This window comes from Homo sapiens, chromosome 11, assembly GCF_000001405.40.
Source record: "Homo sapiens chromosome 11, GRCh38.p14 Primary Assembly".
Lineage (NCBI taxonomy): Eukaryota > Metazoa > Chordata > Mammalia > Primates > Hominidae > Homo > Homo sapiens.
In genome coordinates this window covers 55,960,876-56,032,964 of record NC_000011.10, presented here as the reverse complement: position 1 = coordinate 56,032,964, position 72,089 = coordinate 55,960,876, and the positions used below count along the sequence as shown (strand labels likewise).

Below are 72,089 nucleotides of genomic sequence, written 5' to 3'. Positions count from 1 at the left end.
GCTGCACCCACTGTCTAACCAGTCCCAATGAGATGAGCCAGGTACCTCAGTTGGAAATGCAGAAATCACCCACCTTCTCTGTTGATCTTGCTGGGAGCAGCAGACTGGAGCATCTCCTATTTGACCATCTTGCCAGCCACCAAACATAACTATGATATGCACTGAGAAATCTAAAAATTTGTGTGACACTTTACTGCGTCAGTTGCTTTATTGTAGTGATCTAGAAGAGAACCCACAGTATCTTCATGGTATGTCTATAAATATTAGATTATTTAATTTTCAAATCATATACATATACCAGTAATTTTACATATATAACTTTACTTAATACTCAAAACAATCCATTTCATTAGGTGCTATCTTATTGTCTCCATGTCCAAGGTTAAATTCAATATAACTAATCCAACCATTTATATTTTCATAATTATTACAAAATGCACACTTTTTTATTTCACATGTACATGGTGTATCACTTTAACTTTGTCAAAATAAGACAAAAAGTAAATAGAGACTTCAGACTGAAAGATCAGAATAAACCACAAAAAATCTGATAATTTAATTATCAAAATCGATTACAGAGTAAAAATTGTTTATACTTTAATTGCCTTGCATTGTAAATTTACAGAATAAAAGATCAGTGTAATTTTCACCTCTTCTTGAAGATAGAGCCTCAAAGACTATGTTAGCAACATGAATATAAATAATTAGGAAATTCTACAGTTTATAATCTTGATAGTATTCACAAACTTGTTTTTCACAATTACCCACTCTGAATGAAAAAGTAGGGAATTTCTTGCAGTAATCAACTTAGCCCAAAGACAATGTGATGTATCTTCATTCTGACTTAATAATAATGAGACTATTGCTACATGTCTTCTAATTTCTTGAGAACCAGTGAAACCACCATCAGTATCCCTAACAGATTATTGGTATTATAAAATATCTCTATTGACAAATGCTTTGTGAGTACAAATATAGACTCACTGTCCAAATAAAATAAGGCTGTATTTTCCCAGTCATTCATCTATCTATCCATCTATCCATCCCTCCATCCATACTTAAATTTATGTCTGAGGTTACAATATTTTGAATTTTTGAAATCAGACCTTGGCGATGACCTTGAGCAGTAGGATGCTTAGTGTTCCAATAATGGAACTCTATGCATAAATGGCCTAAACACACAGATAAGGAAGACATGCAGTATACCAGGTGCCAAACAGGTGGTGGAAAAAACAAGCCAATATACACATGCTCTGCTGCCAAGTAGCTTCTAATACCGATTGATTGACTGAAAAGTCAATATTTACCTTCAATACAACATCGTAAAGAACAGAATCAATGTACAAAGCATTTTAGAAACACTAATTGGATATAAATAATGACTATGTTTAATTAGGTAATGTTTTATAGAGTAGAATTGTGGAGAGAACATTTTTGGAAGAGAGGATGAAGCATTTTAATGCACTGAGTATAACAAGTTATCTTTATTTCTGAAAATGTGATAAATTTAAAATAGTTAACACATAAGATGTTCATGGCATAATTGCTGTTTATGAGATTGGAAGGGTAAGTTAGATATTGACTATTCTTAAACGATTTAAATACCATTCATTTGAATATCCAATTCTTTCTAATAGCTTTTTGAGAGCATTTTTCACATCCTTGTTTCTGAAACTATAAATTATTGGATTAAACATGGGAAATACAACAGTATAAAACACTGCCACCACCTTATCAGTGTCTAGGGAATAGCTAGTGGTGGGCTGTAAGTACATAAACAGGAGCGCTCCATAGAATAAGGTGACTGCTATGAGGTGGGAAGCACAAGTGGAGAATGTTTTGCTTCTGCCACCTGAGGACTTGATGCTCAACACAGTGATGAGGATGCAGAAGTAAGAAATAAATATTACCACAAAAGTGCTGGTCTGGATGAAGCTGCACAAAGCAAAGAGCAGAAGCTGGTTGATCTGAGTGTCTGTACATGATAAAGCCAGAAGAGGTGGGATATCACAGAAAAAATGATTGACGATATTGGAGCCACAAAATGACAGCCTGAATGTGAGGCACACATGGACCAGTGATGTTGTACTTCCACTGAAATATGCCAACACAATGAAGCAGACACAGACTCTCCTAGACATCAGTGTAGTATAGAGCAGTGGGTTGCAGATGGCTGCATAGCGGTCATAAGCCATTGCTGCCAGGATAAGGCACTCAGCATCAGCAAAAGAAGCGAAGAAAAACATTTGTAGTGCACACCCATAAGGAGAGATGCTTTTCCTGGATGCCAAGAAGTTTGCCAGCATTTTAGGAGTGATTGCTGTAGAACAGCTGATGTCTAAGAAAGATAAGTTGCTAAGAAAATAATACATGGGAATTTGAAGGCTTGAATTAATATTAACTAGAATTATTAAGAGTATATTTCCGACCATAGTTAATGTATATACCAGAAGGAATACCAAGAACAGTGTGACTCTGAGAGGTAGATAATCTGTGAATCCAACAAATAGGAACTCAGTTGGCATGGTGTAATTACTCTCCAACATCTTAGTTTTCTTGTTTTTCCCACTGGACCTAGGTAGTATCAGCAGATGTGAGTTAACTTGAGTTATGGATGAACCAAAAGTATCTTTATTCTCTCTTCTAAGGAATCAAATAGAAGGTCAGTAAAATCACAGAGATGTCATTTTTTGTAAATTTTGATTTTGATTTTGTCATTTGATTAAAGGAAGTATAATAATTAAAGATCACCATTGATAGCAGAAAATGTTATTTAGATGGTGGTGTTTTATAATATAGTACCTCTTTAAACGCGCTGCACTTTATGTGATGATAATAGTTTTTACAAGCTGAAAGGGATAAATGTAGCTCATGTAATGAGACCTAGTAGAATAATGAGAGTTGGCAAAATCTTTAGAGGCAAAGCTCTCTTTTTGCAACCCTAAAATCACATTCTTCTACATAAAGGAGAGTTGAGATAAAATATGAAAGAATGTCCATATTTAAAACTGTGTAATCACACAGAAGAATATCTGTGATGTTGGGAGGTTACTTAACGTGGTAGTTAAGAGCATGGTAATTATGGAAGAGATGGCTGGATTTACAACTTGGCTTTGCTATTTACTGTTTGTGTGACTTTGGTATAGTTATTTGACTTTCTGTGATAGTTAAGATGAATAAATAAATATTCCTAGTAAGTAGACATCCCTACATCACTTATGTGACTACACATACAAGTCACTGTGTGAGCGCTGATTAAATAAAATTTATTAAAAATAAATAAATTGACTCCATTTTGATTGTTTTGGGGTTTTTTTTGTCTGAACACCATGAAATATCCAGATCATTCTCAATATTCATCTTGTCTTTGACATCATAGATGCATTATTTGTTTTCTGTTGTAAAAATAAGTCGTGTGTGTGTGTGTGTGTGTGCTATATACAAATGTATTGTTTGGCATACTAAATCTTTTACTCATGCCCTATCATTGTTGCTTTCTTTTTCAAGATTTAGTTTACTTTCTAATCTCTGAAGTAAGCACTGTTTGGTGTGAGGTTCCAGAAACATTAGTATGTTTTGAAGGGCTGCATATGCGATTGGACTTCTAAACTGGTTCTGTAAGGACAAACATTGTATGGAAAAATGAAAAAATAATCAAGAACAAGAAAAGCTGAGATGATTTTAAATAAAATACAATGCGAATGGAATATTAAGCAGGAAGCTAGATCATTTGGAAGTGAGAAGTGTCTATGGTGAGTAACGTAGTGAGTAACTAAGGGAAATTATGAGATCTATTGTCTCTATCATGCCTGATAACCTCAGAACCTCCTTTCTCCAGCCAAATGGCAAGGAATCTTCTAAATGTACCGAAAAGAGAAGCCAGCCTTCTTTGTGAACTCAGATTTTTTAGAAGAGCAAATAACTTGACAGGGTAAGAATGCAATGTGTGTACCTAAAACTATAGTGAAGAAATCCCAACTCTGAAAAAATACTAGAAAAATGTACACATTTGCAAGCTTTATATAATATTCAAATCCTCACAACTGGATGTATATTTTCTCTATTATTCCTGGCCAACCCTAGCAAATTTCCACACTAACATTTCCGATGGGATGGCTAAATCGAATACACAGGCTCATCCAAACAAGTGACATTTCCATTAATGATTTTAATGAGTTTATATATTATATCCAAAAACAAGTTATGGGATCAAAGTCTTATTTTTCTTTCTTGAGTCCCATGACAACTACAAAACGATTTAAAGGGGTTTTGTAGTCAATTGTCCAGTGAGAGACTGAGCATCTCAAGACAACTTTCCTTTTCCTACAGGATTTATCTCACGCTGCTCTGAACTGAAATCAGAAAAATCTCCCAAAATGAGTTGGACCCCACTGGATCTTAGGGAAATCTCATTTGACAAACCTCCTATTTCTAAAAGATGTCTATTAATAAACTTTATTTGCTATTCTCTTTGAAGGAGATACGCAGATAGCAGAAATATTAGTACTGATTTCACTCAATCTTTTCTTTACAAATGGCATTGTGCTGAGCTTAAGCACACAGGATTTGAAGTTAGGCAAATGAGTATAAATAACCTCAGGTCCAAATATAATTTTCTAGAACTCATTGAACTTCTCTATGCCTAAATTATTTGTTATATTTAATTAGCATAATAATATATTATAAGACTGAAATCAAGATTGAACTAGGTAGCTTTACAGAGGTTGGTATGCTGTAGATGCATCAAAATGTATGTTATTATATATTATAATTATTACTATTAATGCTATTATGATTATTTAACAATTCAATATCTGACTTTGAAATGACAAATTCTCCTAGTTTGTTTTTATATGAACAAACACAAACAATTAACCACACTGCAGGTGAATATGTGATTTGTGCTTATAAAATCTGAGGTTTAGCATGCTGCTACAGAAAATTATTACACCATTGTTTTTCCAAAAATTCTTAATAGGCATAGTCAGCTTCCTTCTCATGGCAATAAGGTACACAACGAATTGGGCGTGACATTTTTTTTTCTAATTGCCATGGATAAGGTAAGCTTAGGTCTATGCTACCACCGTCTTCTGCCCACTCTTAGCCCACATACATACACAAACTGAAACACACCACACACACACACACACACACAGAAATAGCAGAGATACATTTTATCTGAGGCAAATTCATGGTCTTTGCTACATTCACAACAAACATTTTGTTAATGCTTTAGGGAAAAAATCACTTACCTCAGCACCATCAAGAACTTTGAATTTTATCACTTATTTTGCACAATGGGCTATCAACATTTTTCTCTAGGTTTTAGAAATAATTCTTATAAGGGATGAGTATATATATTCTAGTCTGTGACAAGTGAGACAGTGTCCCAAGATAATTTCCAATCCCAGTAGGGTGTCTGATAGTTAATTGTTCTCATCCTAGTGGTATAGGTATGTGGCTTAGCTGATTTCTCTTAAATGAAAAAAGGTAAAGGATAATAACACAATTGGCTATACTGTAACCAGTAATAACATAACCTGTCTTCATCATTGAGAGAGGTTTGATTAAAACAACAGTCTTTTAATTCTACCAGCCAAAAAAAAATTCTTCTGTAAATTCTTATTTCTATCAGTTCTCATTATGAATTCAGTTACTTAATGATACTTTGAAGTATTTAGTCATATTATCGAATTCTAAAGTACAAGCTCAATATATTGAGAAGAATCTCAGGCACTCTAATGTTTGGTTGCTTTTCCATTGTTGGAGTGTCTAGAAAGAAGTATGCCTTGAATGTTAAGCTACTAGAGTAAACACTGGTGATTCAGGCAACCTAGAGCAGTTGTGCCATTTCATGGCTATGGGACCTTGAACTACTCATTTAAACTAATGTTTACTAATTTTTAAATTGTGAATAATAATTGCACACATCAAATTCTTGTCAAGATTGAGATGACTCAAGGCCACTTGTTCAACAGATGGTACTTGTTCCATGACTCTACGTTTTCTCTAACAATTATAGCACTGTTTGCAACAGTATTTTTTAATACTTTATAACACTGCTCTAGATTGTAATGTTCTTTAAATGATTGATGATGGCATAGTCTATACCTTATGATTCTTAAGATTGACAGACTAGGGAGTGGATAAATACAGGATCCCACCTGGCTTCTCTTCTATACCTGGTAGGAAAATTGAAATCAGTTTTGTGGCTTCCAGAAGGGCTTTCTATTTAATAGGTGGACCTATGTTAGAAAGAGAAGGTTTAAACAAAGTTGTCAACCTTTGAGAGCATCCAGTAAATGGTTCAAAAATGCACTCATTCATATAGAAGATGAATGTAATCTCGAAAATTGAAAGCAGCTTATTCATGGGTTGTGTCCTTTATGTGGTAGGAAATATAAGGTTTAGAAAAAGATGCTTCCATGTAAGGAATCACAGAAAGCCCCCAGATGCCTGGACCTACAGAAACAAGGATTCTAAATTGCTGATATTTCCAGTTTTCCATATTATGTTTTGTCTTCAATATGGTGGATAACTGTGTCCTTTAATGGGATAATGAAAGGCAAATTGACTTTTTTCTTCAGAGGCTGAAATGTACAAATTTAGAGACTAATATTGACATTTTGTGTTTCTCCTGCTAAGAACAAGTAAAATGACTGAGGAAGTTTGCTTTCCTTTTGTGGGTTAGGGAGGGGGAGGAAATACTATACAGATTAAAAGCTACAAGGAGGGTACCATGGGCTGTACGGTAAGAAGACCACATCTGGAATGATAGTTTTAAATAGAAATAGATAGTTGATCAAATTAATAAAGAATAATTAACTCATATTTTTGAAGACTCATTTTTCTTCTGTACTGGCAAAATAAAAGAGCCAAATGTAATTACATTAGAAACTTAGCCATCTATATATTTTTAAATGTTAGTATTGTGCAGTAAAGGATAAACTCAACTATCTGGGGTCTTCAGAACTGGCCCTGACAACCTCTGAAATATCCTGTCTTCGAATATCCTGTCCGATAAGGGCATCTTTATATACTTTGGCTCAGTTTACACTCATGGTATGATTTATTCTGCTTGCCTGTTTTTGCGTACCTGGGGCTTCTAGGTTATGCTGTATTCATATGGGCCATTTGAAGACTACGTATCTAAGATCAGGTAAGTGGGTTCTCCATGCCCATGTGACTGACCCTCAATCAAACCCTGGAAACAATTATTTGGTAAGCTTCTGTGATTGGCAATATCCCATACTTGTTATCAGACAATACTCCTGGGAGAATTAAGTATTGCCTGTGTGATTCCACTTAAGAGGACAAGTGGAAGCTCGTACTTGGTTCTCCTGGAAACTGACCTATACACTCTTTTCCTTTTACAATTTAATCCATATCTTTGTGAAACAGGTTCACTGTGTACTGGTTATCAACTTGTCTGGGCCCAGTGAGACAGAACACCCATACACACAAGTTGCATGAAGCAGGCAGCAAAGGACAACAGAAGCCCAGGACTTTTTGAAAGCTGGGCTTCCAAAGTTCAGGAAAGAGGCCCAGACTGAATGGGGTTTCATCTGCATATGCCTCACTTGCACTGCAGCTGAGGGAACCCAGAAAGCAGCCTATCCTGGTTTTGTACCCTAGGGTTAGAAGAATTGCTGGGGCCAAAGCCTTGAAGGACAGTCTGTTTCTAAAGTGAAGGAGGCATTGGCCAGAACAACATGTGCTCTGTTCCAGCTGCCTCGCCTATCTCAGAATGTTATATTTCCAGTAGGTTCTACAGTTATTTTTGAGAATTACACGTGAGGGAGGAGGGACAACTGGACTACTCAAAGGCTACCTGGAAAACTGTCCTCCAATCTTTAGTGGTAATAAACCATAACCATAAGCATAATAGCTTTTCTGAGTTCTGTGAGTTCTTCTAGTGAATCATTGAAACTGGTGATAGTCTTTGGGATCTCTGATACAAGTACTAAGTTCTAATGTCCTCAAGTGTATTTTTTAACAAGATTTCAACCATCTTTATTTTATATTAGGTAAAATATATAAAAATATATGACAGTTATAAAATATTTTATTGTAAAATATTAGGTAAACATTTAGTTAAATCCAAAAATGTCTATATAAATCAGAAAGCAAAAGAAATACTTATAAACTCACCACAGAAATTAATTAAAAAACAAAAAATCTTGAATATTGCCAAAATTGGAAATTCTCTATGATCATCTTCATTATCTTGCTTCCCTGACAGTGGCAGCTACTTTTCTGCATTATTCCCTATATTTCAATTTTTTTTTTTTTTTTGAGGTGGAGTCTTGGTCTGTCACCCAGGCTGGAGTGCAGTGGCATGATCTTGGCTCACTGAAACGTCTGCCTCCTGGGTTCAAGCGATTCTCCTGCCTTAGCCTTCCGAGTAGCTGGGACTACAGGCGTGTGCCACCAGGCCCAACTAATTTTTTTGTATTTTTAATAGAGGGAGGGTTTCACCATGTTAGCCAGGATGGTCTCAGTCTCCTGACCTTGTGATCCACCCACCTTGTCCTCCCAAAGTGCTGGGATTACAGGCGTGAGTCACCACGCCTGGCCCCTAGATTTCAATTTTGAAAATAATTTCATCTATATTCCTAAAACGATTATTTTAATAAATCTCCTTTTTAAAATTTTTGAACATTGTAAATGTGATATCACGTTTGTCATCTACAGAGCTTATGTTTTTCTTTAATATTGTGTTTCTCACATTCTCCCATGTGCATACGTATTTCTTCACTGTAATTTCATAATTTGTTGTATTATTTTTCTTTGCTGTATCATAATTAAATTGCCTATTACCTAATTTTATGACCAATGCTACTATTAATGTTATTTTACTCTTCTCTAAGCACACATGTACAAGAGTCTGCATTGATTGCATATAGGGTATACATATAGGGTATACAACTTTAAAATATAGCAAATTATTTTCTAAATTTCTTTTTTTGTTTTTTTTTCTTCTCTTAGTACCATTTTAATATGTAAATAAAATATACGTCATTGCAACATTTTTTTATTTGTTTTTATTATTGTACTTTAAGTTTTAGGGTACTTGTGAACAATGTGCAGGTTTGTTACATATGTACACATGTGACTTATTGGTATGCTGCACCCATTAACTTGTCATTTACATTAGGTATATCTCCTAATGCTATCCCTCCCCACTGCCCCCACTCCACGACAGGCCTCAGTGTGTGATGTTCCCCTTCCTTTGTCCAAGTGTTCTCATTGTTCAATTCCCACCTATGAGTGAGAACATGCGGTGTCAGGTTTTTTGTCCTTGTGATAGTTTGCTGAGAATGATGGTTTCCAGCTTCATCCATGTCCCTACAAAGGACATGAACTTATCCTTTTTTATGGCTTCATAGTATTTCATGGTGTATATGTGCCACATTTTCTTAATCCAGTCTATCATTGCTTGTTCATATCTACAATCTCAACAACAGAACATAACACCTCAGATAACTTGTATTTGCTAATGCTTTTTATACTCTGAAATTAATATTTTCTGCCAATATAATAGGGGTGATAGATATTTTTAATCTTTAACACACCTGGAATAATTTGTTGTGTATTATATGAGGTAGGAATCTTAGACAGTATATTTTTTGCAGTTTTTTAAAAAATGTAAGTTCTCTATCTTCAATGGTGCTCTATGATATATTAAATTTTCATTTTTGTGTAGGTCTGGTTCTGGGTTCTCTATTGTGATCACTTGTCAATGTTCCATTTTCATCATTGCTACACTTTCCTATTATAGCATTGATACAGGCTTACTTGGTACTTCTTCAGGAATGTCTTGGCCCTTTTTGTTCTGGGTTATTACTAAAAAAATTATAACCAGCTTGTCACATTAATTGAGAATATTATTGAAATATTATTTGGAATTATGTTGTATTTATAAACCAATATTGTAAAAAGTATATCTTTATAAGAATCATCCTCATAAACATGGAGTCACTGATTATTTACATTATTGATGATCTTTTAAAAATATTTTATAATTGTTTCCATAAAGGTTTAGCGTATCTGTTGTTAATTATATTTTCCTAAGGTCCTTGTATATTATAAAAGTTTTCCTTTAAAAATTAACGTTAAATAATTTCTGCTATGGCAAGGAAATACAACTAAACTCCAGATACTGATCCTATATTCAACAACCCAAAGTTTTTTATTAATTCATCTAATGTGTCATTTTATCCCCTTGCATGAGTATATTTCTTATACTTTTTTTTTTTTTTTTTTGAGACAGTCTTGCTCTGTCGCCCAGGCTGGAGTGCAGTGGCATGATCTCGGCTCACTGCAAGCTCTGCCTCACGGGTTCATGCCATTCTCCTGCCTCAGCCTCCCCAGCAGCTGGGACTACAGGCGCACGCCGCCACGCCCAGCTAATTTTTTGTATTTTTAGTAGAGACAGGGTTTCACCATGTTAGCCAGGATGGTCTCGATCTCCTAACTTTGTGATCCGCCCACCTCAGCCTCCCAAAGTGTTGGGATTACAGGCGTGAGCCACTGCACCCGGCCTTCTTATACATTTTTTAAAGTTTTGTTTATATTTTGTTTTGTTTTTCCTCACCTAATACAGCCTCCAATAAATTATTACCTTGTAAACTAGAATTGGAGATATTGGACAGTGTTGTCATTTAGAAAATTTTAAAGTGAATACCTTTTAACTTCTGTTTATCAGCCTTTATCATAAAATGTACATTCATTCATAAATTCTAATTGAAGTTGTGACTAAGCCTTTCAATGCATCTTACCTAGCTTGCCCTGAACCACTATAGACATAAAGAAAGACAGAAAAATCCCATTTGTAATCACAAATTATTTAAAACAAAAGTTCAAGCAACTAAAATAATAACATTTTAGCCATTAAATTGGATGCACAAGAAGGCCATAACATTAAAGGTTATCCACTATTTTTGAAAGCATTGTCATTTCAACTTTTTGTCTGGAAATTTACAGTGTTAATTCTGCCACCTTTTGAGACAGATTAACCATTCAAAGGGAATGTCCAATAAACCTCATTATTCATAATATTTGAGGCATTATAGCTTAAATTCCAAGAATATATAGAGTAATTATTATTAAAAGGATAAATATCATAAACAATGATTATCCTGAGAGAAAACTAAACATATGGTAAAGAAATTAAGACTCCTCTAGAACTCTTTTTACTTTACTGTAACAAATCCCTTTGGAAATTATGAATTATTCCATTTCGCATTAGGGAAAATATAGAGTTTAGCATTAGAATGTTTTTTAACTATGTTAATTTTATTCAGTCTCAAGGGAAATCAATAGATATTCCAATTATTTAATAAATCACATATTTTTATTGTTCTCCATTAAAAGACCCACATGTATATTTCAACAACAAAATGACTATAAGACCAATTTTTCTTCATTCTTCATTGCAATTTATTATATGCATTTGTCTTAGTAACACAATGAAACTTATTAGAGTAAAATATTAGGATCCTGAAGTCATCCTTATATAAATGACTTCTACAGACATGCTTCCATTCTAAGAAGTAATGAAAAATGAATTTAATCATTTATAAAACTGACTTCAATAATATTTTTAAACATTAAAAATGAGTTAAATCTATTAATTCTTTTATTCATCACTTTATTCAAAAATATTTATTGAATGCCTGTGGCAGAAACTATTTAATTAACCTAGTCAATAATTGCAAATATGTATGCTCTAAAATAGTTTATTAGAAAGGTAAAGAAGAGAAAGATGTAATAACTGAAAATTATATATTTTATTATATCCTGTGAATATAATTCAATAGGTTTTTGTAATTAAGGGCTTCACTCATTCTTCGACATTGAGGTTTTGTTTTGTTTTGTTTAATTTTAGCTATAGAAAGCACAATAATCTTATATAATAAAATCAAGATGTGAAAATACAAGTCAACAAAATAATGTCATCTTTATCATGTAACTCAGTGACTAACAAAGATATTTACTTTATTTGAAAAGTATCCATTCAAACTTCTTTTTCTACATTTCTTCTCCTCCTCGTTCTCCTCCTCCCTCCTCCTCCTGCTCTTCCTCCTCCTCCTGCTCTTCCTCCTCCTCCTCCTTGTTCTTCTTCTTCTTTTTCTTCTTCTTCTTCTCCTTCTTCTTCCTCTTCTTTTCTTCTTCTTCTTCCTTCTTCTTTTTCCTATTCTTCTTCTTCTTCCTATTCTTCTTCTTCTTCCTTGTCCTTCTTCTCCTTCTCCTTCTTCTTGCTTGTCGTTGAGTGACCCGTGAAAATCTAGAACTTACTCTACATCTTATAAACTGCAATGTTCTCTTGATCAGTATACAATTTATACCCAGTCAAGAGACTACAATTGTCAAAACACTAATCTCTTATGCACCTTCCCTGAAAGTCAATGTCTATATTACTTTATGAGATAATTAGAAGGAAACAAATATAAATAAAGGCATAAATACATAGAAAGAAGGGTGTAAATATGTAAATCTTCAGAGATATTATTATGTTAAAATAATAAAACAAGTCCATTGGATTTAGCTAAAACTGGGTTACCAATGACATTGAAGAGAAAATTCAGTGATAAAGATACAGTACAGATGCAGGGATCTCAAACTTTATGGCATCTCTACCCAAAGATATAGTCCCTTCCTCTTGGAAAAATAATCCTAAAAAGCTGAACATTTTAGCCTTTAAAATTTTTACATTTGTATAATGCAACTTAATGCATTATAACAGAAATACCAAGAACATTAGTTATTATCAAGGCAATTTTCCGAGTTAGTCTAGACCTTTCTGGACATTTTACATTTTTTATCACTGTAGTAGCCCATGGTTTTTTTTGTTGTTATTGTTATTGTTTATATTCCCTGTATTATAATTAAAGGAGACATCAGTAGTAAAATAGTATTTCCTGTGCCTATGAACATTGTACCCCCATTAATAAAATGACCCCTTAAGATGTTTCCCTAAGTCTGACAAAAATCACAGAGGTCATGACTCTTCAATTAATTATTATGGTGAAGGAGTTAAAGGCAAGCACCATACCACATAGTTTGGATTAAGGATTAGAATTTGGAGAAAGTTTATAAACCAGACGTTTTTGATAGAGGAGACATATAACCCTTACATCCTCATTGCTACATAGTGATATGGACAAACTGCTGGGTATATGGTGGGTTTGCATTCCAGAAGACAACCTTGTCTCCATTGCTTAATTTGTTTATGGAGTCAGTACTTGCGTGTGGCCTAAATGGATGATGAATATTATAAACTCAGATGCCAAAGTATGAATATGGGTTGGGGTTTGGGAGAGTGCTGATAATTTTTGGTTTCCCAGAATCTGAATCCTTGAAACTCAGGAAGATTCAAACCTCTGGTGGATAATGATGTGGGTAGAATAAAAGTTACTGGTTTTCTAGTCAATTCTGCAATGATTTTTGCAATAATAAGAAATTCTTCCTGCTTACAGTTATTGTAGATATTTATAAAAGTTGAATAATTCTGAGAATATAAAATAATATAGGCCTTCATTAATTCAAAGCCTTTATAGTTTAATGGAAAATTCATTTACCTGTTTTAAGATTCCCACTAGTCACACAAGCTTTATCATCTGTTAGAAAATACATTTTACATATATTACTGTTCCATCAGGTTCAAACATTAAACACTTATATGTCTTAAAAATAAACTGAATGTTTGATTCATTCAAGACTTCCTTTATAAAAGGTCATTCATTTTATATAAATATAAAAGATATATATATGATTATATATGTGATAATCCAGATATGAGTCAAAGAAGAATAAGACAAATCATTTTTTAAGTTTTTGGGTTTGGAAGTCATGTTATCTAATTGAGATGGCAATGTTATTATTTGTGGGCAAATTCTTTAATCTATGGTAAGATGTAAAATTAGTTGTCAAAAGTTATTAGAAAATTATAATCAGATTACTACATTTATGTGTGTTAACAAGGAATTTGTGTATATCTGGCGTTATTCGTATATGTGTTATTTAGTATAATTTGTTTTATAATATAAAGAGTCTTGCTGCCCCCTCTCCATATATATAATTTGATTTAAACTTGAAATTTAAATTTGAAATCTAAGTTATTAGTATTATATTATTTGAAAGTTCTTAAGTTTAGTTCTACTTATAAGTATAGTTTATTAAATATATGTATGATTTGTTTTATTACTTTCCATTAATTTGAAGCATTCAAAATAAAAAATTCATAAAATATAAATGTACACCTCCCATTTAAACTATTTGAAGATTTTTAATTAACTACTTTTGTAAAGGAGATCAATCATTATGCAAAGGTCCCTCAGAAGTGATGGTTAAAATCTACTAAGTATATGTAGAAAATAAGCCTTAAATATCAAAGTAACAGTTTCAAGATTTTACAGTGTTCCATCTTATAACTGAAGAGACTTTGAATAGACTTTTGTGTAAACAGTACCACCTTTCCTCATCTAAAATATGGGGGAAATAATCATGACAACCCCAACAAGTGATGTAGAACATTTATTGAGAATTTAAATATAAAACTATCCTATAATGCTTAATGTATTATGAATTCCCTATATGAGTAGACTCGCTTTCATATGGACCCCAAGTGTGGTTTATTTTACTATCTTGAGAATTGAGATCTAGAAAATATGAACTTTCATCCCCTTGTAGAATCAGAATCACAAATAATAATTTCAAAAAGACCACACAACTTTAAAATTTTAAAAAGAAATTAGGTTTTCTTATTCATTATCCTATTTGCTTAGGATAGAGTATTTCTTTAAACATTGTAGAATGGATATTAGCAAGTTTCCCTTTCTTGTTACTTATAATGAGAAATAGAGCTAGATTGGAAGTTAAACATACAGACAAAGGAATGCACACACACACACACGGAGAGAGGGAGAGAGAGAGAGAGTGACAAAAGGGATACGGGATGTTAAACAAAATTTATCGGAGGCCATTTTTTTGAACTGGTCTCCTAAATGCCAGGTAATCAAACTAAACTTGAAACAATCCTGTTTTCCAAATACACAGGAGATTTCAGCCAAACTGAGTCGGCCTAAAACGGAACGTGAACCCTAAAAGTAGCTTTGAAATAACCAAGCTTTTTTTTTTTTTTTTTTTTTTGAGACAGAGTCTTGCTCTGTCTCCCAGGCTGGAGTGCAGTGGCACGATCTCGGCTCGCTGCAAACTTGGCCTCTCGGGTTCAAGTGATTCTCCTGCTTCAGTCGCCCAAGCAGCTGGGATTACAGGCGCCCGTCACCACGCCAAGCTAATTTTTTGTTTTTTAGTAGACATGGGTTTTCACTATGTTGGTCAGGCTGGTCTCAAACTCCGGACCTTGTGATCCTCCCACCTCTGCCTCCCAAAGTGCTAGGATTACATGCACGAGCCACCGCGCCCAGCCCCAAGCTACTTTTTTTCCCCCTATTTCTGCTTTCTCCAATCCTTTTCTGCCTGTAAAGCCAAGCTCCTCTGCTCAGCTCAATGGATCTCTTATCCTATTTTATAGAAGTGATGTTACCCAATTCTAGAGTTGCAAATAAACACCGATTCTATATTTAAAATCATTTGTGTAATTTTGCATTTTGATAGGGAAGAATAATAATTTGGTGTTACGCTATGCATCCAATTGGAATAAGCTAAAACTACAGAGAAAGAAACAATGTAAATGGTCAATACATAACATTTTCACTGACTTTAAATGGGACTTTAAAATTACATAGACGTCAGAAATCACCTTATGATACAAGCGCTAAATAATCTCACTCTGTCATCCAGGCTGGAGTGCAGCGGCGTGATCATGGCTCACTGAAACCTCTTCCTCGGGGGTTGAAGCGATTCCGGTGCCTCAGCCTCCCGAGTAGCTGGGATTGCAGGCATGCGCCGCCACCAGGCACGACTAATTTTTTTGTATTTTTAATAGAGACAGGGTTTTGCCATGTTGGCCAGGCTGGTCTCAAACCCCTAACATCAACTGATCCGCCTACCTTGGCCTCCCAAAAGGTTAGGATTACAGGTGTGAGCCACAACCCCCAGCCTGGGTTTAACTTTCTTTTGAGACTTAAGTTCCTGCCTTTAGAGAATTGACTCCTCAGTTAATACTTACTATCTAGTCGCCAAGATCACCCAATCTGCTTGAAGGAAAACAAAATAAAAATGCAGCTTCATGTATTTAATCAGAAGGTTCAATCTTAAAATTTTTCCAGTGCATAGTTCAACTTTACACTGCTTTTTAAAAATAAAGTTTCTTTTTTATATTTTTTAACCTGCAAGTGAGAATCCCAGTTTAAAAAGAAAATAATAGACTACTTTGGTAAAACTCTGCATGGGACAGAAGTTATAAAGATTTTTTGCTGTTATTCACTTCAGTGGACAGGTACATTTTCTGCTACATAGCATTAATTTGATAATGTACTTTGTAACTAAAATAACTGTTTGGATTACTTTAAAACATTAAATATCATTATTTCTTTAGGATATAATAGATGTCAAAATGTGTGTTATTTGAAATGATTACTATTATTGCAGCAGGTGGCAATGTATAAATTTTGGAGTTAAATGTATAGAGCTGTTTTAAAGGCAAGAAAAAACATGTATTTTAGTTAAACTCACATACCTGCAAAGAAAATAGGAGTGATTTTAGCATTAATGTGTCAGTCTTTGGGATTTGAATGGGGTTTGGTATAGAAAAAATAGTACAATGTATGCACATTTACAGAAACTGAAGTATGTAGACTTAGATCAGAAATTTGAGAGACCTACAACCCAAATTCAATAGAGACCATTGTTTATTAAATTCACATGCTCATCCATTTGTCTTCTAATCATCCTTCAGTCACTTTAATTACTATGCCATATTATCCTAGGTTTTTCCATATGTGAATATCCTTATTAACATTTCTATTTTTTTCTATAAACTTTCAAAGGGAGAAACATTTTCATCTCATATAAAGTTCGCACAAAATATATTTGTCACAAATGACCAGAAAAAATTATACCTCACTGACTGAGTTCATCCTATTGGGATTAGCAGACACGCTGGAGCTACAGATTATCCTCTTTCTGTTATTTCTTGTGATTTACACACTTACCGTACTGGGAAATATCGGGATGATCCTCTTAATCAGGATCGATTCCCGGCTTCACACACCCATGTATTTCTTCCTGGTTAACCTGTCCTTTGTGGACATTTGTTACTCAACCACCATCACCCCAAAGATGCTGGCAGATTTATTATCAGAGAAGAAAACCATCTCTTTTGCTGGCTGCTTCCTACAGATGTACTTCTTTATCGCCCTGGCGACAACCGAATGCATCCTCTTTGGGTTAATGGCCTATGACCGGTATGTGACCATATGTCGCCCGCTGCTTTACTCCTTGATCATGTCCAGGACAGTCTGCCTAAAAATGGCAGCCGGGGCTTTTGCTGCAGGGTTGCTGAACTCCATGGTCAACACTAGCTATGTCAGCAGCTTGTCATTCTGTGGCTCCAATGTCATCCATCACTTCTTCTGCAACAGTCCCCCACTTTTTAAGCTTTCTTGTTCTGACACACACTTGAAGGAAAGCATATTTTCCACTTTTGCTGGTGTGAATAAGGTCGGGGCTCTGCTTGTCATCCTCTCCTCCTATTCCTACGTTCTCTTCTCCATTTTTTCTATGCATTCAGGGGAGGGGAGGCACAGAGCTTTCTCCACGTGTGCCTCTCACCTGACAGCCATAATCCTCTTCTACACCACCTCCATCTATACCTACCTGAGACCTAGTTCCAGCTACTCCCTGATCAGGACAAAGTGGTTTCTGTGTTCTACACAGTGGTGATCCCCATATTGAATCCTCTGATCTACAGCCTCAGGAATAAGGAAGTAAAGAAGGCTTTAGCGAATGTAATTAGCAGGAAAAGGATCCCTTCATTTCTGTGATTTTTTTGCCTAAAAATCTGAGCTAAAGAGCATATTTTAGTTACTTTCAAAGTCTAGTTCATGCCTACAATTTTTGTTAGAATATTTTCTCATTAAACACATTCTGCCAATACTCAAATATTTGTATGCAGTTAGGGATAAAGCAAATTACCCAAAATGATAAAAGACCAAGGGGCCTTTACTTTATAATCATTCTAAATCTTCACTGAGTTCTCATAGTTAGGGGCTTATTTTAATTTTACCTTGACTACAAGAAGAAAAGGATTAAGTGTTTAGAAACCAAAGCCACAATGCCACATGATACTATCTATATACAATATTTTTGATTATCCATTGTTTGTATTTTCCTCATTTATTATCTGTAACAGATGGTTAAATATCACATACAATAGAAATATTTTGAATTAAAATATAATTCCCTTTTTAGGTGGTCAAATTTTTACTTGGAGGGTTGCCTAAATCAAATTTTAAGACTATAGTGTTAACAGACACTGATTTATCCACCTTTTATGTCTCTCCCCTTCCATACAAACCTATATTCATTAAAGTATTCATGTTAATTCGTACAGAAATAAGCTATTAGAAAAGCTACTGTCCTATCAGAATGCATCAATTACAGCTCTTTTTCCATTCTCATTTATTACTCACAAGGTTTTTTAGCCCCTCTGCTAAGGCCTGAATGTTCCCCTCAAAATTTATACGTTGAAACTTGATCACCAATGTGATAGCGTCTTTAGGATGTGATTTTATCATGAGGATGAAGCCCTCATGAGTGGAATTAGTGACCTTACAAAAGTAGTGTGAGAGAGCTGTTTGCCCCTTCTGCTATGTCAGGAAACAGCAAAGAGACACCACCTTTGAAACAGAGAACAAGACGTCAACCACCAAATCTGCTGGTTCTTTGATCCTGGAATTCCCCAGCCTTCAAAACTGTGAGCAATAAATTTCTGTTACTTATAAATTACCCAGCCTAAGGTATTTTATTATTGTAGCCCGAGTGAGCTGAGCCACCCTATTCTTCCTTTCTCTCTTCTAGATTAACACATACACACAAACCACAAGCCACAGGCAGACACATTTAGGTGTTACAGAGTTTAATCAGTGTATACTTTCAAAAGAGGTAGATTAATGGTCACTGAATAAATCTGACACTTTCTTTAAATACTTTCATCAATTTTCTGTATACAGAAACTGTTATTAGTTAGAATAAAATAAAAGTAAATTGAAGTCAATATTAATATTACAGCTAAGCATTATTAATAGGGAGATAGGGAGTTGGCATAGTAGACATGCAGAGGAAACTGAACGAGAACCAGGCCTTCCTAAAGAGACAGCCATACTTATCTGGAGTATCTGAAGGAAAAATTTTCATGGTCTTTGCCTTTGCTGCTGAAATTATACCAGATAGAAGTGGTGACGTTCTCATCATCTGAGATGTGGACACAGCATACATTATAGACTATCATAAAGAGGTCATTCAGGTGAATTTCATAAAAACAATCATATTTTCTTGCAGCCAAACTGAGTTGGCCTAAAACGGACCATTTGAATCCTAAAAGTAGTTCAATGCATTTATATAAAAAGGTTTGGAGTGTATTTTAAAATTTTATTTAACCTAAAATAAATTTAACTTGTAAAAGTATTTTAAAACTCCTAATTATTATATTGGATCTGATTTTCTAATTCTCTTCCTTCTTTGGAATCTGACAGTGTTTGCTTAATACTTTCTTATGAACTTAATAAGGATTTCTTTTTGTCTCTTTACTGTACTATCTCTTTTATTTATGATCTTGTAAGTTTCCTAGTGTTTGCTTTTGCTTGAATGTTTAATGTTACCACATTCCAAAAATATACAGATATAAATGTTTTGTCTTGTTCCACGGTTTTCGAGTAATTTATTTATTCTTTAAAATTAATGAGAGCAGTTTGAAATATATGTCGTCAGGTTTTAGTAGTTTGGTCAATACCCTTATCAGTGATTAAGTGAAGCCAAATAGAGACTAGTTTACAAAATCAAAATGTCACAGAACTGAAAACGTAAGCAAACAAGTTGGAAAAATATGAAAGCCTCCAAATTCAAGAATTAACATGTATCTATATAAAATAAACAAACAAAAGGATATTAGTAGATAGAGTCTTGTGTTAAGGCAGTAAATGTATAACATGTTTTGCTATTACTATGTAAACATATTTTTCAATTTGGCTTGATAAATAAAAACTAGTAAACACATCATTTTCATGGGTGTTTAATACATGAGATGTCATAGACTTTAAAAATAGTAATTAAATGAAGTAACAATCTCTGAATTCACACTGGGGAAATAAAATAAAAATACTATGTTAATTCATTGTCAATATATTTCAAAAGATAGAGATAAGCAAAGTTATGTCAAAAAGGTAATACACAGATGGTCAGGTGTATGGAAAAAAATCAAACACAAGGTAGGTAAGTTGATGTGAGAATATTTAATCTGTAGAAGAGGAAAACACAAAGATAGATTCATTTTATTGATAATATACAGAAACAAATATATAGAATCAAACACAATGTATGACATCAAAAAGCAGAAATGCAGAAATTTGTTTATGAACTTAGATACAATTTACAGCTTTGGTTGAAAATGTGATATTTACTATCTCTACAATTCTCTTTAAATTGTGTGATTTAATGCTGCTATGAAAAGTTGCCAATATCCATGCACTATCTCTAAACCTCAGAAGAGTCCTTGGAATATTTCAGCAATTTAACAAAAATTATTACTCTCATATTTGTTACTAAAACAAGGGGTGATGGATATTAATTAAACTTTGTAAGCAATAAATCGATCTGATAATATGTCGAAAATGCTAAATTTCCCAATCAGGCTTCAAATTCTCAGTCTCTTGAAATTGTATAATCATTGTAACTGTATGTTGTAAAACAAATACAAAGTAAATAAAATGCATATTATTAGCTATGCTATGTTGAGAGTATGTCAGATTTCTTAATATACTGGCTAAAGAAGCAGAAAGATTAAAAAAAAAAAAGAATACACAGAGGGCATGGAAACAGAAGGTTTATAACAACAGAAGCTGGAAGCTGGGAAACGTAATGATTATAAACAGCATACAAATGTGAATAGGCTGGGTGTGATGCTTCACACCCGTAGTCCTAGCACTTTGGGAGGCCTAGATGGGCAGATCCTTTGAGTTCATGAGTTTGAGACCAGTCTTGCCAACATGGCAAAACCCCATCTCTACTAAGAATACAAAAAATAGCCGGGTGTAATGGCATGCTCCTGTAGTCCCAGCTACTTGGGAGGTTGAGATGGGAGGATTGCTTTATCCCAGGGGGTGGAGGCTTCAGTGAACAGAGGTTGTGCCACTGCACTCCAGCCTGAGCAACAGAGCAAGAACTTTTCTCAAAAAGAAAAAGAAGAAAAGAAAAAAAAAATAAATAAAGGTTGAAAAATTATCTTACAAATCATAAAATCATTATGCCCAAATTATGTAAGTCTGTGTAAGAATCATCTGAAATGCTGTATTTGGTGAGCATTAGTCAAAAAGAACAGACAACACATTTTAACAGCAAATGACACCCTAGGCAACATGGCGAAACACCATCTCAAAAAAAAAAAAAAAAAAAAAAAGCCCAAATAACACAGATACATCTATGGTTGTTTGTAATTATATAGCTTTATTCTGTAATAGTAGGGCTCAATACAGCCAAGTAACATGGACTGATAGAATGAGGCTGTGGTGGTTAATTGTATATGTTAATTTAACCAGATTAAAGGATACTTAGGTAATTGATAAAGCATCATTTTTTAGTATGTCTGCGAGGGTATTACCAAGTAGATAAGACTGTGAGTCAGTGGACTGAGTGGGAAAGATCTAAAGTAGATGTGAGTGGGCACCATCTAATCAGCTGGGTGCCTGAACAGAACAAAAAGGCAGAGGAAAGGCAAATTTACACTTTCTCTCCTGGATTTGGGGGCATCCTTTTTTCCAGGCCCTGGACATCAGAACTCCTGGTTCTCCAGCCTTTGGACTCTGGGGTTGACACCAGAGACACCCTCCCAGCTCTGGGTTATCAGGCCTCTGTCTTCCCTGATTCTGCAACCTTTGGACTTTGGCTGAGCCATGTTCCTGGTTTTCCTGGTTCTCCAGCTTGCAGACAGCCTACTGTGGGACTTTTCAGCCTCTGTAATTATGTAAATCAATTCCCCTAATAAAGCTCTCCTCATGTACCTATCTTTACATATATTCCATTGATAAGTCTCTCTGAAAAACCTTGACTAATACAGATTTGTGTGCTAAGAATGGCTGTAGAGAAACATATATATTTTTTTCTTTCCATCTTTTACTTTAAGTTCAGAGAGTATATGTGCAAGTTTCTTACATGGGTAAATTTCACGTCACAGGGGTTGGTGTACAGATTACTTCATCACCCTGGTCATGAGCATAGTACCTGATGGGTACTTTTTCCATCCTTACCCTCCTCCCAGCCTCTCCCTCCAGTACACCCCAGTGTCTATTTTCTACTTTGTGTGAATGTATACTCAATGTTTAGCTTCCACCTATAAGTGAGAACAGGTAGCATTTGGTTTTCTATTCCTAATTTATTTCCCTTGAGACAATGGCCCCCAACTCCAAGCATGTTGCTACAAATGACAAGATTTGATTCTTTTTTATGGCTGTGTAGTATTCCATGGTCTACATGTACCACATTTTCTTGAATTAGTCCACTGTTGATGGGCATCTAGATTGAATACGTGTCTTTGCTATGGTGAAAAATGTTGCCATGAACATACGCTGGCATGTCCTTTTATGGTAGAATGACCCCTTTGGGTATATTCCCAGTAAAGGGATTTCTACCTCAAATGGAATTCCTGTTTTAAATTATTTGAGAAATCTCCAAACTGCTTTTCACAATGACTGAATTACTTTACATTCTCAGCAGCAGGGTATAAACATTCCCTTTTCTCCACAGCCTCACCATCATGTTATTTTCTGACTTTTTAATAATAGAAATTCTGATTGGTGAGCGATGGAACCTCAATGTGGTTTTGATTTGCATTTCTTTAATGGTTAGTGATGAGCAGTTTTTCATGTTTGTTGACTGTGTGTATGTCTTCTTCTGAGACGTGTCTGTTCACAAGTTTTGCCTATTTTTTATAGAGTTATTTTTTTGTTTGTTAATTTGTTTAAGTTCCTTGTAATTCTGGTTATTAGGCTTTTGTGAGATGCATAGTTTGCAAATATTTTTTCCCGTTCTGTAGGGTTACTCTGTTGATAACTTTCTTTGCTCTACAGAAGCTCTTTAGATTAATTAGGTGTCACTTGTCAATTTTGGTTTTGTTGCAATTGTTTTTGGAATCCTTGTCATGAAATCTTCACCAGGGCCTATGTCAGAATGGTATTTTCTAGGTTTTTTTCTAGGGTTTTTATAGTTTTAGGTTTTACATTTAAATCCTTAACCCATCTTTAGTTGATTCTTGTATATGGTGAAAGATAAAGGTCCAGTTTCAGTCTTCTGCATATGGTTAGCCAGTTATCCCAGCACCATTTATTAAATAGCCCTTTCCCTATTGCTTGGAGAAACAGAATTTTAAGGATGAGTTTAACCAGTTAATTTTGAGGTTTGTGGAATTGACTCTCTAATGAGGCATAAAAATGCTAAGGACTCTACTTCCAATAGCACAGAGAGCACTGACAATCCATGTCATGAATTGTTCACAGAGATATGGAAAATATCTGCATTGCATACTTCTAATCAACTCCTTTTAAGAGTCAAGGAACTTGGTAACTTCATGTATGATACTTTCATACATTTGTGGAAAAATAAGGAATATAAAGACATTGGTTTGTTACTGCTAGACAAAGGGAGGAAAGAAGTGGATGAGCTCAGGGTTTTGAATTCCTGGCTTTAGCTCTACATAAATAGCTTAAGAGCTTCTAAATACATCCTGAAGGAAAATCTCTCCTGTAGCCACAAAGCTGAAATTGCTGAAAATCAAGAAAAGTTCTCATCATTTGATTGACTGACTTATAAGGAGAGTTCAATTCTCAGCATTGAAAGATGTCTAATATCAAAGAGAGGGCATTGGTTTGGAGGGAATCAGATCCTGTCAGTTAGAATAGGGATGTGTGGGAAAATCCTGGCAAAGATGCAGATATTAAACTCCTACATTGTGAGTCTTGCTTTCCAGTTTTAGTGACCTCCCCACACCCTAGTGGTGGTAGCCTCCTCACCCATAGTGGTATCTCCCTTCCCAAGGTGATTAAATCTGCATTGCCTGAGGAAACTCTAATGGCCTCTTCCGAGGTAGTTGCTGAGCAAGACAATGCTAATTCTTCTTAGGATTCATTTCATCAACCTTCTTTGCTTCTATAGCATAAATAGACTCAAGTCCCAGCAGACCACTAAGGTGAGATACAAAGTTTGACACATGAGGAGGTGCACTCCACCGCAAAAGAACTGCTTGAGTTCTCTGATTTATACAACAGAAATCTAGGAAACAAGGGTGGGAACAGATACTAATAGTGTGGAATAATGGTGGAAGGATCATAAATTTTATTCTGGCTAAATTTATTGATATGGGCTCACTCAACAGATATTCAATGTTACAGGTTGAAGAGTTTGTTAAAAAGAGAGCTCCCCTTTATTATTTTTTATTGCGTCTATTTGATTCTTCTCTCTTCTTATTAGTTTTGCTAGCGGTCTAACTACCATCAGAGAATACTACAAACACCTCTACGCAAATAAATTAGAAAATCTAGAAGAAATGGATAAATTCCTGGACACATACACCCTCCCAAGACTAAACCAGGAAGAAGTTGAATCTCTGAATAGACCACTAACAGGCTCTGAAATTCTGGAAATAATCAATAGCTTACCAACCAAAAAGAGTCCAGGACCAGATGGATTCACAGCCGAATTCTACCAGAGGTACAAGGAGGAACTGGTACCATTCCTTCTGAAACTATTCCAATCAACAGAAAAAGAGGGAATCCTCCCTAACTCATTTTATGAGTTATGAGGCCAGCATCATCCTGATACCAAAGCCGGGCAGAGACACAACAAAAAAAAGAGAATTTTAGACCAATATCCTTGATGAACATTGATACAAAAATCCTCAATAAAATACTGGCAAACCGAATCCAGCAGCACATCAAAAAGCTCATCTACCATGATCAAGTAGGCTTCATCCCTGGGATGCAAGGCTGGCTGAATATACGCAAATCAATAAATGTAATCCAGCATATAAACAGAACCAAAGACAAAAACCACATGATTATCTCAACAGATGCAGAAAAGGCCTTTGACAAAATTCAACAACACTTCATGCTAAAAACTCTCAATAAATTAGGTATTGATGGGATGTATCTCAAAATAATAAGAGCCATCTATGACATACCCATAGCCAATATCATACTGAATGGACAAAAACTGGAAGCATTCCCTTTGAAAACTGGCACAAGACTGGGATGCCCTCTCTCACCACTCCTATTCAACATAGTGTTGGAAGTTCTGGCCAGAGCAATTAGGCAGGAGAAGGAAATAAAGTGTATTCAATTAGGAAAAGAGGAAGTCAAATTGTCCCTGTTTGCAGATGACATGATTGTATATCTAGAAAACCCCATTGTCTCAGCCCAAAATCTCCTTAGGATGATAAGCAACTTCAGCAAAGTCTCAGGATACAAAATCAATGTACAAAAATCACAAGCATTCTTATACACCAATAACAGACAGAGAGCTAAATCATGAGTGAACTCCCATTCACAGTTGCTTCAAAGAGAATAAAATACCTAGGAATCCAACTTACAAGGGACGTGAAGGACCTCTTCAAGGAGAACTACAAACCACTGCTCAATGAAATAAAAGAGGATACAAAGAAATGGAAGAACATTCCATGCTCATGGGTAGGAAGAATCAATATCTTGAAAATGTCCATACTGTCCAAGGTAATTTATAGATTCAATGCCATCCCCATCAAGCTACCAATGACTTTCTTCACAGAATTGGAAAAAACTACTTTAAAGTTCGTATGGAACTACAAAAGAGCCCACATCACCAAGTCAATCCTAAGCCAAAAGAACTAAGCTGGAGGCATCACACTACCTGACTTCAAACTATACTACAAGGCTACAGTAACCAAAACAGCATGGTACTGGTACCAAAACAGAGATATAGATCAATGGAACAGAACAGAGCACTCAGAAATAATGCCGCATATCTACAACTATCTGATCTTTGACAAACCTGACAAAAACAAGCAATGGGGAAAGGATTCCCTGTTTAATAAATGGTGCTGGGAAAACTGGCTAGTCATATGTAGAAAGCTGAAACTGGATCCCTTCCTTACACCTTATACAAAAATTAATTCAAGATGGATGAAAGACTTAAACGTTAGACCTAAAACCATAAAAACCCTAGAAGAAAACCTAGGCATTACCATTCAGGACATAGGCATGGGCAAGGACTTCATGTCTAAAACACCAAAAGCAATGGCAACAAAAGACAAAATTGACAAATGGGATCTAATTAAACTAAAGAGCTTCTGCACAGCAAAAGAAACTACCATCAGAGTGAACAGGCAACCTACAAAATGGGAGAAAGTTTTCGCAACCTACTCATCTGACAAAGGGCTAATATCCAGAATCTACAATGAACTCAAATAAATTTACAAGAAAAAAACAAACAACCCCATCAAAAAGTGGGCGTAGGACATGAACAGACACTTCTCAAAAGAAGACATTTATGCAGCCAAAAAACACATGAAAAAATGCTCACCATCACTGGCCATCAGAGAAATGCAAATCAAAACCACAATGAGATAGCATCTTACACCAGTTAGAATGGCGATCATTAAAAAGTCAGGAAGCAACAGGTGCTGGAGAGGATGTGCAGAAATAGGAGCACTTTTACACTGTTGGTGGGACTGTAAACTAGTTCAACCATTGTGGAAGTCAGTGTGGCAATTCCTCAGGGATCTAGAACTGGAAGTACCACTTGACCCAGCCATCCCATTACTGGGTATATACCCAAAGGACTATAAATCATGCTGCTATATAAAGACACATGCACACATATGTTTATTGTGGCATTTTTCACAATTGCAAAGACTTGGAACCAACGCAAATGTCCAACAATGATAGACTGGATTAAGAAAATGTGGCACATATACACCATGGAATACTATGCAGTCATAAAAAATGATGAGTTCATGTCCTTTGTAGGGACATGGATGAAATTGGAAATCATCATTCTCAGTAAACTATCACAAAGACAAAAACCAAACACCGCATGTTCTCACTCATAGGTGGGAATTGAACAATGAGAACACATGGACACAGGAAGGGGAACATCACACTCTGGGGACTGTTGTGGGGTGGGGGAGTGGGGAGGGATAGCATTAGGAGATATAACTAATGCTGAATGACGAGTTAATGGGTGCAGCACACCAGCATGGCACATGTATACATATGTAACTAACCTGCACATTGTGCACATGTACCCTAAAACTTAAAGTATAATAATAATAAAATAAAAAAAAGGGAGCTCCCTCTTTTTCCAAGTTTCCCTTGAAACACTTCCAAGTTCAGTGGGCAAAAGTCTAATTGTTTAGTTGGCTGAAACACAGACCAAAAAATGGCCCACCTGGAGTGAGTGGGAGGTCCCTGATCTCCTTTGGGTTAAGTTTCAAGAAATTCAACGTATATGCACCCACAAAAATTAAAAATAAACAAAGATAAAAAAAATGCAATATTTGAGAAGAGTCCCAGGATCCTTGAAAAGCTTCATGATTGCTCTTCTCTGCAGGCCAGATTTTACAGTGAGAATCACAGCCATTCCATTGGAAAACAGAAATGCAATGAGAATAATTGTATTCCAGGGTAGCAGGGTCAAGTGGCAGCACAAAGCTACCAAAGGCAAGGTTGATGTAGTTACCATAATAGACAGCAGAGACAAAGCAACAATCAGAATTGTGTGCTTTGTGTTGACCTGTGGCTTTGGCTAGTTAACCATGGTGTTGCTGGAAGTGAAATAGATAGGAAGCCTGCTAAATTCCTGCTTGATTTGTAAAAGCAGAAAACTTGAAAGTTCAGTGGGCAAAAATCTAACTCAAATAATAAAAACAGGGAATCACGGCCCCTCAATCGATTCCTGGACTTGAGCTAGTTTACAGACCCAGAACCCCTTGAATGAATGGGAGGCCAGATTTTTTCCAAGAAGGACCCCAGTAAACTAACTATTTATACTGCTAATCTTCTTCCCAAGCCTTCCCCAAAGGGACCCATGGCCTTTTACCAGAATAACTATGCACTGGGGAAAAGGAGGATAAAAAAAAGACCTTCTGGGTATTACTGGACACCTGCTCTAATCTGACATTGATTTCAGGAAACCAGAAATGTCACTGTGACTCTCTGGTCAGGTTAGGGGATTACAGAGGTCAGGCGATTTTAGCTCAGGTCTGACTTACAATGGCTCCAGTGGGCCCCAGGAACCACCCTGTGGTTATTTCTCCAGTTCCAGAATGGATATTTAGTTAAACATATGTCAGAGTTGTCACATCCTCACATTAGTTTCCTAAACTGTGGAGTGAGGGCTATAACGGTGGGAAAATGCAAATGAAAGACATTAGAGCTTCCTTTACCTAGGGAAATAATAAATCTTCCCACAATGTTTTCTAATTCTCATTGTAGAGACCTTTCACCTTTGTTAGCTGCCTTCATAGGTATTTTATTCGGTTTCTGGCTAGTGTGAATGGGATTACATTCTTGATTTGGTTCTCAGCTTGGACATTATTGGTATATAAAATGCTACTGATTTTTGTACATTGATTTTTGTACCCTAAAATTTTACTAAAATTATTTATCAGTTCTACAATCTTTTAGATAATGACTATGGAGTTTTCTAGGTATACAATTATATTGCCTGTGAGGAGAGATAATTTAACTTCCTCGCTTCCTATTTGGTGCCTTTACTTTCTTTCTCCCACTTGACTGCAATAGCTAGGCCTTCGATTACTCTGTTAAATAGGAGTGTTGAGAGTAGGCATCTTCGTCTTATCCCAGTTCTCAGAGGGAATGATTTCAGCTTTCTCACATTCAGTATGACATTGGCTGTGGGTTTGTCAAAGATTAATCTTATTATTTTGAGGTATGTTCCTTCAATGCCTACTTTTTTAAGGGTTTTTAATGTAAACGGATGTTGAATTTTTATTGGTAGACCTTTTTGCATCCATTGGAATGATTATGTGATTTTTCTGTTTTGAGTTCTGTTTGTGGGATGAATCACATTTATTGATTTTTGTGTGTTGAACCAACTTTTTATCCCAGGAATAAAGCCTGCTTGATCATAGTGGATTATCTTTTTGAGTGCTGTTAGATTCAGTTTGCTAGTATTTGGTTGAGGATTTTTCCTTTGATGCTCATCAGAGATATTGGCCTGTAGTATTCTTTGTTGTTGTTGTTGTTTCTCTGCCAGGTTTGGATATCAGAATAATGCTGGCCACATAGAAGGAGTTAGAGAAGAGTCCTTCCTCCTCTATTTATTTTTTTTTTTTGAATAATTTCAGGAGGATTGGTACCAGGTTCTCTTTATACTTCTGGTGGAATTCAGCTGGGAATCCATCTGATGCTGGGATTCTGCTTCTTGGTAGGAATTTTATTACTGATTCAATTCTGGTACCTGTAATTGGTCTGTTCAGGGTTTCAATTTCTTCCCAGTTTAGTCTTGGGAGATTATATGTTTCCAGGAATTTATTAATTTATTCTAAGTTTTCTAGTTTGTGTGCATAGAGGTGTTCATAATAGTCTCTTAGGGTTCTTTTAGTTTTTGCATTTCTATGGGGCTGGTTGTAGTATCCCCTTTCTCATTTCTGATTGCTTTTATTTGGATCTTCTCTCTTTTTGATTAGTCTAGCTAGTGGTCTGTCAATCTTATTCATTCTTTCAAAGAACAAACTAGTTTTCATTGAGCTTTTGTATGTTTTTTCACATCTCAAATTTGTTCACTTCAGTCCTGTTTTTATGGATTTCTTTTCAACTGCTAGCTCTGAGATTGGCTTGCACTCATTTTTCTAATTTCTCTAGGTGTGCTGTTAGGTTGTTAATTTGAGATCTTCTAACTTGTTGATGTGGGTATTTACTGCTGTCAACTTTTCTTTTAACACTGCTCTAGTGAGTCCCAGAGACTCTGGTGGGTTGTATCTTTGTTTTCATTAGTTTTAAAAATTTTCTTGATTCCTGCCTTAATTTCATTGATTACCCAAAACTCATTTGGGAGCAGATTGTTTAATTTCCATATAATTGTATAGTTTTCAGAGATCTTATTGTTATTGAGTTTTATTTTATCACTCTGTGTCTGAAAGCATGGTTGGCGTATGTCAGGTTTTTGAATTAGTAGAGAATCGCTTTATGACCAAGTATGTGGTTGATTTTAGAGTATGTGCCAGGTGCAGATGGGAAGAATGCATATTCTGTTGCTGGGTGGAGTATTCTGTAGATGTCTGTTAGGTTCATTTGGTCAAGTGTGGAATATAGATCCCAAATATCTTTGTTAGGTTTATGCCATAATGATCTGTCTACTACTATCAGTGGTTTTTCAAAATCCTTCACTATAATTGTGTGGTTACCTAAGTTCGTCATAGGTATCAAGTAACTTGTTTTATGAATCTGGGTCCTCTGCTGTTGTGAGCATATATATTTAGGATAGTTAAATCTTCTTGTTGAATTGAACTCTTCACCATTATTTAATGCCCTTCTTTTCCTTTTTGATCATTGCTGGTTTAAAGTCTGTTTTGTTTGTAATAAAAATAGCAACTCGTACTCTTTTTCATTTTATGTTTTCTTGATAGAGCTTTCCCTATCCCTTTACTTTGAGTCTGTAGGTGTCATCAGTTTTGAGATGTGTCTCTTGAAGACAACATACAGTTGGGTCTTGCTTATCTATCCAACTTGTCCCTCTGTGCCTTTCACATGGGGCATTTAACCAATTTACATTAAAAGTTAATATGGTGATGTAAAGATTTGATCCTGTCATCATGTTGTTAACTGATTGTGTAGACTTAATTTTATAGTTGCTTTATAGTGTCAATGGGCTATGTACTTAACCTATATTTTTGTGGGGCCAAGTAACAGTCTTGTTTCCATATGCAGCACTCCATTAAGGATCCTTGTAAGACATGTAATTAGAAAAAAAAAAGATCCTAAAATTCATGTGTAACAACAACAACAAAAAAAACCCAAATAGAAAAGCAATCCTAAGCAAAAGGAACAAAACTGGGGACATAAGACTAACCAACTTCAAACTCTACTGCAAGTCTCTAGTAATCAAAATAGCATGGTACTGGCACAAAAACAGACACATAATTCAGTTGAACAGGTTAGAGAACCCAGAAATACAACTGCATACCTACAACCATCTGATCATTAGCAAAATCGACAAAGGCCCTGTGTTCAATAAATGGTGCTGGGATACCTGGCTAGCCATATGCAGAAGATAATACCTACACCCCTACATTTCACCATACATAAAAATAAGTTCAAGATGGATTAAAGACTTAAATGTGAAACCCAAAACTCTTTTTAAATAACTATAAGAAATCCTAGAAAATACTATTGTGACCATAGGCCTGGGCAAAGATTTCATGATGAAGTCTCCAAAGACAATTACCACAAAAACAAAAATAGAAAAGTAGGACCTAATTAAACTAAAGATCTTCTGCATAGCAAAAGAAACTATCAACAGAGTAAACAGAAAACCTACAGAATGACAGAAAATATTTGCAAACTATGCATCTGTCAAACGGTTAATATCCAGCATCTATAAGGAACTTACACAAATCAACAAGCAAAAAATAAACACCTCCATTAAAACATGCACAAAGGATATGAACAGACATGTCTCAAAAGAAGACATACATGCAGCCAACCAGCATATAAAACATGCTTAATGTCACTAACCATTAGAGAAATGCAAATCAAAACCACAATGAGATACCATCTCACACAACTCAGAATGGCCATTATTAAAAAGTCAGAAAATAACAGATGTTCATGGCTGTGGAGAAAAGGGAATGTTTATACACTGCTCATGGGAATGAAAATTAGCTCAACCATTGTGGAAAGCAGTTTGGAAACTTCTCAAAGAATTTAAAACAGAGCTACCATTCAATCCAGCCATCCCATTATTGAGTATATACCCAAAGGAATATAAATTATTTTACCAAAACAACACATATAAGCTTATGTTCATCATAGCACTGTTCACAATAGCAAAGAAATTAAGTCAACCTATTATAGATGCTCATCAGTGGTGGACTGGATAAAGAAAGCATAGTACGTGAACAACATGGATTACTATTTTGTCTTTTTTATGGCTGCATATGATTCCACAGTGTACATGTACCACATTTTCCAAAAAACAAATCTAAGAAGTGTTGGCAAGGATGTGAAAAAAGAGAACCCTTATACGCTGTTGGTGAGAATGTAAATAAGTACAGCCATTAAAGAAAGCAACTTAAATGTTCCAGTTAAAAGTACAAATAGAACTACCACGTAATCCAGCAGTCTCTTTTCTGGTGTATATCCAATGAAGTGAAAACAGAATTTCAGAGAGATATCTGCACTCCCACGCTCATTGCACCATTCTTCACAGTAGCCAACATATGGAAACAACTTAAGTGTCTATCAATGGATAAATGGAGAAAGAAAATGTGGTGTAGGCATACAGTGAAATATTATTCAGTGTCATAAAAGAAGGAAATCCTGACACTTTCAACTATATTGATGAACCTGGAGAGCATTAGACTAAATGCAATAAGCCAGGCACAGAAAGACAAATACTGTATGATCACACATGTGTGTGGTATGTAAAAAAGTTGAATTCATTGAAACAGAGTAGAAAGGTGTTATACACTCTCTGAGGGAATGTGGAGGAGAATGGGTAGATGTTAATGAAAGGGTATAATCTTTCATTTGCAAGATAAACAAGTTCTGGATATTTTATATACAGCATATAAGGATATGGATATGTTAATGAATTTGATTGTGATAATCATTAAATAATATGTACACATATCAAGTCAACACATTTCAATATCTAATATGTTAATTTGATAACTGTATATTTATTTTTTGAATAAAAATAAGTAACATTAATAGAAAATTTTTAACAGAAATCTTTACTTAAAAGCTTTTGATAATGTAATATGATGAGTACCGTAAAAAATAATTTATTGTACACTAAAAACTAAAATAATTGAATTATAAATCTACAGTAATCAAGAACAGCATAGAGTTCAGAAATTGATCCATATATATATATATAGCCAATACAATTTCACAAAATACCAAAGTAAATCTATATAAAAATGATGGTGTTTTGAAAAATGGTAGTGGATAAATTGGAAATTAATTTGTGATAAAAATAAAAGAAAAAAAGAAAGAGAAAAAGAAAGAAAGGATGGAAGAAATAAACCACAAATCCTTCATTAAACTGCATATCAAAATAGAGGGGAAAATGATAGACCTAATTTAAAACTTGAAACAACAGAAAACACTTAAATAAAACAGAAGAAAATCTTTTTGACCTGGGGTTAGGAAAATATTTCTTAGACATTACACAAGAAAACACAAACATATAAGTAAAGCCTCATAAATTCCATTATACTTCTTTATATTTAATTCCTCTCCTTCCTCTAGTCCCTGACAACCACTGGGAAACCACAGATGTGATTTCTGTAATTCTTTTCCCCTTTTTAGAATATGATCTAAGTGAAATCATACAACTTGTAGCCTTTCAAATCAGGCTTTCTTCCTTACTGTGATGTTTTGAAATTCAACCATGCTGTTGCTTGTATCATTTTATTTGTTTCTGTGGGTTTTTTTCTTTTTTGCCTTTATAAGAATGAAACTTCCAAAAGCAATGGACTTAATAATGACTGCTAAGTAGTATTCCATTCTCTTACATAACACTAATTGAGAGAAAATGACATTGTTTCCAAATAAGAGCCATTATAAATAAAGCTTGTCTTTGTATCTATGTACTTGCTTCACTTAATTGAAATTACCTTCTGCTTATAAAAAGCTACTCTCAAAAATGTAAAGTCAAGGCATAAACTGAAAGCATGCATTGTGAAAGTGCATATGCATTAAAGGACTTGTATCCAGGGTATAAAAGGAACTATGAAAAAACAGTAATAATAAAACGAACAACCAAAGAGAAAATTTTCACGGACATTTTACCAAAACAACAAAAAATAGTGATAGCAAGAAAACATATAAAATGTTTAAAATGATTAGTTGTTAGGGAAATTCAAATTAAAACCACAATGAGAAATAATGGCACATCTATCAGACTAGCTAAAAAATGTAAAAGAAAGAAAATGCCAAGTGCTGGTAATGATTTAGAGCAACGGGAACTCCCAGACATTGTTGTGTTGACACAAAACACCGTTTTAAAATGTTGTCAAAGTTTGTCAGTCTCTTAAATAGCTTTTACTTACCTTATGATCCAATAGACTTCCAGTTATTACCCAAGTGAAATTTTAAAAATATGTAGATACAAAGACAAGCTTTATTTATAATGGCTCTTATTTGGAAACAATGTCATTTTCTCTCAATTAGTTTTACATAATGGAATGGACTACTACTTAGTAGTCCATTAGTCCATTGCTTTTGGAAGTTTCTTTTTTATAAAGGCAAAAAAACCTCACAAAAAACAAAGTGATAAAAGAACAACATGGTTGAATTTCAAAACATCATAGTAAAGATGAAGGCCTGATTTGAAAGGCTATAAGCTGTATGATTTCACTTAGATCATACTCTAAAAAGGGGAAAAGAATTACAGAAATCACATCTGTGGTTTCCCAGTGGTTGTCAGGGACTAGAGGAAGGAGAGGAATTAAATATAAAGAAATATAATGGAATCTATGAGGCTAAATGAAATATTCTGTCTTAATTGTGGTAGTTGTTACAAGACTGTATGTGTTGTCAAAGCTCATCAAACTGTACCCTTAAGAATGAAAGTTTTTCCATTGGTAAACTAGTTCAACCATTATGGAAGTCGGTGTGGCAATTCCTCAGGGATCTAGAACTAGAAATACCATTTGACCCAGCCATCCCATTACTGGGTATATACCCAAAGGATTATAAATCATGCTGTTATAAAGACACATGCACACGTATGTTTATTACGGCACTATTCACAACAGCAAAGACTTGTAACCAACCCAAATGTCCAACAATGATAGACTGGATTAAGAAAATGTGTCACATATACACCATGGAATACTATGCAGCCATAAAAAAGGATGAGTTCATGTCCTTTGTAGGGACATGGATGAAGCTGGAAACTATCATTCTCAGCAAACTATCGCAAGGACAAAAAACCAAACACTGCATGTTCTCACTCCTAGGTGGGAATTGAACAATGAGAACACATGGACACAGGAAGGGGAACATCACACACCGGGGACTGTTGTGGGGTTGGGGAGAGGGGAGGGATAGCATTAGGAGATATACCTAATGCTAAATGACGAGTTAATGGGTGCAGCACACCAACATGGCACATGTATACATATGTAACAAACCTGCACGTTGTGCACATGTACCCTAAAACTTAAAGTATAATAATAATTTAAAAAAAGAAAAAAAATGAAAGTTTTTTGTAGGAAAGCTATACCACAATGGCTTTAAGAAATTAATGGTTTCTAAGGCCGTATTGTCCCCATTTAAACATTCATGAATTAAAGTATTTTTATTCATTGTTCTTTCTGCTTCTTCCTGAATAAACTCCTTTCAAAACTTTAAATTAAAACTTCCAGTTCATTCTACTTTTTCAGTCTTTGCTTTTTTAAGGTTTGATAACATCAATCTCTTCTTTTTTCATAGTATTATCTTCTCTCCTTGATTCTAACAAAATTCATGAATTGAGAATATATTGTTTTTCCTCCATCTCTTTCAATTCACAGTTGAGTTTCTCCAGTAAAAATTATTTCACATACTTTCATTCCTTAAGTTATGTATTCTTACATACATAAGCAGATAAATATTGAAAATATAATAGGTAATAATCAATCATGGCATAGGTCTTGATGGCATTGTATTAGTCCATTCTCACACTGCTAATAAAGATGTACCTAAGATGGGGTAATTTATAAAGGAAAGAAGTTCAATTGAATCACAGTTAAGCATGGCTGGAGAGGCCTCAGGGAACTTACAATCATGGCAGAAGGGGAAGCAAACATATTCTTCTTCACATGGCAGCAGCAAGGAGAAGTAGAATGAGCAACAGAGTGAAAAGTCCCTTATAAAACCATCAGATCTCATGGGAACTCACTCACTATCACAAAAGAACAGCATTAGGGTAACCACTCCCATGATTCAATTACCTCCCATGGTGTCCCTCCTATGACATGTGAGGATTATGGAAACTACAATTCAAGATGAGATTTGGGTAGGGACACAGCCAAACCATATCAGACATGATGGTGAGATCTTTAAAAGTCAACTTTTTAACAAATTTCTTGCATTATGTTAGAGGCCTCCCTTTAGATGCTGATGTCTCCTACGTGCTTTGAAGATTGGAGGATTAGATTCACTATGAGATATACATACACACACGCTACATATACACATACACGTAAACATACACACATATATATACACATATAAGCTAAAATGGAGCATGATAGGAAATAGCGAGCTAGGTATTAGTTCTTTATGTTGAAGATTGTGTTCAAGTTTATTCCTCTACTTACCAACAGTTTATCTTTGGGGAAGTTGTTTAACAGATTAAAGCCTTACTTTTTTCATCTATAAAATGTGCGAATAATAATGTCAACCTGAAAGACTGGTTGAGAGAAGTAATTGAGAATTTAAACAAAATAATTAACATAGCAATTGCTGCATTATGAGTTCCCTATGCAAATAGACTCTCTTTGCATTTGAATACCCAATGTAGTATATTTTACGTTGTCTTCTTTTTGAATTTAGATCTAGAAAATCTATAGCTTCATGTCTTTGCAGGATAAGAATCACAAATAGTAACGGCAAAAACCAACACAATTTCAAAATCATAAATATATAATAATTTTTAAATCTATTGTGCTATTTGCTCAGGTTATAGGATTTCTTTAAAAATCATACAATAGATATTTATTAACTACCCTTTCTCACTACCTTTATACAGGAAAATAGCTGAATTTTAAGTCACACCGAAAAAAAGAGGGGTGCACCCACATACTAAAATGGCACAGGGGGAGAACGATAGTTTAGTCACGCACTTAGAATAAGCTAAAAATACAGACACAGAGAGAGTCAGTGTAGATAGACAATTATTTTCCAGAGGTCACAAACCACTTTATGATGTAAGACTTTCATAATGTCTGATTCCATACATCTCTATGTGATCATATTATATTTAATATTGTTTTGAGACAGAGCTCCTGCCTGTAGAGAATTGACTCTGCAATTAATAGCTATAATCTACTCCCCATGGTTACCCTGTCTTCTTGGAGAAAAACAAAATACAAGTGCAGTAACAAGTATTTAATCATAAGGCATCTTAAGATTTTACCAATAGATAATTCAATTTTCCACTGCATTTTTTAAATTAAATTTTCTTCTTTTATTTTTAAGCTCCAACTAAGAACCTCTGATAAAAAAAAAATAATAGTTACTTACTTAGGTAAGTAGCCATCTGGGGAGGAAGTTTTAAAGATTTGGTAATGTTATTAAGTAAGGTGGATAGGTACCCTGTCGGCTGCTTCTTGGAATTAACTTGATAATGGACATTGTAGTATAACAATCATTTGGTTTACTTTTAAAACATCACTAAATTATTTTTAAGGATACAATAGATGTGAAAATATTGATTATTTGAAATGGTCACTCTTTTTGCTGCTTAGGGCTACACATAAGCCATTCTCAAGAGATAAAGTATGAATTTTGGAGTTGAAGAATGTACAGAGTGATTTTGAGAAAATTAAAAAAGAATGCATTGAGTTAAATTCACATACCTGCTCTGAGAATGGGAGAAATTTTAGCAAGAATATTTTTATTATTTTACATTTTGGATGTGGGCTAGTATAGAAACAATAGAACAAAGTATTTGTATTCACAGAAATAGAGTATGTGGACTTCAGCCAGTGATTTGAGAAGCCTACAACTCCAATTCAATACAATCAATTGTTTATTACATGTAAATGCTTACCCATGGGTCCTCTAATATTCCTCTTACTTCAGTAATTATGACATATTATTCTGGGTTTTTGTTTATTTATTTGCCATATGTGACTGTCCTATTAACACTTCTTTTTTTTTTTTTTTGTAAACTTTTAGAGAGGAAAATATGTGCAACTAATACAAAGTTTACACAAAATATATTTCTCATAAATGACCAGAAAAAATTATACCTCACTGACTGAGTTCGTCCTATTGGGATTAGCAGACACGCTGGAGCTACAGATTATCCTCTTTTTGTTTTTTCTTGTGATTTATACACTTACAGTACTGGGAAATCTCGGGATGATCCTCTTAATCAGGATCGATTCCCAGCTTCACACACCCATGTATTTCTTCCTGGCTAACCTGTCCTTTGTGGACGTTTGTAACTCAACTACCATCACCCCAAAGATGCTGGCAGATTTATTATCAGAGAAGAAAACCATCTCTTTTGCTGGCTGCTTCCTACAGATGTACTTCTTTATCTCCCTGGCGACAACCGAATGCATCCTCTTTGGGTTAATGGCCTATGACAGGTATGCGGCCATATGTCGCCCGCTGCTTTACTCCTTGATCATGTCCAGGACCGTCTACCTAAAAATGGCAGCCGGGGCTTTTGCTGCAGGGTTGCTGAACTTCATGGTCAACACAAGCCATGTCAGCAGCTTGTCATTCTGTGACTCCAATGTCATCCATCACTTCTTCTGTGACAGTCCCCCACTTTTCAAGCTCTCTTGTTCTGACACAATCCTGAAAGAAAGCATAAGTTCTATTTTGGCTGGTGTGAATATTGTGGGGACTCTGCTTGTCATCCTCTCCTCCTACTCCTACGTTCTCTTCTCCATTTTTTCTATGCATTCGGGGGAGGGGAGGCACAGAGCTTTCTCCACGTGTGCCTCTCACCTGACAGCCATAATTCTGTTCTATGCCACCTGCATCTATACTTACCTGAGACCTAGTTCCAGCTACTCCCTGAATCAGGACAAAGTGGCTTCTGTGTTCTACACAGTGGTGATTCCCATGTTGAATCCTCTGATCTACAGCCTCAGGAGTAAGGAAGTAAAGAAGGCTTTAGCGAATGTAATTAGCAGGAAAAGGACCTCTTCCTTTCTGTGATTGTTTGGCTAAAAATCTCAACTAAAGAGCATATTTTAGTTACTTTCAAAGTCTAGTTTATATCTACATTTTTTTATTAGAATATTTTCTCAGTAAACACATTCTGTTAATAGTTGTATCCAGTTAGGGATAAAGAAAGTTACCAAACTGATTCAAGATCATGGCATGTTGACTTTACTATGATTCTATATATCTTTGTTAGGTTCTCCAAAATAATGAATATTTTTAAATGAAATTTCATCTAGAAATCAAATGGAATATATGTTCACAGACCAAAGCCACAATGATACATGAAACTGGAAATATAAAATAATTTCTATTATCCATTCTTTTTTTCTTATGCATTATTTTTCACCATTTATGATTTTTAAGGGATTGTTAAATATCACATAGGTGAGAAATGCTATAAGTTTAATATATATTTCTCCTTTGTATTCACTGAACTACTTCTTGGGGGAATAAAATCAAATTTTAGGACTATAGTTTTAATAGGAATTCTAAACTCTGCTTTTTTTACCTCCTCTCTCTCTCTCTCTCTCTCTGCCTGTCTGTCTTTCTCTCTCTCTCTCTCACACACACACACACACACACACACATGCATGAGTGTATTTAAAGAATGTGAGAGTTTCTGCAAAAATGTGCTATCAAGAAAACTCTAATTAGTATGCATCAATTACAGCTATTCTTTTATTCTCTTTCATTCTGCTCCAAATTTTCTAGCCCTGTCCCTCCCTCTTTCCTTGAGACAGACACACATTCAGAAAGACACATGCACACATGTTCAAGTGCTGCAAAGATTTTAATCATTGCATAGTTGCAAGTGATAGATTAATATTCGGTGAATGAATCTGACAAATATTCTTCAAAATAAGTTCTTGGAATTTCCGTTCACAAAAGTCTTTTCTCAATTGCAATGACGTATTAATTGAAAATGGTATTTGTATTAAATGTAGGCATTAATAATGTGGAGATAAACAGGAAGTTGCCTTGGTAGAACTCTGAAAGAAGCTGAGTTGGGGCTGTGACTTGGTAAGGAGACAGACACTTTTATGGAGGGAAATTCCCCATGGCTCTTGCTCTTGACCTTGTCAGTGAATTTGCACCTGATAGAAGTGGCGATGTTCACATCATCTGGGATGTGGGCACAGCAGACACTATGGCCTGTCACAAAATGTTGCCCAACTCCACCATCTTATTTCCCTCAATGGTTCATTTGGGTGAATTTGGCCAGATAGATGTTCATGAATAATTTGGTGTTGTCTATGCACCTACAGATTATTCTCTCACCTTACTGGACCACAGTGGTTACCGGGCCCTGGAGCCCTGTCCACTAAGCAGCTCACCTATGGTTTCCATACCAGCTGACCGCTGTATTATCTCTGCCTCCCCTGTACTGGTATGATTTAATGGAATTACATATGGGACTAAAATATTGTACAAGTAAATGCTTATATTTCTTTTGATGTAGAACTTAGAAACAATGTTTGGGAGATGAAATCCAGTTATTTTGAGATTCGGAGCTTTAGACGTGTTTTGAGCTATGCTCCCTACCCTCTAATTCAAGTCTCTTATGTCTAAACTCACAAAGTCTACAAATATTTTAAAATCAAGAGCTCTTATCACTTGGTGATTTTGCTTAGTTTTTAATTCATTGAATGTGTACTTTTTTTTTTTTAATTAAAGTTTTAGGGTACATGTGCACATTGTGCAGGTTAGTTACATATGTATACATGTGCCATGCTGGTGCGCTGCACCCACTAACTCGTTGTCTAGCATTAGGTATATCTCCCAATGCTGTCCCTCCCACCTCCCCCCTCCCCCTAGCCCACAACAGTCCCCAGAGTGTGATATTCCCCTTCCTGTGTCCATGTGATTTCATTGTTCAATTCCCACCTATGAGTGAGAATATGCGGTGTTCAGTTTTTTGTTCTTGCGATAGTTTACTGAGAATGATGACTTCCAATTTCATCCATGTCCCTACAAAGGACATGAACTCATCATTTTTTATGGCTGCATAGTATTCCATGGTGTATATGTGCCACATTTTCTTAATCCAGTCTATCGTTGTTGGACATTTGGGTTGGTTCCAAGTCTTTGCTATTGTGAATAATGCCGCAATAAACATACGTGTGCATGTGTCTTTATAGCAGCATGATTTTACCCAGTAATGGGATGACTGCGTCAAATGGTACTTCCAGTTCTAGATCCCTGAGGAATCGCCACACTGACTTCCACAATGGTTGAACTAGTTTACAGTCCCACCAACAGTGTAAAAGTGCTCCTATTTCTGCACATCCTCTCCAGCACCTGTTGTTTCCTGACTTTTTAATGATTGCCATTCTAACTGGTGTGAGATGGTATCTCATAGTGGTTTTGATTTGCATTTCTCTGATGGCCAGTGATGATGAGCATTTTTTCATATGTTGTTTGGCTGCATAAATGTCTTCTTTTGAGAAGTGTCTGTTCATGTCCTTCACCCACTTTTTGATGGCGTTGTTTGTTTTTTTCTTGTAAATTTGTTTGAGTTCATTGTAGATTCTGGATATTAGCCCTTTGTCAGATGAGTAGGTTGCGAAAATTTTCTCCCATTTTGTAGGTTGCCTGTTCCCTCTGATGGTAGTTTCTTTTGCTGTGCAGAAGCTCTTTAGTTTAATTAGATCCCATTTGTCAATTTTGTCTTTTGTTGCCATTGCTTTTGGTGTTTTAGACATGAAGTCCTTGCCCATGCCTATGTCCTGAATGGTAAAGCCTAGGTTTTCTTCTAGGGTTTTTATGGTTTTAGGTCTAACATTTAAGTCTTTAATCCATCTTGAATTGATTTTTGTATAAGGTGTATGGGAGGGATCCAGTTTCAGCTTTCTACATATGGCTAGCCAGTTTTCCCAGCACCATTTATTAAATAGGGAATCCTTTCCCCATTGCTTGTTTTTCTCAGTTTGTCAAAGATCAGATAGTTGTAGATATGCAGTGTTATTTCTGAGGGCTCTGTTCTGTTCCATTGATCTATATCTCTGTTTTGGTACCAGTACCATGCTGTTTTGGTTACTGTAGCCTTGTAGTATAGTTTGAAGTCAGGTAGTGTGATGCCTCCAGCTTTGTTCTTTTGGCTTAGGATTGACTTGGCGATGTGGGCTCTTTTTTGGTTCCATATGAACTTTAAAGTAGTTTTTTCCAATTCTGTGAAGAAAGTAATTGGTAGCTTGATGGGGATGGCATTGAATCTGTAAATTACCTTGGGTAGTATGGCCATTTTCACAATATTGATTCTTCCTACCCATAAGCATGGAATGTTCTTCCATTTCTTTGTATCCTCTTTTATTTCCTTGAGCAGTGGTTTGTAGTTCTCCTTGAAGAGGTCCTTCACATCCCTTGTAAGTTGGATTCCTAGGTATTTTATTCTCTTTGAAGCAATTGTGAATGGGAGTTCACTCATGATTTGGCTCTCTGTTTGTCTGTTGTTTGAGTATAAGAATGCTTGTGATTTTTGTACATTGATTTTGTATCCTGAGACTTTGCTGAAGTTGCTTATCAGCTTAAGGAGATTTTGGGCTGAGACAATGGGGTTTTCTAGATATACAATCATGTCGTCTGCAAACAGGGACAATTTGACTTCCTCTTTTCCTAATTGAATACCCTTTATTTCCTTCTCCAGCCTGATTGCCCTGGCCAGAACTTCCAACACTATGTTGAATAGGAGTGGTGAGAGAGGGCATCCCTGTCTTGTGCCAGTTTTCAAAGGGAATGCTTTCAGTTTTTGCCCATTCAGTATGATATTGGCTGTGGGTTTGTCATAGATAGCTCTTATTATTTTGAAAAACGTCCCATCAATACCTAATTTATTGAGAGTTTTTAGCATGAAGGGTTGTTGAATTTTGTCAAAGGCCTTTTCTGCATCTATTGAGATAATCATATGGTTTTTGTCTTTGATTCTGTTTATATGCTGGATTACATTTATTGATTTGCGTATATTGAACCAGCCTTGCATCCCAGGGATGAAACCCACTTGATCATGGTGGATAAGCTTTTTGATGTGCTGCTGGATTCGGTTTGCCAGTATTTTATTGAGGATTTTTGCATCAATGTTCATCAAGGATATTGGTCTAAAATTCTCTTTTTTTGTTGTGTCTCTGCCTGGCTTTGGTATCAGAATGATGCTGGCCTCATAAAAAGAGTTAGGGAGGATTCCCTCTTTTTCTATTGATTGGAATAGTTTCAGAAGGAATGGTACCAGTTCCTCCTTGTACCTCTGGTAGAATTCGGCTGTGAATCCATCTGGCCTGGACTCTTTTTGGTTGGTAAGCTATTGATTATTCCCACAATTTCAGCTCCTGTTATTGGTCTATTCAGAGATTCAACTTCTTCCTGGTTTAGTCTTGGGAGAGTGTATGTGTCGAGGAATTTATCCATTTCTTCTAGATTTTCTAGTTGATTTGCATAGAGGTGTTTGTAGTATTCTCTGATGGTAGTTAGTATTTCTGTGGGATCGTTGGTGATATCCCCTTTATCATTTTTTATTGCGTCTATTTGATTCTTCTCTCTTTTTTTCTTTATTAGTCTTGCTAGCGGTCTATCAATTTTGTTGATCCTTTCAAAAAACCAGCTCCTGGATTCATTAATTTTTTGAAGGGTTTTTTGTGTCTCTATTTCCTTCAGTTCTGCTCTGATTTTAGTTATTTCTTGCCTTCTGCTAGCTTTTGAATGTGTTTGCTCTTGCTTTTCTAGTTCTTTTAATTGTGATGTTAGGGTGTCAATTTTGGATCTTTTCTGCTTTCTCTTGTGGGCATTTAGTGCTATAAATTTCCCTCTACACCCTGCTTTGAATGCGTCCCAGAGATTCTGGTATGTTGTGTCTTTGTTCTCGTTGGTTTCAAAGAATATCTTTATTTCTGCCTTCATTTCGTTATGTACCCAGTAGTCATTCAGGAGCAGGTTGTTCAGTTTCCATGTAGTTGAGTGGTTTTCAGTGAGATTCTTAATCCTGAGTTCTAGTTTGATTTCACTGTGGTCTGAGAGATAGTTTGTTATAATTTCTGTTCTTTTACATTTGCTGAGGAGAGCTTTACTTCCAAGTATGTTGTCAATTTTGGAATAGGTGTGGTGTGGTGCTGAAAAAAAATGTATATTCCGTTGATTTGAGGTGGAGATGTCTATTAGGTCCGCTTGGTGCAGAGCTGAGTTCAATTCCTGGGTATCCTTGTTGACTTTCTGTCTCGTTGATCTGTCTAATGTTGACAGTGGGGTGTTAAAGTCTCCCATTATTAATGTGTGGGAGTCTAAGTCTCTTTGTAGGCCACTCAGGACTTGCTTTATGAATCTTGGTGCTCCTGTATTGGGTGCATATATATTTAGGATAGTTAGCTCTTCTTGTTGAATTGATCCCTTTACCATTATGTAATGGCCTTCTTTGTCTCTTTTGATCTTTGTTGTTTTAAAGTCTGTTTTATCAGAGACTAGGATTGCAACCCCTGCCTTTTTTTGTTTTCCATTTGCTTGGTAGATCTTCCTCCATCCTTTTATTTTGAGCCTATGTGTGTCTCTGCACGTGAGATGGGTTTCCTGAATACAGCACACTGATGGGTCTTGACTCTTTATCCAATTTGCCAGTCTGTGTCTTTTAATTGGAGCATTCAGTCCATTTACATTTAAAGTTAATATTGTTATGTGTGAATTTGATCCTGTCATTATGATGTTAGCTCATTCTTTTGCTGGTTAGTTGATGCAGTTTCTTCCTAGTCTGGATGGTCTTTACATTTTGGCATGATTTTGCAGCGGCTGGTACCGGTTGTTCCTTTTCATGTTTAGTGCTTCCTTCAGGAGATCTTTTAGGGCAGGCCTGGTGGTGACAAAATCTCTCAGCATTTGCTTATCTGTAAAGTATTTTATTTCTCCTTCACTTATGAAGCTTAGTTTGGCTGGATATGAAATTCTGGGTTGAAAATTCTTTTCTTTAAGAATGTTGAATATTGGCCCCCTCTCTCTTCTGGCTTGTAGGGTTTCTGCCGAGAGATCCGCTGTTAGTCTGATGGGCTTCCCTTTGAGGGTAACCTGACCTTTCTCTCTGGCTGCCCTTAACATTTTTTCCTTCATTTCAACTTTGGTGAATCTGACAATTATGTGTCTTGGAGTTGCTCTTCTCGAGGAGTATCTTTGTGGCGTTCTCTGTATTTCCTGAATCTGAACGTTGGCCTGCCTTGCTAGATTGGGGAAGTTCTCCTGGATAATATCCTGCAGAGTGTTTTCCAACTTGGTTCCATTCTCCCCATCGCTTTCCGGTACCCCAGTCAGACGTAGATTTGGTCTTTTCACATAGTCCCATATTTCTTGGAGGCTTTGCTCATTTCTTTTTATTCTTTTTTCTCTAAACTTCCCTTCTCGCTTCATTTAATTCATTTCATCTTCCATTGCTGATACCCTTTCTTCCAGTTGATCGCATCAGCTCCTGAGGCTTCTGCATTCTTCACGTAGTTCTCGAGCCTTGGTTTTCAGCTCCATCAGCTCCTTTAAGCACTTCTCTGTATTGGTTATTCTAGTTATACATTCTTCTAAATTTTTTTCAAAGTTTTCAACTTCTTTGCCTTTGGTTTGAATGTCCTCCCGTAGCTCAGAGTAATTTGATCATCTGAAGCCTTCTTCTCTCAGCTCGTCAAAGTCACCAGCTTTGTTCCGTTGCTGGTGAGGAACTGCGTTCCTTTGGAGAAGGAGAGGCGCTCTGCTTTTTGGAGTTTCCAGTTTTTCTGTTCTGTTTTTTCCCCATCTTTGTGGTTTTATCTACATTTGGTCTTTGATGATGCTGATGTAGAGATGGGTTTTTGGTGTGGATGTCCTTTCTGTTTGTTAGTTTTCCTTCTAACAGACAGGACCCTCAGCTGCATGTCTGTTGGAATACCCTGCTGTGTGAGGTGTCAGTGTGCCCCTGCTGGGGGGTGCCTCCCAGTTAGGCTGCTCGGGTGTCAGGGGTCAGGGACCCACTTGAGGAGGCAGTCTGCCCGTTCTCAGATCTCCAGCTGCGTGCTGGGAGAACCATTGCTCTCTTCAAAGCTGTCAGACAGGGACATTTAAGTCTGCAGAGGTTACTGCTGTCTTTTTGTTTGTCTGTGCCCTGCCCCCAGAGGTGGAGCCTACAGAGGCAGGCAGGCCTCCTTGAGCTGTGGTGGGCTCCACCCAGTTCGAGCTACCCGGCTGCTTTGTTTACCTAAGCAAGCCTGGGCAATGGCGGGCGCCCCTCCCCCAGCTTCGCTGCCGCCTTGCAGTTTGATCTCAGCCTGCTGTGCTAGCAATCAGCGAGACTCCGTGGGCGTAGGACCCTCGGAGCCAGGTGCGGGATATAGTCTCGTGGTGCGCCGTTTTTCAAGCCCGTCAGAAAAGCGCAGTATTCGTGTGGGAGTGACCCAATTTTCCAGGTGCCGTCCGTCACCCCTTGAATGTGTACTTTTTATGTAAATTTAATTGTTTACCTGATTCATCAGATTTATATTAGTTATTATATTTTCTTGCATATTGTTCAATGCATTTGTATAAAACAAAGTTCCTAATATTTTTATTTTATTTAACCCAAAAGAAAATTAACTTGTAAAAGCATTAAGAAACTGCTAATTATTGTATTGAATGTGATTTTCTCATCTTCTTTCTTTAGAAACTAACAATATTTCTGAAACCCTCTCTTATAAAGACAATATTTTAGTCTCTTTGTTATGCAACTATCTCTATTGCATTCCAATTTTTCTTTCTTTCTTTCTTTTTTCTTTTCAGATGGAGTCTCGCTTTGTTGCCCAGGCTGGAGTGCCTTGGCGCGATCTCGGCTCACTGCAGCCTCCGCCTCCCTGGTTCAAACAATTCCTGCCTCAGCCTCCTGAGTAGCTGGGACTATAGGCTCCCGCCACCGTGCCGGGATAATTTTTGTATTTTTTAGTAGAGACGGTGTTTCACCATATTGGCCAGGCTGGTCTCGGACCCTTGACCTTGTGATCTGCCTGCCTCAGCCTCTCAAAGTGCTGGGATTACAGGTGTGAGCCACTGTGCCAAGCCCAACTTTTCTAATTTCTAGTCTTTTCTTTCATTTAGGTGTTTATTGTTACCACATTCTCAAAATTTGCAGCTATCAACCAATGTTTTGCCTCATTTAATGGTTTTTGAATAATTTATTTGTTAAAATTATGCTATTGGCTATGTTGAGTCAATTTCTTCATCAGTAATTAGATAAGGCCAAGTGGAAACTAGTTTTCAAAATCTGTGAAGGTCCCAAAGTTAGAAAAGTAAGCAAACAAGCTGGAAAGAATGATAGAATCAAGATTCAAGGATTACCTATATCCAAATAACCCCCAAAATAAAATTATATTAATAGATGGAGACCTACATTAAGGCATAAAATGAATAGAAATCCTGTGTTATTAGTATGTAATACCAAGTTTAGATTTAGTTTATTAAATAAAAACTAATGTGCACAATGTGATTTTCATTGGTCTATTAAGATGTGAAATTAAAGATTTGTAAATTATTAAAGGTTAGTATCTAGATTAATGAAGTAATTCATTTAAATTTACATAAGTCAAATAAAATAAAAATAGTGGATTAATTCATAGGCAACATGCTTCAAGATACACTTCAGGTGTCTACATGAAAATTCAAATACAAAGTAGGTAAATTTTGAGAATATGTAATCTGTAAAAGAGGAATATTCAAATAACTTAATAGCTTTACTGAAAATACATAGAGTGCTTGTGTGTAATGAAATTTCTCGTGTCAGAAAGCGGAAAAGTGGTCATTCATTATTAAACTTAGATATAATTTTCTGCTTTGGCTAAGTAATTGGTATGTGTTAGATTTTTTTTTCGGAGGGTTTGGGTCGGGGGACGGAGTCTCTGTAGTCCAGGCTGGAGTGCAGTGGCCGTATCTCGGCTCACTGCAAGCTCCGCCTCCCAGGTTCACGCCATTCTCTTGCCTCAGCCTCCAGAGTAGCTGGGACGACAGGCGCCCGCCACCATGCCTGGCTAATCTTTCTTTAAATAGTTTTAGTAGAGACGGGGTTTCACCGTGTTAGCCAGGATGGTCTGGATCTCCTGACCTCGTGATCCGCCCGCCTCGACCTCCCAAAGTGCTGGGATTACAGGCGTAAGCCACTGCGCCCGGCCGGTGTGTGTTATCTTTATAAATTTCTTTTTTTATTTTTATTTTAATATTACTGTAAAACAGTGCACATATGCTTGTAATATCCCTGAGCTTCAGAAGACTTCTTGGGATGTGTCATCCATTTAACAAAATTATTTTCCTCATATTTGTTAGTAAAGCATGAGGTGATAAATATTAATTAAGGAACTCCAAGGCATTCTGAGGTGCAAGCAGGAGAGAAACCTGATAAAATCTTTATCAAAAACACTGAGTTTCTGAATTGGGCTCAAAACTCTCAGCCTCCTAAATTTGTATGATTATTTTAACTATGTATTGTAAAACAAATAAATAAAATGGAATTTATTAGCTAAATTTCTTTTCAGGGCATGTCAGATTCATTAACACACTGCTAAGAGAAACAGAGAAATGAAAAAAAAAAGAGGCACAGACTTGGTGAGGACTAGAATAGAAGGTTTATTAAGTTGGGAAACAGAACGCTTGTAAACAGCAGACAAATATGAAATAAATATTGAGATTTTAATTTACAGATTATAAAATCATCATGTCCAAGTCATGTGTTATGGATGAGGAATGTTGTCAGAATTATCTGAAATGCCAGATCTCGTGAATGTTAGTGAAAAGACACAAACAAACAAAAAACACTAAAGAGCGAATGAAAATGACCTCTCTGTGGCTGACTGTAATGATACGGCTTTCTCCCCCAGTATTCAGGCCCTTGAGAGTCTCTCTGAACCTGTTCTGGTTTTGGAAACTGCCAGATGAAAAACAGAAACAGTAGGGCCCAAGAGAACCAAGTAACATGAACTCAGAGAAAGATGCCAATAGAGATAAGAAGAAAAGTTACAAACATCAAACTCGATTTTATTTATTTTTAAATCTTTAAGCATTTTTAAATTGATATGAATAATTATTTAGGAAGTACATGTGATATTTTGATACATGCATAAAATGTATAATGATCAAATCAGTATATTTAAGATACTCATCCCCTCAAATATTTATCATTTCTTTGTGTTGAGAACATTTCAAACATTCTCTTCTAGCTATTTAGAAACATACAGTAAATTATTATTATTATTATTATTTTATTTATTTATTTATTTATTTTGAGATGGAGTCTCGCTCTGTCACCCAGGCTGGAGTGCAGTGGCGCAATCTTGGCTCACTGCAAGCTCCGCCTCAGCCTCCAGAGTAGCTGGGACTACAGGCGCCCACCACCACGCCCCGCTAATTTTTTGTATTTCTAGTAGGGACGGGGTTTCACCGTGTTAGCCAGGATGGTCTCGATCTCCTGACGTCGTGATCCAGCCACCTCGGCCTCCCAAAGTGAGTAAATTATTTTTAACTGTAGTTTCCCTATTCTACTATTTAATACTAGAATTCACTCCTCCTATCTGACTGTACGTTTGTACCCATTTACCTGCCTCTCTCTACCCCTGCTCCCCACACAAACTCTTCCCAGCCTCTGGTATCCACAATACTACCCTTTACTTCCATGAGACCCTCATTTTTCATTCTTTGCCCACCTGGATATTAGGAACAATATCAAGGGGGCGGGGGGAGGTGGATGGAAAACACCAGCTATATTGAGAGTAATGTCAGCCGCTCCCCCTTTGGATATTAGGAACAATACCACAGAAGGGACGTACTCTTCCTGCGATATAGGGAGTAGCATCATCCTCTTCCTCCCTGGATACTATGAACAATATCACAGGAGGAATGTACACCTTCTGCGATATTGGGGGTAATATTATCCACTCCCGCCCTGAATATTAGAAAAAGTATCACAGGGGGGTGTACACCCCTGCGATATTGGCAGTAATATCATCCTCTCAATCCAGGGAATTACGAACAAGATCACGGGGTGGGGAGGTGTACACCCCTGCGATATTGGGAGTAATATCATCCTCCCCCAACCTGGATATTAGCAACAAGATCACAGAGGGGGTGTACACACCCTGCGACTTTGGAAGTAATAAGATCCTCTCTCCGCCGGATACTAGGAAAAATATCACAGCGCGAGTGTACATTTCCTAGGCTGTTGGGAGTAATATCATTCTTTTCCTCTCTGGATATTAGTAACAATATCACAAGGGTGCTTTACATTTCCTTCATATTGGGAGTAATATCATCCTCTCCCCGTTTGAGTATTAGGAACAATATCCGAAAGGGGTGTCCACCCTCTGCAATATTGAGAGTAATATCATCCTTTATTTCCCTGGATATGAGAAACAATATCACAAAAAGGTGAACACCCCCTGCAATATTGGGAGTAATGTTTTCTCTTTCACGGGACATTAGAAACAATATCACAGGGGATGTTTACACAACCTGCGATATTGGTAGTAATATCATTCTCTACCCCCCAGAATATTACCAACAATATCACAGGGGTGGTGTAAACCTCCTGCGATATTGGGAGTAATATCATTCTTTCCACCCCTGGATATTAAGAACAATATCACAGAAGGGTGTACATCCCCAGTGATATTGGGAATAATGTCATCATCTCCTTCCCTGGAAATTAGGAACAATATCACAGAGTGGGGGCGGTGTACACCTTCTGTGCTATTGGAACTAATATCATCTTCTCCCCCCCTAGATATTAGGAACAATGTCACACATGGTGTACACCCTCTGTGATATTAGGAAGAATATTACAGGGTGCACACCCACTGTGACTTTAGGAGAAATATGTCCCTAAAATGTTACAAATAATATCACAGCGTATACAGTAATATCTCCCTAGAATATTACAGATAATATCACAGGGTGTATACCCACTCTGATATTAGGAGTAATATCTAGGATATTATGAATAATATCACAGGGGGTACACCCACTGTGATAAGAGGAGGAATACCTCCCTAGGATATTACGAATAACATCACAGAATGTACACCCATGGTGCGCACCCACTGTGATATTAGGAGTAATATCTACCTAGGATATAATGAATAACAGCACAGCGTATACACACATGATGTACACCCACTGTGATATTAGGAGAAATATCTCCCTAGGATATTATGAGTAACATCACAAAGCGTACACAGATGGTGTTCACCCACTGTGATATTAGGAGAAATATCTCTCTAGATTATTACTAATTATATCACAGAGTGTACACCCACTGTAATATCAGGAGTAATATCTTCTTAGGGTATTAAGAATAATTTCACAAGGTGTACACACATGGTGTATACCCACTGTGATATTAGGAGTAATATCTACCTAGTGTATTAAAATAATATCACAGGATGTATACCCACTCTGATATTAGAAGTAATATTATTCTAGGTTATTAAGAATAACATCACAGGGTGTAAAAACATGGTGTACACTCACAGTGATATCAGGAGTTGTATCTCCATAAGATATTATGAATAATATCAGAGGGTATACACCCACTGTAATGTTAGGAGTAATATCTCCCTAGGATATTACAAATAATATCACAGGGTGCACACCCACTGTGATATTAGGAGCAATATCTTTCTAGGATATTACAAATAGTATCACAGGGTGTATGCCCACTATGATATTAGAAGCAGTATCTCCCTAGGATATCAAAAATAATATCTCAGGGTGTACAACTCTGCTTCCCAGGTTCTAAGGGATTCTCCTGTTTCAGCCTCATGAGTAGCTGGGGTTACAGGTGCCCGCCACCATGCCTGGCTAATTTTGTATTGTCACTGGAGACGGGGTTTCACCATGTTGGCCAGGCTGGTCTGGAACTCCTGACCTCCGATGATCCATCACCCTCAGCCTCCCAAAGTGCTGGGATTACAGGTGTGAGCCATCGCACCCGGCCAAGAGTTATACATTTAATGAATCCGGAAACACAGCTCCCATATTTGACCGTGCATTTACTTTTATGAAGAAATGATGTCAGAAAACCTAAGGATGATAATAAATATGAAAAGTAACCAGCACGTAAAAAGATCTTCTGATTAAAAACTGTAAGGTTTGATTTAGTTTTTAGATAATGCAGTCCTAGCTCTTGTATAGTGCTTATAAATATTCTACATCAAAGGAATTTGTAGCACAGTGTCAGAATAAAATAAAGTGTGTTTCACTGCTTCTTAATTTCTTTCAATTAGATTGAGTTTTTTTTTCTTAAAGAGAGAAGAACATTTTATTTATTTTTATTTTTTCTGAAAAGAATAGGCCATATTTTACTGAGATCATGGATTTGTTATATATTACATTTTGATCTTCTAACATTGGTCAGTGGCTTTTCTCTAAAGTAGGTATGTACAGAAAGAGTTGAATAGCAAAAAAGTAAATTATGTAATAATTCTGAGATTTTTGGGTTTGTCACAACGGAGAAATATTGCTGAGGGTGTGTGGTCCTCAAGTGTGAAAATGTTCCTTGTGAATTGCTTGTATCCAAAATACACACACAGCATTAAGTGCTGGTTTTTATCTTTTAATTTTCCAATCCTCTTTTCTTCTCATGGTGTCCAAGTGACACAGAGCCACAGAATCTCACAGCTGTCTCAGAATTCCTCCTCCTGGGACTCTCAGAGGATCCAGAACTGCAGCCCATCCTCGCTGGGCTCTTCCTGTCCATGTACCTGGTCACGGTGCTGGGGAACCTGCTCATTATCCTGGCCATCGGCTCTGACTCCCACCTCGACACCCCCATGTACTTCTTCCTCTCCAACCTGTCCTTGCCTGACATCGGTTTCACCTCGGCCACGGTCCCCAAGATGATTGAGGAGATGCAATCGCATAGCAGAGTCATCTACCATGGGGACTGCCTGACACAGATGTCTTTCTTTGTCCTTTTTGCATGTAAGGATGACATGATCCTGACTGTGATGGCCTATGACTGGTTTGTGGCCATCTGTCACCCCCTGAACTACCCAGGCATCATGAATCCTCACCTCTGTGTCTTATTAGTTTTGGTGCCTTTTTTCCTTAGCCTGTTGGATTCCCAGCTGCACAATTTGATTGTGTTACAATTCATCTGCTTCAAGAATGTGGAAATCTCTAATTTTTTCTGTGACCCGTTTCAACGTCTCAACCTTGCCTGTTCTGACAGTGACATCAATAACATATACATATATTTAGATAGTACTATATTTGGTTTTCTTCGCATTTCAGGGATCCTTTTGTGTTACTATACAGTTGCCTTCCCCATTCTAAGAATTCCATCCTCAGATGGGAATTATAAAGCCTTCTCCACCTGAGGCTCTCGCCTGGCAGTTGTTTGCTTATTTTATGGAACAGGCATTGGCGTGTACCTGACTTCCGCTGTGTCATCATCCCCCAGGAATGATGTGGTGGCGTCAGTAATGTACGCTGTGGTGGTCACCCCCATGCTGAACCCCTTCATCTGCAGCCTGAGAAACAGGGACATTCAAAGTGCCCTGTGGAGGCTGCACAGCAGAACAGTCTAATCTCATGATCTGTTCCATCCTTTTTCTTGTGTGCGTTAGAAAGGGCAAGCACATTAAATCTCTACATCTGCAAATCCTACCCCCTTGGTCACATTATTTTTGTTGCTTGATGGCTTTTATTCCTTTCCACATTTCCTATGTGAATATTGTCTTCTTTGTTATGCCTTTAACTGGAATGATGAGTATTCTGGGATCCTTTGTTTAGCGTAAACATCACGACTGAATCCTCTCTACCTAGGTGGCCTCCTTTAGTTTCTGAGCAATAAACCTGTTTTCCAGGTGAAATCACAACCATCTTTTCATATACAGGAAGTCCTGACTTCATTTTGTGTTTGCCTGAAAATTGACTTTATGGAAACAATGTACAGTAGGTCCTCCAACACCACTGTTTTGTTCAAAGTTGTTTACTTATAACGTTGATGAGGAATAAATTGGTTTCACTATACATAATTTTGCTTAAAGATTCAGTTTCCAAGACAGTATCAAAGACGTTCAGTGAGGACATACTGTACATCAAATTCACATCCTCTTCCTGAGTTCATGTGGAATCTCTTTAGAGACTACTTCTATGGAATCTATTTAGGCAGGTTATGTGTAGAGATCCATGTCACCGGTCTTCAATCTTGGCTTTGACTGAAATCACCTGGGGAGCTTACAAATGATGAGGCCTGTGTCTCATCACCTGAGATTCTGATTTACTTGCACCTGTGTGGGTACGCAGATTTTTTTTTTTTTTTTTTTTTTTTTTTTTTTTTTTTTTTTTTTAAAGCACCAGAGATGGTTCCAATGATAAAGTTCCTAGAGGGATCAAGCTCCAATGAGTAAGAACAGAAGTTAAATGTAACATGATTTCTTCAAATATTATCTTCAAATGCATTGCCCTTCAACACCATACAAATTTTTCTTATGCTGTTTTTTCTTACCATTTAGCATTTTCATTTTACATTTGTTGAAGTTATAGATTTATACACACATTGATTGCTGTTTTTTCACACTTGTACGTACATAAGATGGGAACTAAAAAAGAATAAAATCGTCAGGGTATCCCTAAAATTTCACATTCTGGTACATTTTAAACGTATTTGTTGTTTAAAAACTTGTTTCAATTAAGAAACTGTGGTATACACATTACAGTGAAGTATTATTCAGCCTAAAAAAGAATAAAATTCTCTCCACTGCAGCAAAAATTGATAAGATTGCAGGTCAGTATATTAAGTGAAATAAGCCAGGTGCAGAATGACAAATATTACATGCCCTCACTTATATGTAGGAACAAAAAAGAAAATCTTGGCAAGGTGTAGTGGCTCTTGCCTGTAATCCCAGCACTTTGGGAGGCCAAGTCGGATGGATCACCTGAGGCCAGGAGTTCAAAACCAGCCTGGCAAACATGGTGAAACCTCATCTCTACTAAAAATACAAAAATCAGCCGGGTGCGGTGGTGCATGCTTGTAGTTCCAGCTATTTGGGAGGCTGAGATAGGAGAATCGCTTGAAACTAGGAGGTGGAGGTAGCAGTGAGCCAAGATCATGCCTCTATACTCCAACCTGGGCAATAGAATGAGACTCCATCACACACATGCACACAAAAGGAATCTCATGAAGGTGGAGTATAAAGGTGGTTAGCAGAGGCTAGAAAGAAAAGGGGTGGGATGGGGAATGAAGAGGAGTTGATAATTGGGTACAAAAATACAGAAAGATGGAATAAATGAGTTCTAGTGTTTGATAGTACGGTACAGAAATTTTAGTTCACAAGAATTTACTGCATATTTCCCGATGGCTTGGAAAGAAGCTTTTAACTTTCTCATTATGCTGGTTTTTAAGCTATTATCTTTCTGCTCCAATCACACCCTTCTATACTCTTCATTTTGAGGCTAAATTGGGACTCCTGAAATCATGCTTTTTTTTTTTTTGAGATAGAGTTTCCCTCTTGTTGCCAAGGCTGAAGTACAATGAGTGTGATCTCAGCTCACCACAATCTCTGCCTCCTGGGTTCAAGCAATTCTACTGCCTCAGCCTCCTGAGTAGCTGGGATTATAGGCATGCGACACCATGCTCAGCTAATTTTGTATTTTTAGTAGAGATGAGGTTTCTCCCTGTTGGGTCAGGCTGGTCTTGAACTCCCAACTTCAAGTGATCGGCCCGCCTTGGCCTCCCAAAGTGCTGGGATTACAGGCATCAGCCACTGGGCCCAGCCCATGCTATATTTTTTCTGTTGTTGTTTGTTTTTGAGCCATAAATAACTTCTCACGTATATGTTCAACTGATTTTTAACATGAGTGCCAAGAAAGTTCATTGGTGGGAAAAGCAGCCTTTTTAATAAATGTTGCTGGAGAAACTTGATTTCCACAGAAGCAGAGGCTAGGAAGAAAAGGGATGGGATGGGGAATGAAATCCTGTCATTTGCAGAAAAATTGATGAAACTGGACGTTGTTATGTTAACTGAACTAAGCCAGACACAAGGAGACAAATGTTGCATTATCTCACTCATATGTAAAGCTAAAAAATTTTGATTCCATGGAAGTAAAGAATAGAATGGTGGTTGCCAAATGCTGGGATGGGATGGGAGGAAGGGAGCATGAGGAGCGTTTGGCTTATGGGTACAAAAATACAGAGAGATAGAAGGAATAAGTTCTAGTGCTTGATAGCCCATTAGGGCAACTACAGTTAAAAATAATATGTTGTATATTTCAAAATAGCTGGAGGAGAAGTGTTAGGATAATGCCAACACAAATAAATGATAATAGTTTCAGGTGATGAATATCCCAATTACACTGGATGTGATAGTTACACAATGTATCCATGTATGAAAATACCACATACAGCTCATAAATATGTATATTATATATCAATTAGAAAAATATGCATGTTACCTTGTGCAGGAGGTTCTAGCCAGTGCAACGAAGTGAGGGAAAGTAAAATTGAAACTATTAAAGGAAAAGTTGCTCCTTTAAGTAAGTGTTATGAATGTTTACCTAGAATATCTTAAGGTATCTAAATATAAAGACCAGTGGAATGAAAATAAAGAGTCCAGAAAAAAATATAAATTAGATATTATATAATATATTGCATATTAATATATTTATATCATATTAATAATATATTAATGTATATTATCTTATATATATAACATAATATGTAGATAATTAGCTGATTTTTGACAAAGATGCTGGGATATTCCATGGGGAATTAAAAGCCTTTTCAACAAACAGTGCAAGAGCAGATATCTACATAGGGACTAAAGGAACATCAAACTTGACTTCACATTAAATGCAAACATCAACTCAAAATGGGTCATAGACTTGAAAGTAACATCTAAAGTATAGAAACGTCTAGAAAAAATCATAAAAGAAAATTGTAGGGATATAAAGATTATTACACACTTCTAAAAGAGTACTCAGAAAGCATAATTCATAAAAATATGTATTAAATTAAACCAAAACTAACAGCTCTTTTCTTTAAAGAATAGCGTTAATAAAATAAAAAAGGCAACTAAAGAGTGGTAAAAATATTTCTTAATATTTCTGAGTAAGAGTTTGTATACAAAATGTGTAAAGAACACTTGCCATCCAATCATAAGAAGACAATCCTGGGCCGGGCGCGGTGGCTCACGCCTGTAATCCCAGCACTTTGGGAGGCCGAAGCAGGTAGATCACGAAGTCAGGAGATCGAGACCATCCTGGCTAACATGATGAAACCCCGTCTCTACTAAAAATACAAAAAAAAAATTAGCCGGGCGTGGTGGCGGGCGCCTGTAGTCCCAGCTACTCAGAAGGCTGAGGCAGGAGAATGGTGTGAACCTGGGAGGCGGAGCTTGCAGTGAGCCGAGATGGCACCACTGCACTCCAGCCTGGGCAGCAGCGTGAGACTCCATCTCAAAAAAAAAAAAAAAAAAAAAAGAATACAGTCCTGTAAGAAATAAATGAATTTATTAAACAAGTTAGCCAAAAATTACTTGTAAGTATTCAATAAGCACATAAAAATGTGCACACCATTTTAGTCATTAAAGACATAGGAATAAAAATCCAGAACCTACCCATGACTATGGCAAAAGTTGAAAATTCTAACAGTGTCAAGTTTTGGCAAAGGTATAGAAGTATTTTTACTCTCATACTTTGTTGGAGAGAATGTAAAAGAATATAAGTGCTTCAAAAAACACTTTGACAATTTCCTAAAATATAAATAAATTCTATAACATGATTCATTTATCCAAAATAAATGAAAATATGTGTCAAATGTAAACCGCGTTTATGAATACACACAGCCGCTCCATGTACAACACCAAAACATGGAAACAATCAAAGCTCACCAGCAGAGGAATGCATAAGCAAATTACGGTATGTTCATCCAATGGAATTCTATTCTGCAATGACAATGAAAAAACTATTGATATTTACATCATAGATGTCTCTTAAATCTTTATGCTAAGGAAAAAAACTTCACACATAAAAATGTATATTCTGTTGATTATTAATTATCTTTAACTATAGGAATCTGATCTGTGGTTTCCTTGGGTTACAGGCGAAAATGAATGATATTGAAAAATTTTAAGAAGGACTGTTTCTGGATAATGTGAATGTTCTGTACCTTGATTGTGGTTTCACAATTGAATATGTCTGTCACCACATTGAATTTTAAATATAATTAAATATATTTTAAAGTATGTAGTTTATTTTCTGAAAATTATGCTTCAGTAACATTGTTAATATAAGAGTAAGACCATATTAAAAATAATAATTACATTGTATTAATATAAGATGCAAATATATTTTTATAAAACAACTAAAATACATGGACAAATATCAGGAATAATTATTGTGTTGTAAATTTTAACATTTAAACATAAATATAAATGTATTCAAGTTATCACATGCTATGTTGCATTTGAAACTTGCTTTTAAATACAGGTTTCACAATATAATATGTCAATTTTAGTTTCTCCATTTACTTTCAAAATTGTCAGAGTTAGATAATAAATAAATTGATGCTCTAAGTGATGCCTAAAATCTCAGAGAGCTACCAATTAGCCAGCTTTAACTTGAAACAGAGAGGCATGAGGGTACTAGGATATTTAAAATCTATATTTCAGAAAAATTTGTCACAGGGATTGTTGTGCAGTAATTAAATGAGAGTTTTTTTTTTTTAATTTCCAAGAAAATGTTACAGCCAAAAACATCACAAGGTCAAGATTACTAAATCTTTGACTCTTCGATCTGTAAATAAATTCCAGGTCCTCAGACCTGCTTCACCATTAATTGAGATGCAAATCTGAGCAGGGTGCAAGGAGACTGGGATTGTTCAAATCTCCTTTAGATGCCACTGCAAAAGAGGTAAACAAGGTAGAGTGGAACCAAGCGTTTAGAAGAAAAATTAATAAAGGAATCTATTTGTATGCAGGGTAAGTGTCCTTAAGATTCTACCCAGAGAAATAGTGACAGCTGTCTCTCCAAAAAAAAAAAAAAAAAAGCATCAGCATGTTCCACTCCAATGTCACTGTATACTGAGTGTGTAGTGGAAGAAATATTTCCATTTTTTATTCATTGGTCTCTTAAACTGAAGGAGATCACCCATACCTAATATAGAGAAATGGGTAATAATCATAGATCATAAATTTTTAGGGCTGAACGTTATGGCATTGGGGAAATACCTTCTATATTTGGGAGAAAGAGTGAAATACCCTGGGGTGGAATCTGCCTTGATGTTCTCCAAAAATCGTTTTGTTTTTTTGACCTACAGTAATACAACATCCCCTAGCCCTCTCACATTTAAGTTAGATCATGTTAATAGTTTCTACAATAGCATATGTGTGGAAATGACGCATCTATCATGTGCTGAGACTCTTTAGAGGGAGTTTCTTTCCTTATGCTCTGTCCATACTTGGTTCTCAGCTCTCTGAATGCTCGTGGTCCAATAGAGAACTACAAAGATGACCTAGGGAACAATAGGACTATCAGATGGAAGGAAATAGAGTTTTTTAATTACTAACCACCACATTGCACTATGATATGAATGTAAGATACTTCTTTATTTTGATAAGGCGTTGATATATCTGTGGTAATGTTTCAGGTTTTAGACTTGTTCAGGTCACTGTGGTATTTAAATGAATTATGAAATACCCAATTTATCCAATTCTCCTTTTTCATAATACACCAGTGTACTCCAGTGGAAAATGGACATTCAGCTTGTCCCAACCTGGTAATGGAAAGTTTCTGGAAAATCATGAGTACCATTTTCAATTGTAGATGGAAATGAAGAAAGCCCTCTTTGGACATACCAAATCAGTGATAATAAAGAGTACAGAGGAACAATGTAGGAGAGGCATGCTGTGGTATAGAGAAGCAGATTTAGCATGCATAGAGGAAGTTGGTTTTAGAAACATACTGTCAAATGGTCATAGAACGCCAAACAAGAAGAAACAAATGTAACTCCACATAGAAGTAGATTTGGTGCTCCTGATTTTATGCCTGAGAAACATCACCATACACACCCGGAAGTAGCTGCAATAGGGAAAGGATGTTGAAAAGTTTCTTCTTTTCCTTCTGTTTTAAATAATCTAGTTTAAAATGTTTATTTTTGAAGTGGCTTGCATTAAATTTTTTTTTTTTATTGTAGGTTCAGGTGTCCATTTGAAGGGTTGTTCCACATGGGGTTTGTTGTACAGATTTCACCCAGGTATTATTTTTTGTTTTTCTTTTGAGACAGAGTTTCACTCTTGTTGCCCAGTCTGGAGTGCAATGGCACGATCTCGGCTCACCGCAACCTCCACCTCCCAGGTTCAAGTGATTCTCCTGCCTCACCCTCCCTAGCAGCTGAGATTACAGGCATGTACCACTACACCTGGCTAATTTTGTATTTTTAGTAGAGATGGGATTTCTCCATGTTGGTCAGGCTGGTCTCGAACTCCTGACATCAGGTCATCCGCCCTCCTCGGCCTCCCAAAGTGCTGGGATTACAGGCTTGAGCCACAGTGCCTGGCCCTCACCCAGGTATTAAGCCTAGTACCCAATAGTTATTTTTTCTGCTCCTCTCCCTCCTTTCATTCTCCATCCTCAGGTAGGCCCTCCATGTGTCCATGTGTTCCCATCACTTAGCTCTCACTTTTAAGTGAGAGCATGCAGTATTTGGTTTTCTGTTCTTGAGTTAGTTCGCTAAGGATAATGGCCCTCAGCTCCATCCATGTTCCTGCAAAGGACATAGTCTTCTTTTTTAATGGTTTCATAGGATTCCATGATGTATACGTACCACATTTTCTTTATCTAGTCTACCACTGATGGACATATAGATTGATTCCATGTCTATGCTATTGAGAATAGTGCTGCAATGAATGTATGTGTGCATGCATCTTTATAATGGAATGATTTCTATTCCTTTGGATCTAGAGCCAGTAATGTGATTATGGGGTAGAATGGCAGTTCTGTTTTTACCTCTTTCAGGAATCGTCACACTGCTTTCCACAATGGTTGAACTAATTTACACTCCCATCAAGACACTGTAAGTGTTGCCTCTTCACTGCAACCTCACCAGCATCTGTTATTTTTTGACTTTTTAATAATAGTGATTTTGACTGGTGTGAGATGGTATCTATCTCATTGTGGTTTTGATTTGCATTTCTCTAATGATCACTGGTTAGTGATGGAAAGTTTGATTTGCATTTCTCTAATGATCACTAGTTAGTGACCATTAGACCCGCTCAGGGAGGGACGGGCCCACAAACGCTCCGAGGACAACGGCTCTGCAGCAGGGCCAAAGGTGCACTCACTCCGGGAGCAGTGGCACACAGGATGTATGGGCACACTCACAGTGGCAGGGAAGGGAAGGCAATGTCCTCTGGCACACACACTCACTGGCAAAGGGATGCTGGTATTAGTGTTTTTATAATTAGCATAAATAATAGGAGAGAGACATAAATAGGGGGTGGCTATGGGTGAGTGAGTGCAGGCAAAGTGGCCCGAGAGGCTGCAGTGCAGGGAGGGTGCTGGTGGGCTGGCCTGTGTCTGCACAGGCTACTCTGCTGGATCAGTCTGCTGGTCAGCCGGGGGTCCACCAGCACAGGAGCTATGATGTGGCCCCCAGGAGGTACCTGGCTGGGGGCCAAGCTGGGACCCAGGAGAGGCCAGCAAACTGAGTGGTGCTGAAGTTAGAATAGCCTCATGTAGTGGGTGAGACTGCCGTGCAGAATTCAGGTCCCATAGTTCCCATAGGGCTAAAGCTTCCTACGGGAGCAGGTCAAGCCTGGGGGGATGGGCATCCCTGGCCATGCTCCACTACAGACACTTTCACACTAAACCCTCTGGATTCCACACAGGCTGGAGTTCTGCCCCTACCACTTGTCTAAGCATCTCTCCCTGCCAGTTCAAGTGTTACTTGTGGTCCAGGGGTTTTCTCCTGCTGGGATTCGGAGGCTCATGGAAAGAGAGGGTTGCTCCTTGCCCATTCAACTCATGCTTTTGCAGGAGTCACTGGGGGCCAGGAATGCTTCCTGTGTGTGGTACCCCCATGCAGAATTCCTTTCCTTCTGAAGATTTGCTAGGAGTGCACCAATCTTCCTGATGTCCTGGTCCCTCGTGGGCGATGTTCCTCTTGACTGCGTCTAGTGGGACGTCTTGGAGTGGTATATTACATTTTCAATCAGCTGGATACATTTCCCTGGTGCCTTATAGACAACACAGAATGAAATAAATGTATAGATAGATTTTCTCAGCAGAATTAACATGTTTTAATATCCACAAAAAAAGTTAACCTAGGAACAGAGGGTTCCACATCTGAAAAAGAATCTCACCGTTCAATATGTCGAAGACATCAAGCATATCATGTTCGTGTGATTAAACACATGATATATTTTTTAAAGGTCTAGTTAATTTGGATCTGGATAAATTATTGGAATAGAAGTAAGGCAGACAAATCCACACTAAGTATTAGGGGCCTCAAATACACAGTTGGAAAATTTTTAACTTTTTCCTGAAAGTAATACTAGACAACTAAATGGTATTTAATTAACTCCCCTCATGAGGAGATGAAGAGGAGGATAAGTTTACTTAAAGTAGTTTTGAAAAATGAATCAGAATGATTGACAAACAGAAGCAGCCTTCTAGAAATTAAACTGATACTCAAGAGAAGACACATCCCAGGTTGAGTCTGACTATTCCTATATAAGAGCTGTTGCTGTTTGAAACAAGCAAGCGTATTGCAAAATTACAGTTCCCGAGAAAAGGAAGAGCTTAAAAAGTCTGTACAGACAGCTTCATGCAAATCCCTAAAGGTAAGCCATAATTGGGTTGACAGACTATTTTATTTAAGAATAGTTACAAGTTTGTGGATAGAAATGCAACTAATAAAACAGAAAAGCATGAAATTTTGAGACCTTTATCTGAAAATTAATTATTTAACATTTAAATCATGTATCTCTTCACTACAAAGTTAAATAAAATTAGATGTCCAATAATGGTAAAATTGCATTAGTGATGAAAAGTCATTTAAGGCAATTTTGAAAACTAGTACTAATAGAAATGTATAAATATGAGATAGTATTTGTCTGATCACTTTCATTTATCAACGTATTAAGTCAAATGCATTGGCTGACCGGGCTAAAATAGGTATAGGTGCAGCAGATTTGAAGACACAGAAAAAAAGAATTTGTTTAGAAAGTTGGAGAACAAACGTTAAGCAAGTGTAATGGGAATTGACAAGCAGTGATTTCCTCATATTGGATGACATTGACATGAAGTGAAGCAAGACAGTGTGTTTTTGTTTTGTTTTGTTTAATTTTTTGGTCCCATTTATATGCTCTGGCCACTTAGATGGCCAGAGTAAATGTTAGCTGGGTTTAATCAAAGAATTTTACTTTAATAAGGCAACAGGATGAAGGGAAAATAGAGAGAAGGAATTGTATTTGGTTGAAAGGAACTGTATTTGGTTATATGACAATGGAGAAATTCACTTAGATAAAAAAAAGAAATGTAAAAAAAATTGTGATGAATTTCTACATCTTGATTAAGTTATAATTTAATTACTATTTAGCATTCACTGTATTCAGGGCAATAACAGGGGAAGTCAATAAACTGCCTACTGGTATTAGTGTTTTTATATTTAGCATAAATAATAGGAGAGAGACATGAAGTAGAGCAACAATAATGCATGTATTTAGTCTCTCAGTAACCAAGAAATTGTTTAAGATAATTGATTCTCACTGGTGCATAAAAGGAAAAGTTTAAAATTCATTTTGAGTATGAATTAATCGTAATATTCAAGGGCAACATTTTGAATTAAAAAAACTGGAATATGACTACCAATACAAAGAAAAATGATATTCTCAGATGAAATAGTAAAAGCCTACACTATAACTCTACTCTTAAGTGTGAAATAATAAGATGTTATTCCTCCATAATATTTTCTAAACAACAATGCATGCTTCTCAATGCCTCTGGTTGCATTATATCCCAGTATAATAAAATATATTGAGGTTTCATTTCTTAAATTGATTTTAATGCTAAATCAGTTTATTATCTAGAAACAGAGCAAGTACTGGTGAAAATGACTTAAGAGCTTAAGTAAGTATATTCCTGTATCTCATTTAGTTAACCCAAGAGGAAAATATTGTTCAAAATATGGATGAATTAACTGTCTTGAATTTGCTATATCTGCAGATGGAGAGCAAACTAAAAGAGAAAAATCAAATGTGACTACAATAATGGAATTTGTTCTTTTGGGGTTTTCTGATATTCCCAATCTCCACTGGATGCTTTTTAGTATATTTTTACTTATGTATTTGATGATCCTGATGTGCAATGGCATCATAATACTACTAATAAAAATTCACCCCGCTCTCCAGACTCCCATGTATTTTTTTCTTAGCAATTTTTCCCTTTTGGAAATCTGTTATGTAACAATCATTATCCCAAGAATGCTCATGGACATTTGGACTCAGAAAGGAAATATTTCTTTGTTTGCTTGTGCTACACAAATGTGTTTTTTTCTTATGCTTGGAGGCACGGAGTGTCTCCTTCTGACAGTGATGGCCTATGACCGCTACGTGGCTATTTGTAAGCCTTTGCAGTATCCTCTAGTGATGAACCACAAAGTCTGCATTCAGCTGATAATAGCTTCCTGGACCATCACAATTCCTGTAGTAATTGGGGAAACATGCCAAATTTTCCTTTTGCCCTTTTGCGGAACTAACACAATTAATCATTTCTTTTGTGACATCCCGCCAATACTCAAGCTTGCTTGTGGAAACATATTTGTGAATGAGATAACAGTCCATGTAGTAGCGGTGGTGTTTATCACGGTGCCATTTCTGTTGATTGTTGTCTCTTATGGCAAAATTATCTCCAACATTTTGAAATTGTCATCAGCCAGAGGAAAGGCTAAAGCCTTCTCCACCTGCTCATCTCACCTAATAGTTGTAATCTTATTCTTTGGAGCAGGTACTATCACTTATTTACAGCCCAAACCACATCAGTTTCAAAGGATGGGGAAACTGATTTCTCTTTTCTACACCATTCTGATTCCAACTTTGAATCCTATTATATATACCCTGAGGAACAAAGATATCATGGTGGCATTGAGAAAATTACTAGCTAAGTTATTAACATGAGATGAAGACTTGAAATTACAGAAATAATTTCTTTATAGGTTTGTCATGTGGCTTCAGTGAATTTTTTTTTAACTTTGTCCCTATGGTATTCAATAATGAGTACTGAAATTTAAATACAAACTTACATTATGTCAAGGGGTGTTTTATTCACAGAATATAGTTATGTGCTACTGTGCAGTTGGAGCACAATTTAACTAAGGTGCCAAGATCTCATTCTGAAGATCAATGGTTAACTGTTGATTAAGAGACCACCTGAGCAATAAAATGAAAAATAACTGAGTGAGTCATATAATTAGGGGTTAGGATCAGGCTCTGTAATACATCTTCTTTCACCTTCCCATTCCTTCAGATGTATTTACCACCTTTCTCTGACCCTTGGGTTTGGATTTAACTGATTAGAAACACCAAAAATAGCTAAGATGGTGGAAACAAAGGATATGGGATTTTCTTTGCATTTTACCCTACTTGTTTCTCATATCTTTGTCCATATATTTTTAAATCTAAATATCCTGAGAATGTTTATTCCTCTAACTGCCTACATCTTACTCGTCTCTGATAACATATTTTCTTTCCTTGTAGCTTCAGGTCTTGCTTTGTTAATATTTAGTTTTCATCCTAAACTAGCCTTACCTATGTGTGTTGGGTTGAATGTTGGACCCTCAAAATAGAAATCTCCAACTAGAACCTTCAAATTTAATCTTATTTAGAAAAACAAAGACTTTCAGCTATAGTGAAGCTAAAGATTGTAAATGAAAGTACCATGATTTAGGTTGCACATGAAGTCCAACGACAAGTGTTATTATAAAAGACAAAGAGGCAGAAGAAGTTTGAGGGGAAAAAAGGTGCAGAGAAACAGAGAAGGACATCATGTAAAGGTGAAGGCAGAGACTGGAATGATTCAACCACAAACCAAAGATGGTCAAGATTCACCAAAACAAAAAGGGGCAAGGAATGAGTCATCCTTAAAGCCTTTGAAGGAAGTGAGTTCCTGCCAACGTTGTGATTTTGGAGGAGCCTAGAGAACTGATGAGTGACTAATCTGCTATTGCCTTAAGCCACCCAATTTGCAGTAAGTTGTTAAGATAAACCAGGGGAAATAATATATCACACAAATTGTCCTCTTATTTAAGTTTTTTATTTGAATATCTGGAATGAATTCTGTATTCCACCTTGCCTCAGCTGATTCAGCTGATATGCCATTCCACCCTACCCTTCAATTGTTGCATGCATTTTGGGCAGTAAATTGACTTCTGTTTAAAAAAAAAAATATATATATATATATATATATTCTTCTTACTTTACAAGCTAAATCAATGAAATTTGATCTTGTAGAGGTAATATATTTTCAATAGTTATTACAAACGTGTTTTTTCAAAAACTTTTATAACGAAATTTGTTTTATTGATGCAAAACAAATTTGGGAGTAAAGGGAAGTCACTCTCAGAGTATATGAAGACACTGGAGTACATCTTTACCTTACAGTAATGCACAGCCTCTCAAGATAATGTCTCAGAACTGCTCAATTGAAGAAATTCCTACTTCCCTAATATGTAAGAATGCATATGTACTTAAAAAATATAACATCATTTTTGTAAAACCAATAATAATAGCAACTATAATTTCATATAGCATTTTACATGTGCATATTAGGAATGGGATGTTTGCATATTAGCAGTGTCTAGGAGGATATGCATCAGAAGAGAATATTGGCTTCTTCATACTGGCAAGAATTCAGAAGATTTCTGTTTTATTATATTTTAATTTACAATTTATATTTACTACATGGGGAATATAAAGTTAGATCACAAGAAATAATATGTTTTGTTATTATGAAAATATAAAACTATATTACAAAGAAAATATTTGCGTTTCTCTTTTTTATTTCTACTAAATGTCATAAAGAATATTTCCCATCAAGTAGGTAAATTTTTTACATCAACCAAATCTAATTTTGAAAGAAAAATAAATATCTTTTGATCTAACAGGAATGCCATAAAAACATATGGCATTTAGGGACATTCTTTCAAAGTATAACTGAAAGTCATTTAATGATAGTATCAGAGAGAGACAAATTTAAAATAACAAAAGTGGGCATAATTAAAAACAAATGACTAACGGTGAGCCTTAAATGATGGTCAACGAAACAATCTAGAAAAAAAGAAAGAGAAAAATATGAACAAATATTGAATTGATGAGTGGATTCTTACTAATATTTAGCAAATCAAATAGATAATAAGCACAATAAAAATTTACGTGACTATTGACAAATGATTTTCCAGTCTGTAATAAATGAAATATGCAAAAATGAATTTGCATATTATCAGAAGCCATATAAGTGGTGTATTTATAAAGTGAGCCTTTGTCCTTTTTAATGCAAAAAGATATGTATAAATTTTTGTTCATATACTTGCTGACAATGATAATTTAAACAAATTCCAAAATAACAAAGTAAAAAAATAGCAAAAATTTAATCATTTAAAAAAATGGAACTTAAAGCACTTAATAAGGCTAATAAAATAAAGATAACATGAATCTATTTATACTTAATGACAATACAATGGGTAAGTTAATTTTCTTTCTTTCTTTTTTTTTTTTTTTTTGAGATGAAGTCTTGCTCTTTTGCCCAGGCTGGAGTACAGTGGCCCAAATTTAGCTCACTGCAACCTCCACCTCCCAGGTTCAAACAATTCTCCCACCTCAGCCTCCCAAGAGCTGGGATTACAGTCACGTGCCACCATGCCCGACTAATTTTTGTGGTTTTAGAGGAAATGGGGTTTCACTATGTTGGCCAGACTGGTCTTGAACTCCTGACCTCAAGTGATCTGCCCTCCTCGGCCTCCCAAAATGCTGGGATTACAGGCGTGAGCCATCGCACCTGGCCGGTAAGTTAATTTTTTGATATCCCACCATATCAACCCAATTAAGAAAATATATATCTCTAAATATTGTCAAATCATTGATCAAATATTTCCTATGTATCATTATTAAGCCTAAAGAAAATAAATACATTTGTACTGTTTTCTCTAATTTGAGTATTTGAAAGGATTCACCAGATTATACAGAATGTACCCAAAGAAGGATTTTTTAAAGTCAAAGGACAGGCATGGTGACTCACGCATATAAACCTAGCACTTTGGGAGACCAAGGCCAGGATGAGCACTTGAGACCAAGAATTTCAGAGCAGTATGGGCAATATAGTGAAACTGTGACTCCACTAAAAAATTAAAATAAGCTGGCATGTTGACATGTGCCTGTGGTCCCAGCTACTTGGGAGGTTGAGGCAGGAGGAGTGCTTGAGCCTAGGGGTTTGAGGCTACAATAGACTGTGATCATACCAGTGCACTCCAGCCCGGGCGACACAGCAAGATCCCATCTCAAAACCAAACCAAACAAACAAAAAAAACAAATGAAGTTAAAAAATATTGTTTACGAGAAAAGGAAAACTGCAGGCATGCATTGAATGTCTTAGAGTATTCAGCAAGAAGAAATTCCCAGGGCCCTTTCTTTCCCATACAAGAAATTACATTCTTACTTATTAATAACATCAGGTGAACTGTGGAAAGAATATGGATTTCTGGAGAGGTCAGAGAGTAAAGGGAATTGAGGTGGAGTATAATTTCTGTTGTCATTTTATCAAGTCAGGTTGTCAAACTCATTACAGCAGTCACAAACCATCTAAAAAGAAAGTGACTGAGGTTCCAGAGTTGTTTTAGACCTTATACAGAATACCATATCTTATCTTATCTGATCTTATCTTCACCAAGAGTAAAAATCTAGGCATCCATACATTCCCAGATAAAGAGAGCTTTTCTAACAAAAGGTGTAGATCAACTCTATATCCACAATGGTAATGGTATATTCAATGCCTTTTAAGTGATTGCATTGCCTTTCTAATGCAGCATAACAAATGACTACAAACTTGGCAATTTAAGAAAACATACATTTATTATCTCGCAGTTTCTCTAGGTCATAAATTTGGCACAGGATAGTAGGCTCCCTGCTTAGAGTCTCAGAGGCTGAAATCAAGGTATCAGCTAGGCCAAGTTCTTGTCTGGAGGCTCTGGGGAAGAATATCTGATTATAGCTAGGGTCAGTTACATTGTTGGTAGAGTCTAGTTTCTTAGTTTCTTGAGATTGAAAGACAGGTCAAATTTCTTTTCTTTTCTTTCTTTCTTCTTTTTTTTTTTTTTTTTTTTTGAGACAGAGTCTCCCTCTGTCGCCAAGCTGGAGTGCAGTGGCACAATCTAGGCTCACTGCTACCTCCTACTCCCTGGTTCAAGCGATTCTCCTGCCTTAGCCTCCCGAGTAGCTGGGATTACAGGCACGCACCACCACACCCAGCTAATTTTTGTATTTTTAGTAGAGATGGGGTTTCACCCTGTTGGCCAGGATGGTCTCAATCTCCTGGACAGATCCAATTTCTTAGCTGGATGTCAGCTGAGGCCAAATCTTATCTCCTAGAAGCTAATTGCATTCCCACGCCCTCTCCCCTCTTCCATTTCCCTCACTTTAAATCTGATTTTTTTTTTTTATCTCTGACCACTGTACCTAGATTTAAGGATTCATATGATTAGGTCAGGTCAACATGAATAATTACCCTAAAGTCAACTGATATTAGACCTTAATTATATGTGCATAATGCTTTTACAGCAAGGCCTAGATTAGTGGTTGATTGCACAACTAGGAGACAGGTATAAGTACAGGAGGGAGCAGTAATATTTGGGCCATCATAAAATTGTACCTAGTACAGTTATTCAATAAACAAATGTTAAAATCTGAAGAAAATGATAAAAATGTATAAAAGCAAAAGCTAATTAAAATCTACTTTCAAATGGGATTAGTAAATTTATGTGAGAAGTTCTGTCTATCTTACTTTCAAGTAAAAATTCAGAAGGCCAGGTGTTGTGGCTCAAATCTGTAGTCCCACCACTTTGGGAGTCCAAGGCAGGAAGAACGCTAGAGCCCAGGAGTTCGAGACGATCCTGGGCAACATGGAAAAAACCCTGTCTCTACAAAAAATACTAAGAAATTAGCCAGATATGGTGGCCCACGTCTGTAGTCACAACTTCTTGGGAAGCTGAGGTGGGAGGATCATCTGAGCCCAGGAGGTCGAGGCTGCCTTGAGCCGTGATGGTGCCACTGCACTCCAGCCCAGGTGACAGAATGAGATCCTGTTTCAAAAAAAAAAGAAAAAAAAATCAACTTAGAAACTGAGGCAAGCATAAAGAGTTTGGTCTTAGCAAAATTGGGAGAGAACGAGAAAAGGGCATGGATCAAATAACGTTTTGTTTCAAATTAGAATGTGATGTGGGAGTGAGTACAAAAGTCTCTGTTATACCTAACAATAATTTTCACACAGATCAAGGAAGTTGGTTAGAAATGATAGCAGGGACTGTGATAATTTTTTTTCTCTGATATATATCAGATTTAAAATAGTTCTATTTATCACAGACAGGAGATACAGCTTGTAATAGCACCCATGTTGTCCTTGACAAAAATAATTAACTCTCCAACTACGATAGTGTTGGTTTTAAAAAGAAATAGATCATAATAAATAAAGCATGTGCATGTAATATATAAGAGTCTAATGTTCCCACATTCTAAGACTCAGGTGCAAGAATTAAGGAGAAACATTAAGAAACAGAGATAAGAAAGGAACTCAAAGACACAATTTAAATATTCTCCAGGGAATTATAGATGGCATTAAGAAGTGTTGCTTTCTCAAGAGTATTCTTGCTGCTGCCAAGATTTAGTGGGGTTGGCGGGGTGGGTGGCCAGGGAACTGAATTCCACTGGATGACTGTTGTGAAGGGCAGCTTTGGCCAGAGTGTCTGTCGAAAATTCTAAATGAGTGATCAGCAGAAGCACAAAGTTAAATATTAAGGTGACATATGGGAAATAAATGTAATCAGTAGCAAAAGAAGAATATTTTTATTTAAAGATAACATGATGTTTTGGATTTTTTCTTTTGTTTTTTGAGACAGAGTCTCACTCTGTCACTCAGGCTGGAGTGCAGTGGTGCAATCTTGACTCACTGCAACTTCCTCTTCCCAGGTTCAAGCGATTCTCCTGCCTCAGCTTCCCAAGTAGCTGGGACTACAGGCACCCGCCACCATGCCCGGCTAATTTTTGTAGTTTTTTAGTAGAGATGGGGTGTCACCTTGTTGATCAGGCTGGTCTCGAACTCCTGACTTCAAGTGAGCCGCCTGCCTCAGCATCCCAAAGTGCTGGGATTACAGGTGTGAGCCACCGTGCCCAGCCTGAATACACATATATTCTGAAAGAGACATGAGTTTCTGTCATGAGAAGAAAAATTTGTTAAAAGTATTTTATTAACACAATTTAAAGTAATGAATATGCATATTATATTTACACAATATATAATTATATATTAACATGTACTTAAACTCTTCTACTGAGAAAGCTATAACTAAATCTAGCAGAGAGCTATAACAAAATCTAGAAACATACAAATTATTTTAAATGTTATAACCTTTGTATTTGTTATTTTAAAACATTGTAGAAATATGAGAATCAAGATTCAATAGATTCAAAATTCAGCATGTAAACAAGTTTTTAAACACAAAAATTTTATTCAATCAAAGCCTTCATAGTTGGATTTCTCCCTTCCTAATTATGGAGGAAACAAAACAAAAGTAATACTAATCACTTTGAAGCTCAG

General features: G+C 36.3%; 3 protein-coding genes and 2 pseudogenes across 4 annotated transcripts in view, besides 3 other annotated features; 4 read left to right on the top strand and 1 right to left on the bottom strand.

The window, feature by feature from the left end:
• The window catches only part of OR5AS1 (olfactory receptor family 5 subfamily AS member 1), a 10,538-nt gene extending 5,227 nt beyond the window's left edge, over window positions 1-5,311 (bottom strand). Inside the window, exons 1-2 of the mRNA NM_001001921.2 lie at window positions 5,253-5,311; window positions 1-2,574 (exon numbers count right to left, since the gene is read on the bottom strand). The exon at window positions 1-2,574 is cut by the window's left edge and continues 5,227 nt beyond it. Of these exons, the coding sequence (NP_001001921.1) occupies window positions 1,572-2,546 (975 nt within the window). The 5' untranslated portion in view covers window positions 2,547-2,574; window positions 5,253-5,311 and the 3' untranslated portion in view covers window positions 1-1,571. The remainder of the gene's footprint in view (window positions 2,575-5,252) is intronic.
• Window positions 17,009-17,949, top strand: OR5F2P (olfactory receptor family 5 subfamily F member 2 pseudogene; annotated as a pseudogene).
• Window positions 38,340-39,284, top strand: OR5F1 (olfactory receptor family 5 subfamily F member 1). The gene has a single exon (NM_003697.1). The coding sequence runs from the start codon at window positions 38,340-38,342 to the stop codon at window positions 39,282-39,284; it is 945 nt and encodes a 314-aa protein (NP_003688.1).
• Window positions 40,883-41,025: a silencer, noted in NCBI's record as "fragment chr11:55759416-55759558 (GRCh37/hg19 assembly coordinates)". NCBI's record gives its function as "represses an EF-1alpha promoter that drives an FKBP-Casp9 reporter gene in an ReSE screen in K562 erythroleukemia cells {active_cell/tissue: K562}" and the evidence as "EXISTENCE:reporter gene assay evidence [ECO:0000049][PMID:32094911]".
• Window positions 45,943-46,519: an enhancer, noted in NCBI's record as "OCT4-NANOG-H3K27ac-H3K4me1 hESC enhancer chr11:55753922-55754498 (GRCh37/hg19 assembly coordinates)". NCBI's record gives its function as "activates a minimal SCP1, AML or CMV promoter by ChIP-STARR-seq in primed H9 embryonic stem cells {active_cell/tissue: H9 hESC(primed)}" and the evidence as "EXISTENCE:reporter gene assay evidence [ECO:0000049][PMID:30033119]".
• Window positions 46,520-47,097: an enhancer, noted in NCBI's record as "OCT4-NANOG-H3K27ac-H3K4me1 hESC enhancer chr11:55753344-55753921 (GRCh37/hg19 assembly coordinates)". NCBI's record gives its function as "activates a minimal SCP1, AML or CMV promoter by ChIP-STARR-seq in primed H9 embryonic stem cells {active_cell/tissue: H9 hESC(primed)}" and the evidence as "EXISTENCE:reporter gene assay evidence [ECO:0000049][PMID:30033119]".
• On the top strand, window positions 46,560-54,262 carry OR7E5P (olfactory receptor family 7 subfamily E member 5 pseudogene; annotated as a pseudogene). Its single transcript, NR_027688.2, has 4 exons — window positions 46,560-46,684; window positions 47,034-47,287; window positions 49,658-49,736; window positions 52,888-54,262. The product of NR_027688.2 is annotated as an olfactory receptor family 7 subfamily E member 5 pseudogene (transcript).
• An 8,757-nt stretch (window positions 54,263-63,019) lies between these two features.
• Window positions 63,020-67,210, top strand: OR10AG1 (olfactory receptor family 10 subfamily AG member 1). The gene is made up of 2 exons (NM_001005491.2): window positions 63,020-63,073; window positions 64,458-67,210. The coding sequence occupies exons 1-2, from the start codon at window positions 63,058-63,060 to the stop codon at window positions 65,405-65,407; spliced, it is 966 nt and encodes a 321-aa protein (NP_001005491.2). The 5' UTR covers window positions 63,020-63,057; the 3' UTR covers window positions 65,408-67,210.
• Window positions 67,211-72,089: the final 4,879 nt, after the last annotated feature.

Coding starts and splice junctions, on each gene's coding strand:
- OR5F1 (NM_003697.1), top strand. CDS start 38,340: ATGACCAGAAAAAATTATACCTCACTGACTGAGTTCGTCCTATTGGGA.